Below are 51,024 nucleotides of genomic sequence, written 5' to 3'. Positions count from 1 at the left end.
GTGAATCTAATGTCTAACTTAGGGTTTTTTTTAGATTCTCATGGCTGCTTCTGCATTCAGTTTGTTGTGATTCAGGTCATACAGGCTCTAGATAGCTTCATTATACACTCATGAGTGTATGACATAAAAAAGGCAAATATTGTCTAAGACTTATTCTAAAAGTAGTGTTAACCTAGCAGGAACTCTGAAAGAGTCCGTCCCTAAATCACACTTTGACCAAGCTAGTTGCACAGTCATGTCAGGCTCTTTATGTTCCCATGGACTGTTGCCTGTCCAGCTCCTCTGTCCATGGGATTCTCCAGGCAAGAATACTGGAGTGGGTTGCCATTTCCTTTGATGGGGTATCTTGCCGACCCAGGGATTGAACCCATATCTCCTGCACTGCAGGCAGACTCTTTACCAGCTGAACCACTAGGGTAGCTTTGCACTTTGAGAACCACTGACAAAACAAAGGCTAATGAAAGAGGCAGAGAAATAAATCATGTTAGATTTTGTGCAAGACTAGTTCATATACTCCAGTCTGAATTAGTAATTTAAAGCAAGTGATCTGACAGTCCTCTGTGACAGCAGTGCAAACGGTATCTGCTCCCATCTTCAACCCCAGACAACCACATATATGCTTGCTGTCTCTATAATTTTGCATTTTCTAGAAATTTCATATTAATGGAATCACATAATATGTAGGCATATACGTCTGGCTTCTTAGCATAATGTTTTTGAGGTTCATCTAATGTATCAATAATTCTTTATTTTATTACAGCATGGTATTCCATAGTATGGAAATACCAAATTATTACAGGGATGTTTTGTTTAAGATGTTTCCCATTCATTTTGCTTATCCATTGACTGGTTGATGAGCATTTGGAGTATTTCTAGGTTTTGGCCTCCATGAATATGATGTTTATTCAAGTACAAATATTTGTGGGGACATAGATTTGCATCTCACGTGGGTAGGCACCCAGAAGCAGAATTGCTAGGTTATGTGGTAAGTTTATGCATAACATTTTACAAAACTTCCAAACTACTTTGCAAAATGTGTCATTTTAAATTCCTACCCATAACATATGAGGGTCCCGGTTTCTTTACCTCTTCTTCAATATTTGGTATTGAGAGGGTAACAGACAAGAAGGCCAGGGGTCTCCAAACGGAGAAAATAGGCTGCAAGTGTCTCTTAAAATTCTGATTTGCTATGAAGGCACCTGGTTCCACCTGAACTTAACTTTTCTCAAACCTTGAGCTAACCTAAGCTGAAACTCCAATACTTTGGCCACCTCATGTGAAGAGTTGACTCATTGGAAAAGACTCTGATGATGGGAGGGATTGGGGGCAGGAGGAGAAGGGGACGACAGAGGATGAGATGGCTGGATGGCATCACTGACTCGATGGACGTGAGTCTGAGTGAACTCCGGGAGTTGGTGATGGACAGGGAGGCCTGGCGTGCTGCAATTCATGGGGTCGCAAAGAGTCGGACACGACTGAGTGACTGAATTGACTTAACTAATTGACTGACTGAGCTAACCAATGCATTTTTCTTATGGAAATATTTGTCTTAAGCTATGTTAATGAAACTATGTATTTGCTTTGGAATTTGCCTTTCTTCAAAATGGTTTCACCTAAGCCTAACTTTTTTCCTTTTCTCAAACCTTGGGCTGATAATAGCTCAACAAACCAGTATTCATATCAATTGTTTTATGGCTTGGGGATGATACACCTCGTGCCATCCTATCTCAAAAATGCATGTTGTGGGAGAGGGGCCTGTTGAAACTTCCCTCAGCCTTGAGGTGTCTCTCATATCTGATTAATAACTTTATAACAGACATAAAACAGCTTGCTACAACTAGCGGGGGTTGGGGGTGGGGGGCGGGGCGGGGACCTCTCCAACCTCCTGATGTCTATGTCAGAAGCTTTCTCTTTCCCTTTTTCACTTTAATACAACTCTGTTATACAAAAGCTCTTGAGTGATCAAGCCTGGTCCCTGGTCCCGAAGCTGGATCTTCTTCAGAGATCACGAATCCCACACTGTTCACCATAAGCTATTAGTATCAAAAGCCTTTTAAATTTTATCCATTCTATATAGAATATATTATAGTAGTAGAATATAATAGTAAACAATTGTATTTTAAAACTGTATTTCCACACTGAATAATACTGTTGAGCATCTCCTTATATCCTTAGTTGCTATTCATATATCTTCATCACCTAGTTCTGTTAAAGTTTCTTTTGCCAGTTACTTAGATTGTGTTGGTTTTCTTTTTTATTTCTAAGGATTCTTAATATATTCTGAATATAAATTCTTTATTAGATATGGGTTTTGCAAATATTTTCTTCCAGTCTGTAGCTTGTCTTTTCATTCTTAGTAATCTTTCCAAGAGCAACATTTTTACCTTTAATGAAGTTTAATTTATCAATATGCCATTACTCATATTTAAGAAATCTTTGCCTAGCCTAAGGTTACAAAGATTTTTCTCTTGTGATTTTTCTCTAGAAGAGTTTTAGTTTCAGCTCTTATATTTAGCACTGTGATCCGTTTCAAGTTACTTTTTCTGTGAAGAAAGAATCTAGATCCTTACCTAACACCATACAGTTGTTTCAGTACCATTTATTGAAAAGTCTATCCTTTTCCCATTGAATTACTTTAGTACTTTTGTTGAAATTTAATTGACAGGATATGCATGGCTTTATCTCTGAACTCTGTTTTATTCCTCTGACCAATGTCTGTCTTTAGGCTAATATTACATTATCCTGATTACAAATCTTTATGGTAAATGTGGGGATTAGGTCATATCAGTTCTTAAACTCAGTTCTTTTTCAAAATCATATTGGCTAGTCTTGGTTCTTTGGGTTTTCATATAAATTTTAGAATCAGCTTATCAATTTTTACCAAAAACAAGCATGGTAATGCATGTAGCCTGCACTGGATCTATAGATGAATTTTGGAAAAATGGAAATCTAAGCAATATAGGGAGATAGTGAAGGTCAGGGAATCCTGGCATGGGGTTGCAGAGAGTTGGACATGACTTGGCGACTGAACAACACCACAGCAATATTGAATCTTCAATTTGCAGGTGTGGGATATATGTCTGTTTGTTTCAGTCTTTACTTTTTCTTGACAGTGTTGTATAATATTCAAGTGTTGTATAATATTCAGTGTACAGTTCTGCCCTTATTTTGTTAAATTCGTTTTTCAGTTCAGTTCAGTTCAGTCACTCAGTCGTGTCTGACTCTTTGTGACCCCCATGGACTGCAGCATGCCAGGCTTCTCTGTCCATCACCAACTCCCAGAGCCTACTCAAACTCATGTCCATTGAATCGGTGATGCCATCCAACCATCTCATCCTCTGTCGTCCCCTTCTCCCACCTTCAATCTTTCCCAGCATCAGAGGCTTTTCCAATGGGTCAAGTCTTAGCATTAGGTGGCCAAAGTATTAAATACTTTAATTTTGATGCTGTTATGAATGTAATTGTTTTCTTAATTTCATTTCTAGTTGGTTATATACTGATTGTATATTTGTTGCGTTATTGCACTGGCTAGACGCTCCGGTGCAGCATGGAATACAAGTAGACATCCTTGCTTTGAACCCAGTGTCAGGGGGAAAGCAGTGTCTCTTATCTTTAAGCATGATGTTAGTTGTAGATTTTATGTAGCTGTTATCAAAGTAAAGAAGTTTCTTTCTCCCCCTGGTTTATTGAGAGCTTTTTCATGAATATTTTCTTCATTTTATCAAATGCTTTTTCTTATTATAATCACATCTAAAAATGATTTGACTTCTGGTGTATTATAAATATTAATATTTTATCAACAGCTTTTTCTACATCTTTTGAGATTATCCTATTCCCCTTTAATCCAAGAGTCAGCAACATTTTCCAGAAAGGCCTATATAGTAAATATCTTTGGTTTTGTGAGCAATATGATTTTTGTTGCCTCCAATCAACTCTGCTGTTGTAAAATGAAAGCAATTATAGACCACGTGTAGATGAGTGGGCATGATTGTTTTCCAATAAAACTTTATTAACAAAAACAAAAGCCATGCTGGATTTGGTCTATGAGCTGTGGTATGCAGACTTCTGCTTTATTCTGTTACTACTATATGTATTACATTAGTTGATATTCAGATGTTAAACTAGCCTGCATTACTGATACCCTTACTTGGTCATAATGTATAATCTTTTTTTATACATTATTGGATACAATTGCTATTCTTCATTACTTTGCCAACAAAGGTCCCTCTAGTCAAAGCTATGGTTTTTCCAGTAGTCATGTAAGGATATGAGAGTTGGACTATAAAGAAATTGAAGTGAAGTGAAAGTTGCTCACTTGTGTCTGACTCTTTGCAACTCCATGGACCATATAGTCCATGGAATTCTCCAGGCCAGAATACTGGAGTGGGTTGCCTTTCCCTTCTCCAGGGGATCTTCCCAACCCAGGGATCGAACCCAGGTCTCCCACATAGCAAGTGGATTCTTTACCAATTGAGCCACCAGGGAAGCCCGAGTGCCAAGAAAGCTGAGTGCCAAAGAATTGATGCTTAGAGGTTAAAGCATCTGCCTGCAATGTGGAAGACCCAGGTTCGATCTCTGGGTCAGGAAGATCCCTTGGAGAAGGAAATGGCAACCCACTCCAGTATTCTCACCTGGAGAATCCCATGAGGAGCCTGGTAGGCTATAGTCCACGTGGTTGCAAAGAGTCGGACATGACTGAGAGACTTTACTTCACTTTCATTGATGCTTTTAAACTGTGGTGTTGGAGAAGACTCTTGAGAGTCCCTTGGACTGCAAGGAGATCCAACCAGCCCATCCTAAAGGAGATCAGTCCTGGGTGTTCATTAGAAGGACTCATGTTGAAGCTGAAACTCCAATACTTTGGTCACCTGATGCGAAGAGCTGACTCATTTGAAAAGACCCTGATTCTGGGAAAGATTAAAGGCGGGAGGAGAAGGGGATGACAGAGGATGATATGGTTGGATGGCATCACAGACTCAATGGATATGAGTTTGAGTAAACTCTGGGAGTTGGTGATGGACAGGGAGGCCTGGCGTGCTGCAGTCCATGGGGTTGCAAAGAGTCAGACACGACTTGAGTGACTGAACTGAACTGAACTAAGAATTTTAACATTTATATTCATAATGTATTGGTTCATAATTTTCTTGTGATAACTTTGAAGTTTTGGTATCTGGGTAAAATGAGCTGGAAAGTGTTCCATTCACTTCTAGTTTTGAAAGAGGTCATGTTGGATTGGTATTATCATTTCCTTAAGTGTTGTTAGAATTCATCAGTGAAGCCATTTGGGCCTGGATTTTTTCTTTGTAGGAAGATATTTTAGTAACCCAATTAAATAATTTAATGTCTTTTCTTGACTTAGGTCTTTTCAGATTTTATATTTTTTCTTGAGTCAATTTGGTAATTTCTATCTGTGAATTTGTCCATTTCAGCTCAATTGTCAAATCATTGACATAATATTTCTTTATAATATTTAAATTTCTGTAGGGTTCAGGATGTTTCCTTTCTCATTCCTAATTTTGATAACCTGTATATCTTTCCTCTTTTTTATTGGTCAGTTTACTAAAATTTTGTCAATTCCATAGATCTTTTTGAAGAACCATCAGTTTCACTGATTTTTCTCTATTGTTTTGCTGAGTTTTTTTTTTTTTCTTTTAATTTCTGCTATAGTCTCTATTACTTCACTCAACTTACTTTGAGTTTGATTTGCTTTTATTTTTCTAATTTCTTAAGGTGAAAGCTTAGCTAATTGATTATTTTTAATTTGTTGATTTTAAATCTAATTTCCTTTTTAATAGAAGCTTTTAAAGCTATAAGTTTCCGTCTATGCACTGCTCTACCTGCTTTCCAGTTAAAGATATTTTCTAATATGATTTCTTCTTTGCCCTATGATTGATTTAGAAGCCTAATGTTTAATTTCCAAATATATGGAGATGTTCAGATTTCCTTCTGCTGTTTATTTCTAATTAATTCTACTGTGGTCAAAGAACATTCTTTATATGGTTTCAATCCTTAAATTATGATTTCAATCTTTATATTGTGACTTGTTCTATCACCTGGCATATGGTCTATTATATAGACTGTTTCATGTGTGCTTGAGAAGAATGTTCTCAAGAATATTCTACTGTTGTTAAGTGAAGCGTTCTAGCTGTTTAATAGTATTCATGTATTCTATATGCTTTCTGGTTTGCTTCTTGTCATACCTATTAGTACTATCAATTATTGAGAGAGAAATACTGAAAATATTCAACTTTAGTTACTGAATGATCTTTTTCTCCTTTAATTTTGTCAAATTTAGCTTCACATATTTTGGGGCTCTCTTGTTAGTTTCCAGTATATTTGTATCTTTTTGATGAATTGACACTTTTGTCACTATGAAATGTCCCTCTCTGTCTCTAGTGATATTTTTGGAATTAAAATTCATTTTAGTATAAACTCTCCAGCTTTCTGTTTGCTTGGTATACCTTTTCCCATCCTATTACAATTGATGTATTTTAAGCCAAGTATTTCTCCTGTAAACAGAATATGCTTTTTAATCCCATCTGATTGTTCTGCCTATTAATTAGAGTTTTTAGTCCAGTACAATTTAATGTAATTATTGATATGCTTAGAGTTGTGTTTGTCATTTTGGAATTTGTTTTTTACGTGCTTTTGTTATTTGGCTTCTCCTATACTGCTTTTCTTTGGTTATACAAATATTTTTTAGTTTACCATTTTAACAACTCTGAGGTTTAGTGTGTTTCTATAAGAGTATATATGTGCATACACACATGCATGCTCTTTGGATTACAGTATTCACCTTTAACCTATCACAGTCTTCTAGAGTCTTCCTATACTGACCTAATTCTGATAAAAATATCACATTTCACTAGTAGAGCTCCATCTCCTCCTTCCTTTACGATATTACTACTATATATATATTAAGACTATATATGTTATAAACCAAATGATAGAGTAATATATTTATTGCCTTAAACAAGCTTGTATTTTTCAAAGAAAATAAGAGAAGAGAAAAATTACATAGTATTTTATATTTACCCACACATTTACTATTTCCCATGTTCTTCTTTCCTTCCCACAGGTACAAGTTATTGTCAAGAATCCTCTCCTTTAGTATTTTTTGGAAGACAGATCTGCTCACAACAACTTCTATCATTTTTGTTTATCTGCAAATATCTTTATTTCACCTTTATCTTTGAAGGCTTGTTTAATTGGATGTAGAACTCATGGCTGACTTTTCTTTTTTCTTTCATCACTTTGAGTATGTCATTCCACTACCCTTTTGTTTCTGAGAAATCAGCCAGTAATTAAACTTTTGTTCTCTCTTTACATAATGAGTCATTTTTCTTTTGTAGCTGTCACAATTTTCCCTTTGATTTTGGATTTCAGGAGTTTGACTATAATAAACATAGATGTGCTTCTCTTTATTTTTATCCTCCTTGGAATTTGTTGAGATTCTTGGATCATCTGTTTTGTTTTATCTTAAATCATATTTGGAAAAGTTTTAGCCATTATTTCTTCATGTATATTTTTCTACCCATTCATTTTGTCTTCTCCTTTGGGGACTCCCATTAACACGTGCTGGGACCCTTATCGTTATCCTGTAAGTCTCTGATACTCTGTTCGTTTTTATTCAGTACTTTTTATCTGTAAACTTTGGATTGGATCATTTCTGTTGATCCAGTCTAATCTTCAAGCTCATTGATTCTTTCTTTGACGTCTCAATTCCACTATTGAGCTATCTAGTGAAATTTTAATTGAAGTACATTTTAACTCTAGAATTTCACATTTTAATAACTTCTGTTTACTGATTTCCTCCTTGTTTGTTATATTTTCTTTAACTCTTTGAACATATTCTTAATAGCTTCTTTGCAGTTTTTCCTGCTAAATCCAATATCTGAACCCATTTACAGTAAGTTTCTATTCACAGAAAGCTGTCTTTTGATTTGCTAATGGGTCCAATAGACTCTTGTTCTCTTCTCTCATCTCTCATGCAAGGGTATCAATAATAATTGTCAAATAACATAAGATATTAATTTCAGTAGTTTGTTCCTTGACAGTTTATATAAGGCATAGTAGAAAGTGTTGTTTATGTACTTAATGATGTAAATCTATCTGCCAGTAATTTCCATCAGATTCCTTATAGTGTGCAGAACTTCACAATGTGACCTTATTTGGAAAAAGGGTCTTTGGAGATGTAATTACGTAAGAAATGAGATGAAATCATACTGAATTTGTATGAACCTTAAATCCAATAACTAGTGTCATAAGAAGAGGAGAGGATACAGAGAAGATGATGTAAAGATGGAGGCAGAGATTGGAGGGATGCATTTACGAGCCAAGAAATGCCAAGGATTGTTGAGAGCCATCAGTAGCTAGGAAGAGGCATTGAACAAATTTTCCTTCAGAGCTTCCAGAAGGAATCAGTCCTGATTTTAAAGTGCTAGTCTCCAGAACTGTGAAAGAATAAATATCTTGTTTTTTAGCCACTTCGTTTATGATATTTTGTTACAATAGTCTTTGGAACTAACATATTCCCTTTTCTTAGTAGAGGATTTGTAACTGGGAGTTCTGGGATTATTTCTTTTCTTTACTGCTAACATCCATTGATTAAGGCCTAGAGGAGAAATTCGGTTCACTGATTGATTTATTCATTTAACAAATATTTGCTGAACCCCCTAGAATGTGCTACATTGTCTACTGAAGCCCTACCCCACAGTGTGCCTATGTTTAAGGATCTCTGAGGAAGTAATTAAGGTTTAATGAGGTCATAATGGGAGAAGGCAATGGCACCCCACTCCAGTACTCTTGCCTGGAAAATCCCATGGGCGGAGGAGCCTGGTAGGCTGCAGTCCATGAAGTCGCTAAGAGTCAGACACAACTGAGCTACTTCACTTTGACTTTTCACTTTCATGCATTGGAGAAGGAAATGGCAACCCACTCCAGTATTCTTGTCTGGAGAATCCCAGGGACGGGGGAGCCTGGTGGGCTGCCGTCTATGGGGTCACACAGAGTCGGACACGACTGAAGCGACTTAGCAGCAGCAGCAGCAGCGGTCATAATGGTGGGGTCCTAAACTGACAGGATCAGTATCTTTATGAGAAGAGGTACTGAGAGCTCTCTCCATTTCCCACTCACCTCAAGAACACACTGAGGAAAGATCTTATGTGGACATAGTGGGATAACCATCTGCAAGGTAGAAGAGAGCTCTCAACCAGGAACCAACTCTAGTGGACCTTGTTCTGGGACTTTCAGCCTCCATAACTGTGAGAAAATAAATGTCTGTTGTTTAAGCAACCCAGCTTGTGATATTTTGTTAGCCACAGCCCAAGCAGATTAATACAAACAGGAATCAAATATCCATGGTAATTAGTGGAACGAGGTATTTTTATCCTTAAAAAATTATGAAATGAGTTTGATTAAAGTTACCTTTTGGAAATTTTAAATTATAGGTGCCACTACATGCTTATTCTTAGAACAAAGAGAATGAACGAAGTGCTGTTTATGGGGGAAGATAGATTTTTGGGGGGTGGAGGCTTTCATTCAATGCAGAAAGTTGAGTTAATTATTCTCCACAGATTCAGCAGATTATTATTTTTGGTTTGTGCAAGACCTTGTATTAGTTTCCTATTGCTGTTGCAGCAAATCAATCACCATTATCTTACTCCAGAATATTTTCATCATCTCAAAAGTAAACCTCAAACCCATTAGTACTTACTCCCCATTCCCTTTTTCCCAGGCCCTAAAAACCACTGATCTACTTTCTGACCCTATGAAGTACAATTTTAAAAAGATCTTACCCTTGTCATTATAGGTAAGTCTGGTCTGGTTCTGAACTCCTGAGTTCTGCATACTGTGAATTAAGCACTTTTTTACTTCTCCATTCCTCTAATGATGGACTCCTAGGGTGCCTCCACTGAGCTCCCTCCATAAGCAGCATTGTTGTGGATACGCCCCCATAAACCTGTACAGCAGAGTCTCTGCAGATATACCCAGAAGTGGCGTTGCTGTATTCTAGGTATGCACATACAACTCCTCACTAACTAACTGTTGCTTTCCAAGGTGGCTATTTCATTCCACTTCAGACTCCTGACAGCAGTACAAAAGGATTTCCTTTTTACAACTTCCTTACAAACACTTGGTTTTGTTCAATAAAATTTGCCCATCTTATCGGTGTATAGAAATATCCAACTGTTCTTTTAATTTGCACTTCTCTGATCTTTAGATAGGTTGATCATCTCTTCATAAACTTTTTAGTCTTTCAACTTTCCCCATTAAAGATGTGCAGTTAAAATCCTCTGCCACTTTATTATTGTGTTTTCCACTTTTTCCTTGTTGATGTGCAGGAGTTGCTTATTTATTACAGATATTCAAACATTGCAAATACCTTCTTCTTATCTGTGACTCATCTCATCTGTTCATTTGTCTCTGACATCCTCTGTTGAACAGAAATCCTTAATTTAACACAGTTGCATCCATTATTTTTTACCTTATATTTTATGCTTTTAGGTCTTGTTTAAGAAATACTTTTCCAGCTCAAATTTCTCAAAGACATTTTCTTATATTTTCTTCCAGTAGTTATATAATTTTACCTTTTATATTTAAGCCTATGTTTATAGCATTTTATGTGATATAAAAATAGGTATCCAAGTTAATTTCATATAGTAATCTAGTTATACTGATACCATCTATTGGTTCATGTTTTCCCTGCTACTTTACCCTGTATCAAGTAGCCCTATGAAGAGATGACATGGAGAGGTCTAAAGCTTCTTGCCAACAGTCATGTAAGTGAATCTACTTGAAGTAGATCCTCTAGCCCCAAACAGTACTTCAGATGACTATACATCCTGCTCACATCTTAATTACAACCTCATGAAAGACTGTGAGCTGAAAGATTCAGCGAATCTACTGAATTCCTGACTTCAGAAACTATTTGAGGTAATAAATATATATTATAGTTTTAGGCCACTAAGTTTTGGAATAGTTTGTAACACAGCAAAGAATAACTGCTGCTGTTGCTGCTAAGTCGCTTCAGTCGTGTCCTACTCTGCGACCCCATAGACGACAGCCCACCAGGCTCCTCCATCCTTGGGATTCTCCAGGCAAGAATACTGGAGTGGGTTGCCATGTCCTTCTCCAATGTATGCATGTGTGCTAAGTCGCTTCAGTCGTGTCCAACTCCATGCAACCCTATGGACAGCAGCCCACCAGGCTCCTCTGTCCACAGGAGTCTCTAGGCAAGAATACTGGAGTGGGTTGCCATTTCCTTCTCCAAAAGAATAACGAATACAGTTTCAATACTGAATAAAGAGTAAGTAGAGCTCTTTGGTCCCTATCATACAGTGCCCTGCAGTTTTTGTTTAATTGCTATCAGCAGAATCAAAGTAAGTGATGGCTTTTCAGTTTCAATGTTCCTAAAATAAAAATGTAAGATAGTTAATAAATGGAAAAGATGGGAAAAGAAAGAAGCTGAGGAAGGAACAAATATTTAAGACCCCTTACAGTGCCTACTCAGAGAAGGCAATGGCACCCCACTCCAGTACTCTTGCCTAGAAAATCCCATGGACAGAGGAGCCTGGTAGGCTGCAGTCCATGGGGTCGCTAGGAGTCGGACATGACTGAGTGACTTCACTTTCACGCATTGGAGAAGGAAATGGCAACCCACTCAAGTGTTCTTGCCTGGAGAATACCAGGGACGGGGGAGCCTCGTTGGCTGCCGTCTACGGGGTCACATGGAGTCGGACAAGACTGAAGCGACTTAGCAGCAGCAGCAGCAGAGTGCCTACTATGTATTTTATTATCTTGTTTTAATCAAAAGAGCATTTAGTCAGCTGGCAAAAATGTGGTTGTTGCATTTATATTATCTTCAGCCTCCTACCACATATACTCGCTGTTGGCCAAAATGAGGAGACCAGAACACTGTTGGCTTTGATTTGGCTGAAGCCATAGGTCACAAAAAGGAATGAAGCAGATTTGGAAAATACTGTGAAGGAAATGCATGTGTTGACAGAAATGGAAGTAAAAATAATATTTATTAAACACTTGTAATATGTTTTACTTTTTTGTTAAAGGAACACCAAAGTTTCCTTTCCTTTTTTATTTTAGGAACATCAAAACTGAAAATCCATCACGTACTTTGATTCTTCTGATAGCAATGAAACAGAAACTGCAGGGCACCATATCATAGAGATGCTAACCCTAAACTGTTAGGGTAGGGACTTTGTCTTAATCAGTTCCTAGCACCTTCTATACTCTCTGATTTAGAATGGTTGCTTAAGAAGTATGCAGTGAAGAAATAATAAATAAATGAATGGATAAATCTGCAAATCAATGCGATGATGTTATTAGGAGACAGTGTAGAAAATGGTTAAGAGCATAATCTCAGGTATTACATTTCTGGCTTCCAATCCTAGCTGTACCACTTATTAGCTATGTGACCTTGGGCAAGTCACTTAATCTCTTTAAGGCTGTTTCCTCAGCTATTAAATGTGTATAATAACAGTATATACCTAAAAGAACTGTTGTGGGGATGTTAAATATTCTGTAAAAAAGAGCTCAATATATAATTTCACAGCTAACAAATACTAAGTTGTTAGCCATTATTATTAGAGAAAAATAGGAAAGATCCAGCAATGATTCCAAATTTTTAAGCCTGGTTAACTGGGAAAATAACTGTGCCAAAATTCACTGTGAAAATGGAAAAGATGATGCTCATTTTCAGACATGGGTAAAACAAAGCCTAAATATAGTTAGAGAGTAAAGGTATTTTGGATATAGAGAGAATTACTCTGTTTCGACTCTGATTTAATTGCAGTTATTCATCCTGAAATTCTATAATCACAGAATTGTACTTTTAAATATAGTAATTTAAATAGGATATCTACCAGATTGCATCTATGATGAGTCAAATCTAAGGAGGTAGTAGTTTCTGAGATTCTGCCTGAAAATGTGTTCTCAAGTATTATCTTCAAAAACAAAATATTACAGACAGAAAAGATTTCCTTAAATGTAAATTCATGCAGTGTCAGTATATGATGTGGTTCAGTCTCTAAAATCCCTTGAATCCTCTTCCCAAGTTGATTATTTCTTCACAGAAACAGAAGAATACTGTGCTGGAAATATTTAGAGGGAAAATTATGTGTATTAGTGTTCAACCACTTTTGTTCCCCAACTAGTCAGAACCAGTAATGAAAGTTAAGCATGGGGTGGTGTATGGCTAAGATCAAAGTAGGAAGACCCTGAGCTCGCCTCCTGCTATGGACACACTAAAGTTACAACTATCTATGAGAGCGAATATCTATGAGAATGACATGAAGGCTAGCAGAAAATGTTTGCCATAACTAAAAATATGAAGAAGGAACCACAGTGAGATGGGTAGGAGGGGTGGAGTTGCAGTACAGTGAAAACCCATAACCGTGGGATGGGCAATCCACAAATGGGAGGAAATAAGTATTACAGAATTCTCCCCAAGGATCAAGGAATCTGAGGCCCACATCAGTCTCTCCAACACAGAGGTTTTGCACCAGGAAGATGAGAACCCAGAGTGTCTCACTTTGAAGGCCAGTAGGGCTTGCATATTAAAGCAAGTTAAAAAGCAGAGACATTACTTTGCCAACAAAAGTCTGTCTAGTCAAAGCTATGGTTTTTTCAGTAGTCATGTAAGGATGTGAGAGTTGGACTATAAAGAAAGCTGAGAGCTGAAGAATTGATGCTTTTGAACTGTGGTGTTGGAGAAGACTCTTGAGAGTCCCTTGGACAGTTAGGAGATCCAACCAGTCCATCCTAAAGGAAATCAGTCCTGAATATTCAATGGAAGGACTGATACTGACACTGAAACGCCAATACTTTGGCCACCTGATGCGAAGAACTGACTCTTTAACCTGAGTTAATGAAAAGACCCTGATGCTGGGAAAGATTGAAGGCTGGAGGAGAAGGGGATGACAGAGGATGAGATGGTTGGATGGAATCACTGACTCAGTGGACACGAGTTTGAGTAAACTCTGAGAGTTGGTGATGGACAGGGAGGCCTGGCGTGCTGCTGTCCATGGGATCACAAAGAGTCAGACACAACTGAGTGACTGAACTGAACTGAACTGAAGGGCTTGCATATAGGAGAGCCAGACGGCTGTAGGAAATAGATATTCTGCTCTTAAAGAGTGCACACAAAATTTCTCATGCTCAGAATCCCATTACATAGACAGCAGTTTTAAAAGGAGCCTTGGTCAAACCCACTTGCTGATCTTGGCAAATCTCGCAAAGGGACAAAAGGCAGCTAGGACTCCCCCTGCAGACATAGTTACTGCTGCTGCTGCTGCTAAGTCACATCAGTCATGTCCAACTCTGTGCGACCCCACCAATTTTGGGAATTTGTTCCACCATAAGGACACTGGTGCTGGAAAGCACCATTTTGGAACTTCATGCTAGTCTATTAGCACCAGGAATTATCTGCCCACAAGCAGGCCAGCACCAGCTCGGTGCCCCAGGGTCCCACAGCTGACCACTTTGGGGCCTGACCCTGCCCACCAATAAATCGCAGCCACCTCATGAAGCAGGACCTGAGAGCCAGCCAGGATCGGGGCCACTCCCACTACAAAAAGGACCCATGCAGCCCACATATGGGGCACCCCCAGAGCATATAGCTCTGATGATCAGAGGGGAATGTACTCAGGCCCTCCAGGACATCTATTGCATAGGGTCACTTTTCCAAGATCAGGAAACATAACCAGCTTACCTAATACATGGAAATAAACAGAGAATTGGGCAAAATGAGTATACCCTTAATGAATTAAGACATCTAGAAACCTAATTTCATAAATAAAAAAAGGAACTTATTGGCTCAATCTCTCAACAAATATTTATTGATTGCTTCCCATGTGCCACTGTTCTAGGCAAGGAGGATACAGCTTTGAAAAATATTAAACAAGGTTTATGATTTTCTGGAACTTAAAAGAGTCTAGGAGTATCACTATCTCCAGGCATGATGCTCAATGTCATCAGAAATTTTTTTCTCCATCTCTTGGATTTTTTCACTTTGTGTTGGCTAATTTGGAAGGAGGAGGGGCTCTTCCTACTTGAAGCTACACGGCCACCAGTGCAGCAACTCTAAAAGGAGAGTCTCATTTTCACAGTCATTCTAACACAGTGCTAGTCTGTCTCATTGACCTGACTTGGTCTAGGTGCATATCTCTGAGCCTGATTAGCCAGATCTCAGTTATTAGTGGGGCCACCACAAGCGTTTGTGCTCATTGTTATTTACTGCAAAGAAAACAAGCAGAAGCTGAGGTTGTAGGGCATACTTAGCATAGTTTTGCCTGGTACACAGCTATATCTCCTGGAAAAGAGTGCATTTTTCTAATTCACATTGTGACAGTACAGTGGTTTTAGTCAAGTGCTCACCCAGGAGCAAAAGTGGAATAGGGTCATCCCCATGCAAGCCAAATGGTCTGAGGGTGGGGAAAGGAGAGTTGGGGTGCCTTTGCCAAAAGAGAGTAACAGGGATGCTGAGTATGCAAAAACAGCAGCTATCCACTTCATTCCTTTAAAACATAGAAAGGCAGGGTGGTAGAGTGGAGAAGACCTGGACTTGGCATCAAAAGGACTGGGTTCTAATTCTGGCTTTGGAAGCCATGGGATATTGGGCATATCATTTAACCAATTCCCGTAGAATTTGTTTCCTTTCTTATGAAATGGTGAAGTGAAGTGAAAGTCACTCAGTCGTGTCCATCTGTTTGGGATCCCATGAACTATACAGTCCATGGAATTCTCCAGGTCAGAATACTGGATTGGGTAACCTTTCCTTTCTCCAAGGGGATCTACTCAACCCAGGGATCGAACCCAGGTCTCCCACATTGCAGGCAGATTCTTTACAAGCTGAGCCACCAGGGAAGCCCAAGAATACTGGAGTGGGTAGACTATCTGTTCCCCAGTAGATCTTCCCGACCCAGGAATCGAAACAGGGTCTCTGTGTTGCAAGTGGATTCTTTACCAACTAAGCTACCAGGGAAGCCCTTATGAAATGGAGAGGATTATTTTTCCCCCTCAGACTCATTAAAAGGAAAAATGAGATAATAAATGAGAGTGTGGTTTGGGAATTATAAGTTTTTTACACCTGGAAGGTATTTTTTTTTTTTTTCCCCAGTCAGTACCTTGCGCAGTGCCCTTACACATCGAAGGTTCCCATTAAGTATTAATTGGCTGATCCATGATGTGGAAACTCACATCACTCCACGTACTTTTCTAAAACTTTATACAAGCAAAATGTTTTGGTGAACCATTCATTCAACAACTCTAGAAACATACAGAGCAAGTGGTCTTTTGACCTCATTATTCAGACCTCAGTTTAAGTGCTACTTCCTCAGGGAAAACTTCATGGTTCATCCCCAGTCCCCCAATCAGGGCAGGGCCCCCAACCTGTTTCACAACACTTAATACAATTCTAGTTTAACAGTTATTGTGAAACTCGTGTTTAATATCTGTCTCCATCATTGGCCGTGAACTCCATCATGCAGGTTGTTGTTCTGTTGTTTAGTCACTAAGTTGTGTCCGACTATTTTGCAACCCCAAGGACTGTAGCCTGCCAGGCTCCTTTGTCCATGGGGATTACCTGGGCAAAAATAGTGGAGTGGGTTGCCATTTCCTTCTCCAGGGGATCTTCCCAACCCAGGGATCAAACTCATGTCTCTTGCATTGGCAGGTAGAGTCTTTACCACTGAGCTAACCAGGGAAGCCTCCATTGTGCAGGTAACATGGCTATATTGTTTGCTGTTACATCCTGTTGTACATGGTACATAGTAGGAAATTAAGAAATATTTGTTCAATGAATGAGTAAATTTGTGAGAGTGAGTGGAACAAGATCAAATGAACTATGAAACATACATCTAATTTCCCCTTTCTGTTGTAATATTTTTTCCAAGCCCTCCAGTGACCACACTGTGGAATCCCTACTAAGAAGAGAAAGAATGAGTGGTTGACTAAACCTATCTCTTTAAGGACACACAGTCAATGACTATTCAGAAATGAAATCCATTCATTCTGACTTATGCAAGCTGCATCTCAAAAATTCAGAATAAATGTATTACAGCAATTATAAGACCTGTAATCATTAATTTACTCTAGAGTAATAGTTCTAAATCTTAGAACTGTGTATATCTTGATATGTCCTAATGCTTCTCTCTGCATCCAAACTACGTCAGAACCAAAGAGTTCATTCCTGGATGAATACACGTAACTCCCAGCCAGAAATTTGATTAGAGTGTTTCAGAGCAGGGAAGGAGACTTTAGAGCCAAATTATTCCTTCTTAGCCAGCTCTACCCTAAATTTCATTTACATAATACAGCTCTTAGTAAAAATGAAATAAGTCAGCATTGGGGAAGACAAACTGAAATATGGCTTCCATACCAAAGGCAACTTTTCTTCTGTCAGTCTCAGTGAGTAAGTGATCTTCTAAATAATAGAATGTTTTAAAAAATAGACATCAGTGTCCAGTTAGGTCACAAATATCTGTTATGTGCAGAATTTTTTTAACTTTTAATTTTGTAAAATACACATAAAAAATTTACCATTTTAACCATTTCAGTACAATTCAGTAGTGTTAAGTACATTCACATTGTTGTGAACCCAATCCCCAGAACTCTTTGTCTTACAAAACAGAAATTCTATACCCAGTAAACAACTCCCTTCCCCCACTGCCCCTGTCCCCTAGCAACCATCATTCTGTGTTCTGTCTCTATGAATTTGCCTTCTCTAAGTACTTCATTGAGTTTCTAGAATCATACAGTATTTGTCTTTTTGTGAAAAGTGTTCCCTTCCTCGAAGCCCCAGCACAGGCCAGGCCTCTTAGTTGAAAGGGCTTGGAATGGGAGGCCCGGGGTTTGCTCTTTCACTCTGCTCGCTCTCCAACAACCTGAAGTCAAGGTGGGAGACACAGTCTGGTTCTGAGATTCTCTGCATCACTCCCCTGTTTTCAAGGTTTGATTCCCATCGAGGGCTGGACTGGGGTATGGACACAACAGGTGCATTCTATGTAATTGGCCTGGTGGTGGAAAGTCCTCTCTTCCTGGGTTGGCTAAAATGGTGCGTGGGGCATTTTAGCACCAGCCAGATCCTCCAAGGATTCCTTGAAGAGGAGCAGCCATAGCTCCCTTTGGCCCTTCTTGCTCTGTCTCCAAGTCTTCTCCAGAAGGGGTGACTTTACTTGCCCAGGGCCCTCAGAGGCAACTACTGGCTCCTGCCTCCCACCAACCTCTGAGAGCCTTCTGATGGGACTGACAATGAATGACCTTTTCCAGGCCCCAAAGGCTGAAGGGGACCATAGTGAGGCATCCCCATCCTTTCCTCAGGTACCCCACATTACCGCTCCTTCTAGTCTTGTGAGCTAGGCTGCTCCAGAAACCTCCAAGTGGTTTGATATGATTTCAGATCCACTTGTTTATCACTAAAGTGAAGTTGTTGAAATCCACTTGTTTATGGCAAAGACAAAATACCAAGTTTTTTTTTTTAAGAAATAAAGCAGTTTTTCTATAAGAATGAAGTAAAGTTGTATCAGGATGTCATTATCTCATCTGTTGTGATCAAGAAGCAGTCAATAGCTCAGCTGCTGAGGGGCCCCACTTGGGACTTACTAATAAAAATAGACTAAAAAGCAACTATGGTGAGGAAAAATATAGACAGTAAGTACCTAGAGTTTGTGAGGATTGTCCAAGAGTTTCCACCTGGGCATGGTGACTCTTTACTGACCTAAATAACTCTCTGAAGACCCCAGGGCATCATGCTCCTGCTGGGGTAAAAGTGACTCTTTTACCACAGTGGTGAAAGCTGTGCGGCAACCTCACAAAGATCACTTTGCCCCTCAACACGGCTTCATTCCCTAACAACATGCTCTATCATCAGGGGACTTCTTACTTTCCTTTAGCTACCAGCTAGACATCAGCTCGGAGAAGGCAATGGCACCCCACTCCAGTACTCTTGCCTGGAAAATCCCATGGATGGAGGAGCCTGTTAGGCTGCAGTCCATGGGGTCGCTAAGAGTCGGACATGACTGAGCGACTTCACTTTCACTTTTCACTTTCATGCATTGGAGAATGAAATGGCAACCCACTCCAGTGTTCTTGCCTAGAGAATCCCAGGGACGGGGGAGCCTGGTGGGGTGCCGTCTATGGGGTCACACAGAGTCGGACATGACTGAAGTGACTTAGCAGCAGACATCAGCTTGTGGTTAGCTAAGCCAGCTCTCCTGAGGACCAACCTCATAGGAAAGATACACTTCAACTGAATTTGGACTTTATTTCTCCTATCTCCCCTTGCCTGGAACAACAGTGAAATCAATCTGTCATTTACAGTAGGTTATTTCTTTATTGGCTTATTAAGAGACACATCCTGTATGCTATTGGCTTGTGAAATTATAATTCTCAGTGAACCTGTAGTAGATAAAAATTAGCAACAATTTCAGTCTCGAGCATAATCTGCCTCAAAAGACATCTCTATCTCTGTGTCCATCTCTATCTCAATATCTCTTCCTCAATGGGTACACAAGAAACTGGTAACAGAAATTGCTTAAAGTACGGAGTTAGGGGTCAGTGAGAGATTTACTTTTCACTATTTTTATCTTCTTATATTGTTTGAATAGTATTTTCTTAGGGGATATATATGCAATGAATTCCAAAACGCTTTATAAATCATACAGCATTCTACAGTTATTAGGGTTTTATTGTTACTAGTATTTACTAAAGCTTCCCAGGTGACACTAATGGTAAAGAACCCGCCTGCCAACGTAGGAGACATAAGAGACCCAAGGGTTCATTCCATCCCTGGGTTGGGAAGATTCCCCCAGAAGAGGGCGTGGCAACCTACTCCAGTATTCTTGCCTGGAGCATCCCATGGACAGAGGAGCCTGGTAGGCTATAGTCCATAGGGTCACAAGGAGTTGGACAGGACTGAAGCAACTTGGCACACTGGCAAGCACCAGCAACAACATCTCAAACATTTAGCCTTTGTGAAAATTTGAATGAGTTAACTTAGTACTACATATGTTAGAATATGAGGCCGTTTTTTCTTTTTAAAGTCACCCTTTGGCATATTTAATGACGTTGGAAAACTACTCAAGGTGAAAAATATAAAAATTGTAGTACAAGTGTCTGATTCCAATTTTGTGTGTTCCCTGTGTAAACATAATATATAAAAAGAGACCTGAAAGAACCATCCACAATGCTCTGGCGGGGAGAAGGGAGACATCGTGTTAATTTTCTTAAATTATATTTTCCGATATATACCACGTTTTTTACAGCAAATTAACAAATGCTATTTGGAAAGAAAAAATCACCATTAAACCTTAAAACTTGGCCAGAAATGAATTTTTTTTTTAAATTTCGTGAGAATGAGTTGTAGCAGACCGACAGGACATATGGTAGCAATCAGGAATAGTGCTAAGGGAAGACTGGAACCCTCCTTCCAGGCCCGGAAGTACATTACGAACTACAAGGAGAGGCAAGCGAGATGCTGGCCTCCACAATGGCTAGAGCGACCACGAGAAAACACAGGAACTTCCGGGGCGGAGCTCTCTGTTCTTTTCCCTACCTTGGGGGAAATGTGGGTTGCTGGCACATTGAAAGTTCGCGATTGCTTGGCTGCTACTTCCGTCACTCTGAGACGGTGCTTGAAATTGGGAGCGACCATGGCAAAGAGCAAATTCGAGTACGTGCGGGACTTCGAGGCTGACGACACATGCCTGCCCCACTGCTGGGTGGTGGTACGGCTGGACGGCAGGAATTTCCATCGGTGAGCGAGCTCGGCCCGGGGTGCGTGCTTCGCAGGCGTTTCCGTTGAACGCGGCCCCTGCGCAGCAGCCCGTGGTTACCGTGGTAACGCGGCAGCCAATGCCTGCGCGGCCTTAAGCATCACACTATGTGCTGGCTACAACTGGCTTGAACGCGAGTAGTCTGGATAGTTAAAAATGAGACAGGGTGCTCCACTGGTGAGGAGCTGGCCTGAGGTGTCCATTAGCAAGGCTTTGGCGGAAGAAGTCACTCTTGGGCGCATTATTTCAGCTCTTCAACCGATGGCCAAACTGGTTGTTAGGTGTCTTTGAGGTCTTGCTGTTCAGCGGCCTGTTTAGGGCTTGCTGTGGACAACGCTATACAGAGCATATTCTTGTTTCATTATAAGTAACAGGGCACATGGACTGGATTCAGGAGAGGAAAAGTCAAAAAACAAAGTAACAGAAAGATGGGAATTTCTTAAAAATGGTACTTTGGTAATGATTACTGTAGTTAAAATTTATTGAGCAGTCCAAGGAGGCAGGCGTAGTTATGTTTGTTACCTCCCTCTAACCTGCAGGACAATCCTATGAAGTAAATTTATCCCCATTTCACAGAAAAGGGAATGGAGGATTAGTATATATGTTCCTTTTTCTCAGTTGGTCAGAGCTAAAAAGAAAAAACTGGAGTTCTTAACGAAATGGATTGGGTTGTGGCTCCTGGAATGTTTGGACTCACAGCACTATTACAATGTTTTCCTTTATGAACAGCCTGTTTAATCTGTGTATTAATGACAAGGTCTCTTGCAGCCATGCCCTTTTCCCTTTTCTTTTTCCCATTTGAAGGTTTGCTGAGAAACACAGCTTTATAAAACCTAATGACAGCCGTGCTCTTCATCTAATGACCAAATGTGCCCAAACTGTAATGAATGAACTGGAGGATATTGTGATTGCATATGGACAGAGTGATGAATACAGCTTTGTGTTCAAGCGAAAAAGCAATTGGTTTAAAAGAAGAGCCAGGTAATTCTGTGGCCTAGCTCCTTCAGAAAATTTCCTACCAGCATCTGGCTTCTGCTTGGGCTTCGCTGGTGGCTCAGCTGGTAAAGAATCTGCCTGCAATGCGCGAGACCTAGGTTCAATACCTGGGTTGGGAAGATCCCCTGGAGAAGGGAAAGGCTACCACTCCAGTATTCTGGCCTGGAGAATTCCTTGTACTATATAGTCCATGAGGTCGCAAAGAATTGAACAGGACTGAATGACTTTCACTATCTTAATCATAAACTTGCAGACTATAGTATTGGCAACTGCAGAATGTGTGTGTGTGTGTATGTATGTCTATATATGTATATATACACACACACACACATTGATACACTGATAATATGTATAGAAGTTGACTGTTGTACTTCCATCTGTTATTTGGGCATTCTGTATACTTCTTCCATTTCACATCACCTTAGCTTCTAAGCTGAACATGAAAATAGAAACAGAAACTAAACGTTTAAGTAAGGAGGATCTCAGTACAAATTAGACAAATCTCAAATTTAATTTGGCGGTATGTTGAAACTTGCACAGAAAGCAGGTCATGTAATGAATTGGTGTGTTTTAAAACAGTGGTGTCCCTCCTCCCAAGACTCTAAGAAAATCCTCTTGAACCATCAATTCACATCACATCCTATAGAAAAACATTTGATAATAGTGAACTACGTTATAAGACTAGAAAGAGAGGCAGGCTGCATTTTAAATATAAAACTGAAATATTAAAATAGTTTTTCTTGACTCAATTTATATTATCTCTTGGCTCTCCAGACAGTTTGTGTTATCACTGTGTTGCACCCACAGACCCTGTCATGGCGTTGAATTAATACCATGTATTTTCTTTTTTCTTGCTCCACCCAACCTGCCTTCTGCAAGTAAGTTTATGACTCACGTGGTTTCCCAGTTCGCCTCCAGCTATGTGTTTTATTGGCGGGATTACTTTGAGGACCAGCCCCTTCTGTATCCCCCAGGCTTTGATGGAAGAGTCATAGTGTATCCTAGCAACCAGACTCTAAAGGACTATCTCAGCTGGCGGCAAGCAGATTGTAAGTGAAACCAAATAAACAAATGTATTGATAGTTACATCACTAATTCGTTATATTAGAGGTGATGCTCGGAAATAGTTTTGGCTCATGTGTATTTCGGAGAAGGCAATGGCACCCCACTCCAGTGTTCTTGCCTGGAGAATCCCAGGGACGGAGGAGTCTGGTGGGCTGCCGTCTTTGGGGTCGCACGGAGTCGGACACGACTGAAGCAACTTAGCAGCAGCAGCAGCAGCATGTGTATTTTGTTTGGAATGCAGTGTTTCAGGTTTTTAAAATTAGTTGAAAATACTTGAAAAATTGGGTATTTTTATGGAAATATTCCTTATTTTTAGCTTTTTTTTTTTTTTTTTAAATCAGACAATCTGGCAATACTAAGTCTGTATTTCCACTTAGTATTGGTCAGACCCTGTATAGTGACTTCTGTCTTTATACACACACACACACATGCATACACATGTGCATATACACAGGCGCCAGCGTGCCTCTACTTCTCTGTTGTTCCTCTGGGGAACTTAGGTTCATGCTGGCTTTAGTGGGCATTTGAGTTGTGACCCTGCCTTACATGATGAAATATTTGTGAGACTTTTACTCATTTGATGTGTCTTGATTTTTCCAGAAGAATTGGAAAAGAGGTGGGAATAATACAAATCAAATAACTTTGAAAGTATTCCTTAGCCTAATGCACAAGTTAACAGACTTGTGTGAAGCACAGCTGAAACGACAGGATAAAACTGTTAGAAAATTTTTCTGCTTCACTGCTTCCCTGTATGTTCCCTGTGTGTGACTTTTGGCAGGTAACTAAATGTTTCTGAGGTTTCTCTACTTTAAAGAGGAGAGAAATTGGGCTCCAGTACTCTTTGAAGGGTGAATATTAAAAAAAGATTCTACATCCCTACACAGTGTTACTCTGTTTTCCTTACAGGTCACATCAATAATCTTTATAATACCGTGTTCTGGGCACTTGTGCAGCAGGCTGGCTTAACACCATTACAAGCCCAAGAGAGATTACAGGTATATAGATCTTACTGCATTAAGACTTCAGGGGGGACAGTTTATGATCTCTCATGACATTTTGCCTTCTTTTTAAGCTCTTAAGTTTTTACAGCTTTGTTTTGAAAAGTTACAAAGATCACACTAGTAGCAGGTCTGCTGCTTGCTTGCTTTGTGACTGTGGGTAAGCTGTTAACCACTCCCTGAACCTCAGTGTCCTCTGCTGGAAAATGGAATTAGTGGCTCTACACTCCCACATGGTAATGCTTGGCTGGAGCTGCATATTGGCTGCCCTCTATACAGGGCACATGCTCGTCTTTTCTGTCAGCTCCACCTGGTTGCCGGGGACCTGGAGTTTGGGGTTAGGACTCTTGTATATCATTAAGACCTCAGACCCTGGGGAGTCAAATAACTGTACTCAGATGTTTTTGTTTAATTTTACCTCTCTGCCTTAGTTTTTCATAGGTAAAATGTGGAAAATAATAGTTCCTACCTTACAGGTTTATAGTGAGAATTTTAAGTGGCATGATGCATGTAAAACACACATAGACTAGTACAAAGCACGCTGTAAGTAACTAATAAATACTTTTATTATTAGATGCTACTTGCAGGTAAACTGTGAAATGAGATGTGTTGTAATAACTCCTAATACAATGCCTGGTACATTATAATGACTCAGTAAACGGTTGTCATTATTAACAACAGTGATAAAGATGGGTAGCAATAATAGGAAGACTGGTAGATGTAGCCAGAGTTTGGAAGCGCTGAATTTGGATTTTGATTCTTATTCTTAAGTGTAAGAGCACCGTTGGCCTTGGAAAATTTATATAATCTTTCTAAGCTTCTGAGCGCTCATCTCTAAAATGGAGATGGTTATGAGGGTCTAATAAAACATACAAACTATCCAGTACAGAATCAGTACTCTTAACTATTAGTGCCTCTCACTCCATCACAGTAGTGATTGGTGAAGCCAGTTACTTGCTACAGAAGAGAACTTCATGGACTTTTGTATTTAAATAAGATTTGAACTACTCTTAAAATTCATAAATACCTATACGATGTTTGAGGAAATGCTTCCACTTCTTGATTTGTTGCTAGAAGTTTAGATAGAGAGTGGAATGGATAGGTGGGGCTAGGGGAGAGAAAAGACCTACAAAGCTTTTTATATTTGTTTTTATTTCTTCAGGGAACTCTTGCAGCAGACAAGAATGAGATTTTATTTTCTGAATTCAACATCAACTACAATAATGAGCCACTGATGTATAGGAAGGGGACTGTGTTGATATGGCAGAAGGTAATGCTGTTATGTCTAAGGGAAAACGAAGGTCAGAAAGAAAGCCTGTGCCCAACCCACGCTTTGTCTTGCCTGCTGCCTGCGTGCTTATGTGACTCCAGTCATTAGCACAGATTAGCCCCTTTCCAAAACGAGATGCTATAGATTATTACTATGGATGCTTGCTTTGTCAGTTCATCATTCAAGTTTGTGATCTGGACTCCCCCCTTCTATAAGGAGAATTGCAGAATTTTAGAATTTATTTTTGTGTGTCATAAGCTCTCCCCAAATCGAATCAAACCCCTTTAACAGGTATAGTGCCGATTAGAGAATTTTTGCATTCAAAGAACATTTAAAAAAATCCCACACTGGACCATTAAATGGCCCACCCATCCCATGAGAATATAATTTGAGGAACTGATGTTGTATGTGAAGGTTCTGTCCCTTACAGAATGTTGGAGAGATTCTCTAGACAGTCATAGTTAACTTAATATTCTGTCTCCTTTCATCTAAATCCTTAATTCTACCAATATTTTCTCTCTGATCCAGCTCCTGGGCATAATGATGTCTCTAAATTTATTTCCTTCCATCTAAAGTATTTTTTTCTGAAATGAATGTTTTTAAGTATTAAGGGAGTAAGTATTCTAAGAGCTCAGGATCTCACTGGCAACTTTTATTAGTATTTTTTAAGTATTTGTTCTTTGGACCAGCAGGTGGGAAAGCAGAAATATCTTTAATTCTATGGTTATTGCTAACAAGGAACAAAGAGTCCCTTCTGTGTTCCTAAGATCTCCTCTCAGAATAGAGCAGCATAACTGTTTAAAAAGTGTGTTTTTAGTTGTAAAGAAATTCAGGTATAGTAAGATATGTATCTGTCTGAAAATATATATTTGTCTGGGTTGGCTAAAAGTTTATTTGGGTTGTTCGAAAAACCCAAATGGATGTTTTGTCCAACCAAATATATAGCCCACTTCTCCGTCTTCTGTCCCAAAGCCACTCTCTAGTTAACAATGTCAATATTTTAACTTTACCTATAGGTGGAGGAAATCACAACAAAAGAAGTTAAGCTGCCAGCAGAAATGGAAGGAAAAAAGATGGCGGTGACCCGGACCAGGACTGTGGTGGTGCCCTTGCACTGCAATATCATTGGGGATGCTTTCTGGAAGGAACATCCAGAGATCCTGGATGAAGACAGCTGACCCTTTGCTTTTCAGTCCTGGCGTGCTTAACCATCTCGGCCCCCAAGTCTCCTGGCCTTTGCTGGCCCTAGCCTCTGTGCCATGCAGAAGTCTCCTGGGAGTGACATGCCTCTGGTTGGGAGGGGAGCGGAGAGAAAAGGGGTGGATGTGGGTGGTGTATCTTGTTCTGCTTTAAGTGGAACACCTTTTTTGCAGTGTTCAAACGTGGTTCCTTTGGTAGAAGTATATTTAAAAAAAAAAATTGTGGTACTCTTTTTATGAAGCAAGAACTATGTTATGCCTTGTAGATGAATCATTTTTAGATTGTGGCATGGGTCTTAAAAAAACCTGTCAAGCTTTTTTCACCTCTGCTGGAAGATGAGCCCAAACTTTACTATCGCCTGCTCTTTCTTTACCACAGAATCCAGTGACCCCGGTCACCTCACCTTTCCCACCCACCTAATTGCATTCGTCTTTGGCAGACCTGGAACTAGTATAGGTTGATGCCTTCCCAGTGCCTCTGAATGCAGGAATTCCAGGGCAAACTCAGGGCTTTGTGCCATTGTCCAAGTTGGCAACCTGCGCTGAACTAACGAGTTGTAGCTTGGGTGTCCTTCATAAATATTGCGTGCACTGATTTTGTGGAGTTGTCAGCATGACCCTTATCTCACCAGGGGCGGTGATCACAAGGCTGCTTACTCTTTCTCAGGAGAAAGAGAGTTACATGTCTATATGGGAGAAGGAAAAGGTGAGATTGAATGAGCCAGGAGGAAGATACTGTCGTCTTGGCACTTCAGTTTTGAAAGTCACCTTCCTGTTGGACTTCCTGAAAAAGATTCTCAGGTAGCCTCTGTATAATAAAACAATGGCATTTGACTTGGAGAGCAGAGGGACCAACACTCATCTTTGGGTCACAGGTAGTAGAGGAGCCCTAATTGTTCTACCTGCTGACGTGGAGTTGGGCGAGGAACCACAGGAACTGCATGTTGCTCGTGGCCTCCGAAGGGGAGGTGGTAGAAAACTCACATTTCCTTTTATGTTCATTTCATATTTTAGAGGGAAAAGATTAATTTGGCTCTATAAAGAATTAATTAAAAGCCCACATCACAGTGCCTGGTCTTAAACTGTAGAATTTACAGCCAAGAAAATGTATTTTTGAAAGAGCGATGGCTGGTCTCATCTCACTAATTGACACCCCATCTGTTGACGCCTTTTTTTCCCTCCCTGTTCTCACTCCATGGGAATAGGAGACATGGCTTACAGTTGGTAATTGATAAAATTTCTTTGAAAAGAAAAAAAATAAAGGTTTCAACTCCCTTGGCCTAATTTTTCTTTTTTCTTTTTTTTCATACACATTCAGTATATGAGTCCAACTTTCATGTGTGAACGTCCTTACATAAGCCAGGCTCATATCCCTTCATCACAGTGGTGGTTCACAGACTTCTGGATACAAAAATTTACTTGAAATGCTCTTTTAAAATGCCAGTTCCAAGCTCTCTCCCCATGAAGAGTTTGAGATTAAAAGACTTTTGATGGGTGTAGTCAATATACCACACTTCGGGTAACTAGTCTATACCAAAACCTAGACTTGTACATCTAGATAGGCCAAGTAAGGCAGTAAGAATGTAGCTCTTGATTGGCAAACATAATGGTAAACAAATTAAAGCATTCTATATCAAAACAAGGAAGTAGGTGTTTGTACAAATTTTTAAGACAGCCACCCAAGAAAGTTGTTTTCTCTGGGTGTTATGTGATACTACAAAGGTATCACTTGATTTTGTTATAAGATAGGACATGTGCTTGCTGGTTGAATTGCCAGCAGTTGGCAGGAGTGAGGTTTGTCTTGGGGAGGGTGGTTTTGAGCGGAGGAATATCCTGGGTTTAATATTTATGCTGTAATACCTATTGAATTAAGTAATGCTGTCAGAAGGGGGAGTATCTGGACCTTTGATGTAGACTATTATTTTAACATCAAGAAACAAAAAAGGTTCTGCTAAACAGAGGCTCTAAAGTACAGCCAGGTTTTATAAATATGCCATCCCAGCTGGATCCTCCTTTCCTCCAGGTGCTTAGCAATACTTAAAAGATCAGTGATGGTGAATTTTCTTTAATACTAGCATCTTTCTGGTGTTCGTGTAAATTTCTTTTTGCCTAGGTGTAAGAAATGCAGTAGGGTCCACTCATCATCCTTCACTTTCATTGTTCACTTAATATTCCTATAGCATTTATTACGCCCCATATGCATATCTTTAGCTCTTCAGACAGTTCCTTGAAACAGTTTCTAGCAGAGTCAGACATGACTAAGTGACTGAACTGAACTGTTCGTATCTCAAGAGAATGTAAAGCTCAGAGAAGCTAAATAGTTGGAGCCCAGGCGTGTGAACTCCAGTGATGCTCAGCATAAGAGCAAATTGGGACATTCCTTGCCCTCTTCCTCGGCTTCCCTGATAGCTCAGTTGGTAAAGAATCCGCCTACAATGCAGGAGACCCCGTTGGATTCCTGGGTTGGGAAGATCCGCTGGAGAAGGGATAGGCTTCCCGCCAGCTCAAGCTACTAGTAGAACACAATTCCAGAGAATCGAGAAACACCTGGGGAGCTTATCAAGCTGACGGGCCCAGCCTCCATCCCCAGGGAATCTGGACTATCAGCAAACACCTAAAGTGATAATGATATTGATGGGAAAACGCTGCGTTAACACAAATGAACCTCTTCCCCCGCACGCTGATACGCTCCGAGCCCCGGGCTAGTAGCTGCCGCGCACCACACCCCTGGCGGCGCAGAGCGCAGGCAGACGCTGCCCCCTGGCGGCCGCCCGGGCACAGTGAGACATCCCGCGCCGCGGCTGCGCAGTGACGCCCTCTGGCGGCCCCGCGCCGTCTTCCCATCGGCCTCGGCTTGCGGGCCTTTCAAACATGGAGGAGCGGGAGCGGGGGGCGAGGTCGGCTGGCGCTGGGAGCCCCGCGCGGCCGCCCAGCCCGCGGCTGGATGTCAGCTCTGACAGCTTCGACCCGCTGCTGGCCCTGTATGCGCCCCGCCTGCCTCCCATTCCCTACCCCAACGCGCCCTGCTTCAACAACGTGGCCGAGTATGAGAGCTTCCTCAGGACCGGGTTACGGAGCGGCGGGCGCGGACGGGCGCGGGGCGCGGCCGCTGGCTCAGGGGGCCCCGCTGCGGCCGCCGGGCCCTCGGGCAGGACCCGCCGCCGCCCGGACGCCCCCGCCCCGGACCCCGAGCGCATCCAGCGCCTCCGCCGCCTCATGGTGGCCAAAGAGGAAGGGGACGAGGCCGCCGACGCGCGGCGGCGGGGTCCGGGTCGGAGCAGGAAGGCGCCGCGCAACGTGCTCACGAGAATGCCCTGTGAGTCCCGCGGGCGGGCGGGGACCGGGCCGGCTGTCCGGAAGGCGGCGGCCCTGCAGGCGTGTCCCTGGTGACAGCCGCTTGGCGCGGACCTGTGTGTGTATCAGGGGGAAGGTCTTGGTGAAGGCTGAAGAGATAACCAGCGACCGTGGGGAGGGTCAGCTTGAGGAATTCAGGGTCTGTATGGGCAGTGAGGGAAGAGTGGCAAGGCTGTGGAGGGAATAAGTAGCCCTGGGTAGGGTCTGCTTGGATAACATGCGTAAAGGTGATGGGGGCCACAGAAGTGACCACAGAGGTGATGAGGAACCTGCTGAAATCGATCTGCAGGAGTGATTGGGGGGTGGGGGGTGGCCGGGGGATTCTGGAGAGGTGGTGAGCCTGGAAACGGGACAACATGGGGAAGGTTTGCAGAGGGTGATGAAGTCTTGGGGCCATGCATGGTGAGAGGAGGGAGGGCACAGCCAGTATTAGGGGAGGGAGAGTGGTTCGGTCAGTGAGATTTGTGGGTGATGGGACGCAGTATGAGGAAATTGTTCAGATAGCACAGGGGACATAATCTCATGCCCTCTGCACATTAAGTGACAGCTCGTTCTCAGTGCTGTAAGCAGAAAGGGCTGCAGGGTCTTGACATACATGTGTTCACTGGAATGCAGCAGGCACAGAAGGTCACTAAAGGGCAGACACTTTTACAGCCTTGCTGCAGGGCTGAGCGCAGGGACTCTTGTCTGTCAGGCTCCTATTACCATATGCACAGGTTATTTTGAGTTCTGAAGGTGTAAATGGCACGATGGGATTTCTTGCAGCCTCCTAATAGTTCCTTAGAGTAAAGCTGTAAATAGCAGAGATTGCTAAATGTGAGTTAGGTCTTGTATAAACGGAATAGAAACAGCCCAGGGTCATATCTTTGTCATCTGGCAAGCAGTTCTGACATCTGCCCCATGAACACAATGACCTACTTAGCCATTCAGAGCATCTGTATCCTGATAACTAAATTGTGGCATTATTAAATCACTGCCTTTGGAATGGAGGGTTTTGCTACGTAAAGGAATATTTTGTTTATTTCCTAGAAGTGTGTTAAGAGAGCAACATCCTAAAAAACTGAGTGCTGTTAGGGGTGCCTTTGTGATTCCAGTGCCAGAGCATCACCGCCTAAGCTAGGGTTTACTCCAGTTTGCTTGCCCAGCAGTGACACAGATTATGCGTGTGCCTAAATTAAGAGCAGTTTGGGGGAGCTTATTTTGCCCGTAGTTTTTGCCACTGTCAGATCTTTGAAATGCCCTCCAAGTCTCAGATTGTAACATTTATTTCCATTTTGCCAAGTATTGCTTTGCTGCCAAGATTTTCAAGACAAAAGAAGTATTTCTATGTGGTGAGTGGTTTTGGCTTTACTGGTGGAGAACTTTGCCATATTTTTAGGATGAAAGAGTGTGAAGGCCAGCTTTATCAACTTTCCACAATTAAATGTATGCCTGGACTCAAAGTCTCAAAATGTGCTCTAGGCATTGAAAAGTTTAATCCTACCACTGGAAACAGTTGGATGTACATGGTAGAGATGAGTAGATATCACAAAAAATTGATGACCTTCAGGAAGCAAAAAAAAGTATAGAAGCAGGGATGAGGATTAGGTTTTTTCCAAAAAAGAATTGATACAGAAGTCAGCTTTAGGTCTTGAGGTTAAGAAAGGGCATGCTTGACGATAACAGTAATTATTTAAAAATAAGGCTGTTGAGCATGTAATATGTGCTAAATAAGCATATAATATATGCTAAATTACATATAGCAAAATTCACTCCTCAGGTGAGTAAAAAGGTTGTGAATTCATCACCACATTCAAGATACAAATCAAGGAGTTCCCCAGTGATCTAGTGGTTAAGATGCTGTACTTCCAATGCAGGGGATGCAGGTTCAAACCCTGATCAGGAACTAAGATCTCACATGCTGTGTGGCAAAAAAAAAAATAAAATAACATGTAAAGTTAAACTTATCATAGGGCCTGGCCCATACTGAGGGCTCAGTAATTGGGGATAATATTGGTGACAGTGATGCTGCTGCTGCTGCTGATGTGAAGGAGAGGAGCTTGGAGACTCTTGAAGTGAACCAATAGTATGATGAGGCTCTACACTGTATTGTTGGTTGTGGAAACAGAAAAGAAAGGTCAGGTCTTAGTTATTGAGAATCTCTTTTCTGGACTTAGTATTGGCTATTCTGCTGCTGCTAAGTCGCTTCAGTCGTGTCCAACTCTGCAACCCCATAGATGGCAGCCCACCAGGCTCCCCCGTCCCTGGGATTCTCCAGGCAAGAATACTGGAGTCGGTTGCCATTTCCTTCTCCAATGCATGAAAGTGAAAGTGAAGTCACTCAGTCGTGTTTGACTCTTCACGACCTCATGGACTGCAGTCTACCAGGCTCCCCCGTCCATGGGATTTTCCAGGCAAGAGTACTGGAGTGGGTTGCTGTTGCCTTCTCCAAAGGGAAAAATAAAAGAGTGGGGTTAAAAATGCCCACTGCTGGGCATACACACTGAGGAAACCAGAAGGGAAAGAGACACGAGTACCCCAATGTTCATTGCAGCACTGTTTATAATAGCCAGGACATGGAAGCAACGTAGATGTCCATCAGCAGATGAATGGATAAGAAAGCTGTGGTACATATACACAATGGAGTATTATTCAGCCATTAAAAAGAATACATTTGAATCAGTTCTAATGAGGTGGATGAAACTGGAGCCTATTATACAGAGTGAAGTAAGCCAGAAAGAAAAACACCAATCCACTATACTAACGCATATATATGGAATTTAGAAAGATGGTAACAATAACCCTGTGTACGAGACAGCAAAAGAGACACTGATGTATAGACCAGTCTTATGGACTCTGTGGGAGAGGGAGAGGGTGGGAAGATTTGGGAGAATGGCATTGAAACATGTAAAATATCATGTATGAAATGAGTTGCCAGTCCAGGTTCGATGCACAATACTGGATGCTTGGGGCTGGTGCACTGGGACGACCCAGAGGGATGGAATGGGGAGGGATGAGGGAGGAGGGTTCAGGATGGGGAACACATGTATACCTGTGGCGGATTCATTTTGATATTTGGCAAAACTAATACAGTTATGTAAAGTTTAAAAATAAAATTAAAAAAAAAAAAATGACCTGAATTTGGAAGGATGTGGCCCAAGGGTAATGGCAGTGGAGAGTGGGATTTGGAAGAATAACTTTGCTTCAAAGATAAGGCATAGATATAGTTTTAGAAGCCTGGCTCATATCCATTTGGAGTTTGTCACAAATACTGCTGAGAAGAGATTCAAAATGTGCCTTGTGATTCTGAATTTGGAACTTTTTTTATCTCTTGGGATTTTGCTCTGATAGGTGGTGTGCCAGTGTTGTATTTTTGATCACATGAGAGAAATATTCCCTGGAATTATACCTTGTTAAATCTTTGGAAGAAAAAAAAAATCAAAGGTACAGATATGAAGGTTGAAAACCTGAGTTTACCATTTGTTTAATTAGAATAAGAGATTTTTGTTAAGGTACATGCTTGTCCTTTCTCCCTGATTTGGGGGTGCGTGGGGAGTAATGCCCCTGTTTTCTTCCAAGTTAGAAAAAGAGTGGCCTTTCCAGCCTTTGTGGAACATATGTGTATGGTGGGAAAGAGGAGTGAATGTGGAAGGCAAGTAGAGTAATCTAGGCATTGTGACCAGTTTCTAAGAAATTTAATTATTGGAACTTATTCATTACATGAAACTAGAAGTTACGTAGTCTAACCTCATCTTATGAATGGGGAAACTTGGACTTGTAGAGAAAAAGTTGCTCACCAAGTTCACACAACTAGTTATAATGACCTAAATGTTTACAGTGCTTGATTTGACACCATCTGTAACACATATCCGGATATGTGTATATACACATACCTTAGTATGTCAGAGGTTCAGAGAATTTTAAAATATGGCTAGAGGAGGGATGGATGGTGAAGGTCAGGCCAAGGTTCTCGTGTTCCTTTCTAAGGTCACTGTTTCTGACAGTCTACCTTCTTGCTGAATCTTCAATCTGACAACCTCCTATTTCTCATCTACAAAGTCACTTAATCCAAGAGTATCTTCTTTTATTAACTTATCCCTGCCATCATTTATAAGCCAGTTCATGAGTGAGGGGTAAGGAGGTTAAGAGTAACCACCTTAGGTATCCAAATTGAAGTGCAAGACACTTGTTCTATTTTATGCTTATACTAAAAATAAGACATATATTTTTGTTTGTTTACTATCAATGACAATAACTTCCAAAGAACTGTGCCTTTCAGACTTGAGGGGAAGAGTGAGATTGTGTAAATGTGAGAGTGTGTGTGTGTGTGTGTGTGTGTGTGTGTGTGCATGCATGTGCAGTTTTCTTTAGGGAGGTTTTATGTAGTACAGTCACCATACTGTGATGGCTAAATTAACATGAAATAATAAAAATAAAACTCAGCCTTGCTTTCAAGCTCTGAAAAAAAAAAAAGAATCCATCATAATAAAGGCTGCAGATTATAGTCCCAACATTCTTTACATGAACTGTCATACTCCTCTTTTCATATGATGCTTATCGGCAATTTCACTGGAGTCAGGTACTCAGCAGGTGCCTTTACATCAGTGAGGCCTGGAATACAACCAGGCCTCCTCTTCCTCATGTGAAAATAATGTTCACTGAAACGCTAGTGGCCTCAGAGCACGGGCTTCTGCGTGATGTAGCTTAGACCGAGAGGGCCAAAAAGCCATTCTCTCTCAGACGAGATTGCATGTGTTTCAGGGTGGACGAGTCACACGGTTCATTTCCTTTAAACCTATGACCAAAGTTCTTGGTTCTTTGGAAGGCTCAAGCTGGATATGCAGTTCATGAGATTTATCCTGAAAAAGGTTGTTATACAAGGCAGAGAACTGAGAAGAATCTAGCTGCTGATGTGCACATTTAGTATAGTGTTTTTTTGCCCCCAAAAGTTTTTAAATGATGCTGCCTCTTAGAATCAGAGACATCATAGAAATAGCATATGGAGGTAGTGAAACATTTGGATGGTAGCCCCGCAGGGGGTTTATCCATGTTCCGGGGAATCTTGTCTCATCTCAGTGTACTGTGCCTCCACTTGCCGTGCTGCCCACTGGGCCTTCTGCTCCTGTGGTGTGGTCGCCAGTACCATACCATGTTGCCTTGTGTTGCTGGAGATGGCTGGGTGGTCTTGGTTGTTAATTCTGGGAATGAGAGCAAGTATTCATTCTGTGCTGATGGTTCTTCTTGTTTCAGTGCACGAAGGCAGCCCTCTGGGTGAACTCCATCGTTGTATCCGGGAGGGGGTGAAGGTGAATGTTCACATCCGCACTTTCAAGGGACTTCGGGGCGTCTGTACAGGCTTCCTCGTTGCATTTGACAAGTTCTGGAATATGGTAATTAAGCCTTCCTCAACGAACTGGAGCACCTCCTAAGGATTAAATCTTTTATATATCTCAAGGACTTTATTCAGCAAAACCTCCAGAATAACTTCCCGGAAGCCCTAGAATCTTTGAACTCTCTTGGACAACAACAGAAAAGTTCATTTTATTGTTTTCCCTAAAGGCAGTGGCTTTTACCTGGGATGATTTTACCTATGCCTCCTTCCCAGGAGCATTTGGCAATGTCATTTTTTGATTGTCACGACTGTGGGACAGAGTACCACTGGCACCTAGTCGGTAGAGGCCAGGGCTGCTGCTGCGCACCCTACAATCCACAGAATATCCTGCCAACAACAGAGAATAATCTGGTCCAGAATGTTACTAGTGCCAGGGTTGAGAAATCTAGCCTTAAGGGATAATTACTTATTTCTTCTTTTAGTAATTTTATATTGATTTCTTACTGGTTATTTTTCATTTGTTTAAAAATATTTATTGACTTCCTACTTTGGCTGGGCATATTGCTAGGTACAGAAATTTCAGAAAGGAATTTAAACTGCAACGTTTGGAAAGAGAGATGAGGATAAAGGGGAAGCAGCCATATTAATAAGCCAGACACTTTGCATGGTGTTTGCTTATGAAGGAGTGTACCATGCGCCCTCAGTCTTCTAAAGGCTTACTGTCTATTTACTAGACAGACATTTGGAAGAGAAAAAGGACACACAGCACAACTACGATACGAGACCGTTAGAGTAGGAGCCACCGGGCCTTTCTAGTGTTTCTTTCCATATGATCTGCCATCGCCAGTTTTTCTTCTCTTTGTGCTTTATCTTCCTCTGTGCATGCTCCTTGATTATAGTAGTAGTTGCTAATACTTATTAAGCACTTGCTATATGCCAGATCCTGTACAAAGGACTTTATATATAATAACTCAGTAAATGAGTTGTAAGTCTATCACTGTTTTATTTCACAAATGAAGTAACTGAGGCTGGAAGGTTGGTCCCAAAAATCACACTCTTAGTAAGTGAAAGGGACTGTAACTTTATCTTTTCTGGCTTCTGAGACTATGTTTTAAACTGTATGGAGTCATAAAACTTGGATTCAAATCCTAGCTTAACATTTGGTAGCTGTGTAACTCGAGGCAAAGTAATTTCTCTGAGCCTCAGTTTTCTCATTTCTAAAATGTAGGGGGAAAATGTTTTATTATTGTAAGTTTACCTTTGAAGGGAGAGATTTAAGAGAATATATTTGACAGTGGTGGCAATAACAATACTGTCAGCTTATGTTTGTAAGATGATTCACACTTTTCAAAGTCATTTCTCATCCATGATCTCATTTCATCCTAATGGCTGTCCTGTAAGGTTGATCTCTCATCAACAAGAATTCAGCGGCATTTCTGTGTATTACCCTGGCTAGTCTCTTCATTGCTGTCATAAAGCAGAGAGACTGAAAAGGGAAAATCAGCAGTAGTGTTCTTAAAGTGTGGTCTGAGGCTGTCCTGCATTCTAATCATGGTGTTTCTGGTTAAAACAGAAAGTTCCTGGGCTTCATCCCAGATGTACAGAATCAGAATAGCCTTAGATTTATATTTTGCCACATTATTGACCAGAGGATTTTTGCAGAAACTAATGCCTGTGGTGTTAATGCATCTCTGGTCAGTAATGTGTTAATAAGCTTCCTGGATTATTCATCCTCCCTGAAATTTAAGAGCCTCCACCCTACATTTGCAGTGGCCCCTTACCATAGGAGAACCCCATCTTACATGGTCGTAACAGCTTGGCGTTCCTATTCAGAGGGGACCATGTATTACCATTTGTTCCTGCCCAAGAGCTGAGTCACCTGTTAAGTTTAGACTGGTATAATTAGATAGTATTCTGCCATTTAAATTTTGTCCTGAAAGCTATAAAAATAATATTTTGAATGATACCATATTTTTCCTTCCTTTGGTCTCTTTTTCTCCAGGCACTTACTGATGTGGATGAGACCTACCGAAAACCTGTTCTAGGCAAAGCATATGAACGGGATTCTTCGTTGACTCTCACCAGGGTAAGCCATTTCCCCTGACTTTGAGTACCCAGTGTGCTTTCAAGCTTAGGAATTAAGATCACTGAGCCTAGGGACCAGGATTTCCCAGCAGTAGAGCCTTATTGCTGTCAACCAGGCATGCTTGGACCAAGATCTTCATTAGTCTCTTCTCATGCATCCAGTGAGTAAAAACTGAATCCGTATTTCTTACTTGCACATTGTTTGAGCAACAAGTTACCTCATCGGGTCTGAATGTCTTTCAGTTTTATACCACAGAAAAAATGGGTACTTTTTCTCTTGACATACTTACTGTTTTATCTGAGTTATGACTAGAAATAGAAAATTTGTTACTAACTTTTTTAAAATTGCAAAGCAGACAGTCTACAGAGCATGATTAAGGAATCTAGTCTGTCCTTTGTATATCGAAAAAAAGAGATGTTGAAAACTGAAGAGAAGGCTAATACTTGTCATTGCTTTCCTTGCAGCTCTTTGATCGACTAAAACTGCAAGATTCCTCCAAGAAGGAAACAGATTCTAAGTCTGCAGTTGAAGACTCCACTCTCTCCAGATACTCCCAGACATCCACATGGAAGGTGGCTTCCGTGTGGGGAAGAGGAGACACCGACCGGAGTTCACGCAGGCGTTCCCGCTCCGTCCCTTCTTCCTTGCAGGCGTCTGCAAGGGAGGAGTCCAGGTCAGAGCTGTCAGGGAGGACTACACGGACAGAAGGGTCCAGTGCAGGGGGTACCTTTTCCAGGGCTACCACCCTTTCCAGGGGCCCGTCCCATAAGAAAAAGAGAAAGCCCAAAGTGGATTACCAGCAGGTTTTCACTCGCCATATAAATCAGATTTTCATTCGAGGTGAGAATGTCCTGCTGGTTCATCTTGCACAGTGACTGGCTCAGCCTCACTTGAGCTTTGGTTTTAGAAATACAATGCATGAGTTGCTGCTATGCTTATCCTAGTGTCCCAGTGTAACTCTAAATTGGAGTGATCCCTCTGGTCCAGCATGTGCAGGGCATAGAACCAGGCTCGGGCCCTCTGGGAGAAGAGGTCCTGAAGGGAAAACAGGGCTTGAGAGGGTGGTGGGTATTTGCATTAATATCACAGCAAAAGTTGTACAGAGCATGGTCCATGCATCTAATTTGGTATCACGGTCTACTGCATACACTCAAACCAAATATAAGATCTTGAATTGGGGAGCATGGTATGAATTGAATTGACTCCACAGACACTATAGCATGGTGAAGGAGAAAGCCTCCTCAGGAAGAATGATCTCATTTCTAGAACCTAGTGCCCTGAGTACTCATGAACTTGTATCTAAGAGTAGCAGTATAAATTGCCTCGAGCCCTTCATCCGCACCTTGTAACTGACCTTTAAGTTTCACTCTACACCACTCTCTCTTGATCGAGGAATGTACTTTGCTGTCTCTTAATATCTGTAGGATATAAGAAGGCTGCACATTTATGTAAGAGTGAAATCCGGGTGGGTGGCATGCTCCAGTGAATGCTGTGTCTTCACCCCTCTCCATGTTATGGGAAGAAATAGGGGACCTTGTTGTTGGTTTTCCTCTTGCCAGAGGGAGTTTCTGCAGATGGTGTACCAGGTGGGACTGTAAGATGCGCTTGTCCTCTTCTTTCACTTTTGTGGCATGGTGCTAGTGCATGTGCCTGCGTATTGCCCCCTGTGTATAGTGTGACCTGTCCTGTGAGCTTTATAGCAGGAGGCTGTCACCTTCATGACTGGCTGCAAAGAGTTCTGCATGAACTCAAGAATACACACACATCATGTGGCTGAGAGTACCCTTTCCGGGCAGGGCTGGCCCTGTCTCGAGTGTCTTTCAAGATGGTTTTCCATGAAACCCGGGTGGAGTTTTATTCCCTTGTGTCAGGCCAAAGAGGTTCTTACAAAGTACAACAATGGTGTCTGTAAGGGACACGTTACTCAGCCCGGCTTGAGTAACCAAACACCAGACCACCTGCTACTATTTCTACTTGAATCATATGCTTTTTCAATCACCAGTGCAAAATAGGCTGTACCTCGACACAGACTGTTAGGCAATATTGACCTTTTGTTTTGTTAGTTTATATTAGGTTTTATTTTAGATCTCTTACATTCAAAGTGAGAATGAGAAATAGCTCACTAGTTAAAATGTTTGAAAAGAAAAACTTCCTCTGCTGTATTTGTTGTGTAACTTAAATGAGCCTTCTGAGAAGCAGGTGAGTCACGCTCAGAGAGCTGAGCCGGGACTCCTGGTCCTTCGGCTGGCTGGGCCTCTGGAGTGAGAGGAGAGCAGACTAACCCCTCTGTGCCTCAGGTTTTCCCCATCAGACACCTACCTCACAGGGGCACTGAGGAACAGAATCTGGGGAAGGCATTTTAAAGTCTTTTAACATACATAAGTGCCATGAGTAATTTTTACTCACTCTGTTTCATAGCTTGCTTAGAAGTTCACTGTCTCATGAGCAAAGTAGGTGCTATATAATACAAGAACGTAATCTCTGTAGGTGTTAGCAGTTATGATCTTCTTGTCATCAGAAGGCAGTGATAGCTTCAGGAACTACTTTCCATGTTCCATTCCTTTCTCCTAAGGGACAATGGAAGTTCTCAGAAGAATATCTTTAGTGAAAGAAAAGTAACAATTTTTTTGCTGCTCTCCCATATCCCAGCCCCCACCCTTTTCTGGTCGTGATGAGAGGGAATTCCGCTGCGCTTTTTGGGGGGTTTATATGCCAGCACTGAAGGAAGGATGTGACTCTAAAAACAGCACATCCCTGAAAGGGAATCTGTGGAAGTTGTTTTATTTGATTTTGTTTCAAAATGGGTTTTAAGTATACTCTTTAGAACCAGATGAGATGCACTAAACATTTAGAGAGGTTCTAGGTTACACATGCAAGTGAACAATTATCTTTGGACACTGCCAGTCTGAGTCTTTTTAAATAGTATGTTCTAAAATCAGTCGTCTTGTTAATCATCGGGCACCCCACCTTTACCCCTTTACCCATCTCCCCTGTTTGGTTGTCCCCATCTGTCTGTCTGTCTTGTCCCTCATCTGGAAGCTGTAACAGTTATTAAATTTTCACAATAAAGGAGAAATTTGGAATTAAATGGAATATAATCAATTTCTATTCATCGTAGCGCCTGATTAAATCTAACCTGACTTATTTTAAACACATGCTCATTTCCTTGTTTGCATATAATTTTCATGTGTCCATATAACGATTGATTTACTGCTTTTCTGCCCAACTTAACAATTCTGGCTCTAAAAATTATTTTAAAACTGTGTGTGATCTGTCTTATGTGCCCATATTCCCCATTTATTGGTTTGGACAGTGATTCTGGGATGATTACTGTCTAGTAAATGTGATGTTTTGTACAAAGCATGATAATCATTATTTTATAGAAGTAAATTTTTAAAATTATTGCCCTTTCTTTATTATTGGAGAAATTTTTCAAAATGAAGGAAAAATATATTCTAAAAATGTATATGCTGCTCAAAAATGTGATCATCTAAGACATTTTAACAAATTGCTATGGAAATAACTGAAGTCTTCCTCAAGAGAAGGCAAGGAAAGAAAAAGGGGAAGTAACAGCCAGAACGGTAGATTTCTGGAGGCCCCCCATCAGCTCGCCAAGGGGGCCCTAAACAGCTGATATACACCACAGCTGGCTTCTAGTATTCCCCAGGGATTTGAGATTGAGACTCTAGTTCTTATTTTTTTAACATTGAATTGAAGTTCTTCAGAGTAATCTCTAGACAAGGGAGCGTGTTTTCAGGGCAGACCTATGAACTTGTTGAGGTCTTCTCAGGGGTATCCAGGTTTGTTAGAAAGTAACAAGGGACTGAGAGATGGAAGGTGTGGCTTCACCCACAGGACGATTTCATGGGCCAATATTGTACACAGAGGTTGTTCTACTGCTTCACCACTAGGAGAGGCTGCACTTTAGGTTGTTTGTGCTGGTATTTAGGAAGTATTTCTGCTTTCTTTCAGAGACCAGTTATGATAGAGGTGGGCAGTTTGCAAGATGGTTACCTAGAGTTGTCAGTGGCAGGTGGCCCTGGACCAGTTGGTTTCTTCCTCTCTCTGCATGTTGCATGTCAAGTCAGAAAGCCTAGAAACTGTTAGCATTAAAGTCAAGGTGCATAGGAACCCTTGCCAGTGTCGTTAGTGAATGAAGAAGGGCTTTATCTATCTTCATGGTGAAAAGGTCCAGGAATACCTTTAGGGATTATCAGCTCCAGCCTCAGAAGCCTTACACAAACCGAGGTGTACTGCCTGTACCCCTTGAGAAAGAACCTAACTTGATGCAGAGTGGATATTTGTATTTCTGTTTGTACTATTTTCATAGCAGCAGACATGGGCAAAATCATGAAATAGAATCTGTTCTGTAAATTACTTTTAAAAATTTTCTTTTATTTTTGCCTTTAGGAACAAATTTAAATTATTCAAAGACAGCTAGCTCTCACTGGTGCTGCCCCAACGCTTTCTAATCCTTTATGTATTTTTATGAATGAAATGGTTGCTATGGGAAGACCAAGATTCATCTAAGAGTGTCATGGTATAAACAGAATGGTTTGTAGTTGTTTGAATTTTTCTTTTCCTGTGCCAGATATAGGATGCAGTCGACCCCTTTTCAGTAGCTTCTGCTCATCAGCTTGTGTGTTTCTGGGTAGCAACTCCCAGAAGGCTTTTCTTAGTGTTTGTGAAGAAAGAAAATCTCATCTAGGCCTATGTTACAAAGGTGGGTGGTCTGTCATTACTTCCTGGCAAATTGAGTTGATGGATTTAAGATAAGCCTTTGGGGTTCCTCCATCGTTTTCCTGGGCTTTGAGGAAGGGTTGGGCCTCCTTTACTCCTGGTGTTTTGAGTATGTTTCAAATGTTTGTAAGTTCTCTTGCACTCCTCTAATAAAAATGAAAGCTGTCTGTCAAGACATGGCTTTGGATGGTTTGGAGATCTATCAGGAAAAAAAGAAGTACACCTGAGACCTTCAGTTGGTCTTTTATTTATTTAGAATAAAAAGTAGTTTGATAAGCTACCAGAGCCAGTGCTTCTTTAAAAACATTCTCTGAAGAGATAGGAACTGTCCCACAGGAAAGCTATAAAAGCTATTCCCAGTACATTGCAATTGCTTTTGATTTTTAATCCTTTGGAGCAAATGTCTGAAGTTGTGTTTTTAGAGCTGTGGGGGTAAAGTGTATTTTTAAAAAATTTAGGGGTGTTACTGAAACAGTGACTGGCTGAATTTTGTGTGAGCTAAGCTCTAGGGCAGCTGTCCAGTTCTTTTTTTGTTGTCCTGACAGTAAAGCAGATAGTAAGTGATGTCTTGAAAAGTGATTTGCTTATTCCATCCTGACATCTAAAGGCATTAGGCTCCTATTTGGCAGCCCTGGGGAAACCCCTCCGCACCGTGACTGATTACCTTGTTTTTTAGACAAGCCTAAACCTGGATGACTCTGTGTATTAATAGTTTCACTCTTCATATACCAGCTGCTACAAGAAAAACCATGACTTTTAATCTTGTCTTGAAATTACTCCTCATTGTTAAATTCACCTAAACCCTTCCTGTATATGGAGGGTTGCTGCTAGTAACATCAGTTTGCAATGTTCTGCTTTCAGTATTTGTCATACAGGAGTCTGGAAACTGTAATAAATATGATTGTCTTAATAAACTGGCTGCTTTGTCTCTGCTAATTGAGGAGGGATGGGCGGAAAGGAGGTGGCAGGGGAATCTGTTACCCATGAAGACACCCATCTAGAAAGTTAACACATCACAAGCCTTCTGCAGTCTCATTGTTGTAACCTTGTGCCTTTTCTTTAGCAAAGCACATGTATCTAGATCATTATCCAAGTTTATTTGAAGTTCACACTTAGAAAAGGAACTTGGCCCACGTTGGTGAATTCTCTTCTCTAAGCCCCAAGCAATGGTCATTGCCCTGTGAATTTATCCTACCTAGTAGCTCACTAGTGTTAATCCACTCTCTTCACGACCTGCTGAGATCACCATTGACTCACTCCCCTTGGAGGATTTTACCACATCTCGCTGATTGACACACTTCCAGGAATATCTGAATTTGCCACTGGCTCCTCTGTGCACATACAGGAAGTTGATCTGCCCAGAGATTTGCCACATTGATTACTTGACATCCTCTGTGTGCTTCTAGCCCTGAGTCACCCAAATAAGGTAGACAAACAAAAATGGCATTGATTCTTAGAGGGGGGAACCTCAAGTTAACTGTAAAGACCCAATTCCCTACTTTCAAAGGATACATTAAGTTTGGCACAGTTGAATACAAGAAGTTTGTAGCCATCACAGTGGAAAAGAGAGGCAAGACCCACATGTTCCAGTTCTGGCTCTTGCTTGTTTGTTTTATATCTCAAAGACTTGTGATTAAATAAAAATGTCCTCATTAATCAAAATAAAGTCAGAAGAGTCTCCTAGCTTGACATACAAAATGTTCAGTGATGGTTAAATATTGGCAGGGAGTGGAGGCCAGTGGAATGAAATTTATCATCTGTTACTCTCCTTTTGCTTTCTGGATAGGAGTGGCAAAGAGAAAACAAGTGCTTTGTCCAGCCCTGTTTTCTCCTTGGATAGACGTGAAGGGTATTTCAGTCTGCTCAGTTACCACTAGATGGCAGTAGCTTAAAGAGAACTGCTTAAGTGTAGAATCCCAGAAGGACCTGAGGCTCCAGATCTCCAGTTACTGCTACCATTTATTGCTAAACACTCGCCAGTCTGAACCTAAATAATCAAGGAAAAGCAAACTGTAATCAACCCAAGTGGCAATATAACTGTCTCTTACCACTGCTGAATTTCCATAATGTGAAAGGAAGCCTGATGGCAGCCATCAGCCAGTGAAAGTGCCTAAGGAAGAGAGAAACGGCAGAGTGTCCACTATTTTAGGAATATTCTCTCATGGTGGAGTTCCTCATTTCTTCTCAGAACGCTGTCAACTCCACCTGTCCCCTTCCCGCCTGCTGGCGGGAGATTACATCAGAAAAACTGACTTGATTCCCCTATTTCTCAGCTGCTATCTTGCTTTTGGAAACAATTCACTTTCTCCCAGTGTTAATGCCTGATGCTCCTTTATGAGAGAGGTTGCATTTCTCTTGTGATTCCACAACCAGAATAAAACCTCCAGTCCAAGGCTGCAAGCAAGGAAAATTTCTAATAGACACAGAAAAGTGGTGTTTTAGGCTGTGCTCTGGGAGCAGGAGAAATAGGTGGGAAGTGCTGGTAAGTTTCCCAGCACTTCACATCAAGGCCTTCAAAAGACCTTCTTTTCTCTCCATCAAGGAATAATTTTCCAGCAGCCTCTGGTGAAGAGGAATATACAAGTGCCAAACCTATTGCATGCATTACCTTATTCAGATAAAACCACAGCAAGGGGGAGATTTTATCCCTAATATGTGTGTGAGGAAACTGGAACAGATTAAATAAGTTACCAACATCTCACCTGGTAATAAATGGTAAATTTGGGGTCTGTTTCTCTGACTCTTAAGTTTGTTGCTAGCCAGTTGTACCTTAAACATATCAAATTTCTCATAGGAATTTGAATAGGAAGCTTTGAGGACAAGTGGAGTTAATCCCCTTAGATTAATCAGAAACCAGAGAGCTGAGTTAAACTAGAGCTTTTGGTTTTTCACATGTCTAGTTCCTTTTGCCCAGTTCTTTGACTGAAAGTGGACATGTACACAGGGCTTCATGGCTCCCAGGAAGGACTGTGGCAGTGGGCACCCCCAGGGCAGTGGTCCAGCTGTGGTAAGAGTGGCTGCCAAGTGAGGACCATGTGGTATTTCACTTCACCCACTGGTTGGTTTGGCCCTGGAAGGGATATCAACCTAATAGTCTTGTTAAAAAGCAGGTGGGACAGCTAGTAATCTTTCCCAAGTCTTCAGAACGCATGTAGAAAGCCCTGCCAGCCCTTTCTTTCCAGTGTTCTCCAAAACCTGGTAAGAATGCTTTCTGCAAGTCTTGACTTATTCATCTTATTAAAACAACAAAACTTTTCTCAATGCTAAACTCTGGATGTGCTAAAGCAGGACAAAAGGATTAGCTGAAGGCCTGTAGTCTTCCTAGAAAGATTGGCAAGCTGTCTTGTAAAATTTCCCTTCAACTTGATGATGTGTTAGTTTCCAGAATATGACAATCCTAGAAGGAGCCCTTATCTTAGATGCTTACTAGTGGTTTCTAAACCTCAGTTTCCTCATCTCTAAAATAGGGATAATACCACCTATCTTATAGGGTTGGTGACAAAGTGCTCAGCCCAGACAGCAAGTTTTAATGTCGTTTATGCAATGATGAGCTTGCTATGCGATGCTTAGCTGCTTTCTTCACTTCCCTGTGCTTGTGTTTCACGTCCTGATACCAGGCAAACAAGTGGATGCAGCACAATGCTGTCATCCTTTTTTCTAGCACACAGACCTTGAAAGATTGTTCCCAGGCTTCCTGAGTTCTCGGCACCTCCTCAGTTGTTTCTCCCTAGGTTAAAACTTGAGCATATCATCAACTTCTTCACCGCTGGGAGAGTGTTGTGCTCCCCCAGGAATGACATTAGGCTCCACGGGACATTCATTAGTTGGGGTTACAAGAGGACCACAGGGCACTGGAATGGTAATTTCCTACATGTGACCCCAGTGACCCAGAGGGAGCTAGCTCAGCTGGTCTGAGCATGTGGTTAATGAGGGAAGGGTCATGGTTTCACTCCTGTGTGGGCCAATTAGTGTCACATGGAAAAGCATGCTCCTGGAGCCCCAGGCAGCAGCTTTACACTGTGGCACTGGTCTCTGGGATGACTGTATGGCCATCATCGCTATCAGAATCCCAACCCAAAACGTACATCTTCCTTATTATTACATAGCCCATGGTTTCCAAGACTTGGGTCATTTGCAGAGCATCTCCATGATTTTTCCATTATCCCAAGCAGACCACTGTATTTTTATTTATTTGATGTTTTTCTACACATTGCCTCACTTTTTTAGCTAATACGTAAAAGGAAGCCATGCGTTACTACCATCAATACAAATTAGGGAAATTTGCCTTAAATTGAAAGTACACATAAAAATAAATAGGCAGTAATTGAAATTAAACTGTTTATCTTCAGATTATAGGCAAAGACCTCCTGAGCCACAAGTGATCGATATCCTCCCATGTGTTAATAAATGCATGGATATAAACTGCATGTCTTACATAATAAACATACTGTTCTGTAATAAAATGACCAAGTCAGCAAAAACAATATTCTAAAGCAATTGCTTCCATGGGAAAAGTTGGGATCAGTGACTAGGGAGTTTCACACTTGAAGTGATGAAATTATTCTTGCAGAAATTTCAGCACCAAAAGTCTTTCTAATAGTCTTTCTAATAGCCATAAATGTATAACTATAAAACCTATAGTCTGAACCAATCTGGGGTTTAATTTATATCCAGCTCTTGCTCAAAGTCATGGCTTTTGTTCACACTCTCCCCTGGCACTATCATTAACACTGTGCTTCTTACACATCCTTATCATTATCACCCATTTTATGATAAGCAAAGCACTAACATGCAAAGCGGATGTGTTGACTGCACAACATCGTTCTTCCCCTCCAGTCATGAGCCAGTGCACGCTTATCTCCCCAGTCAGCCAGTTCCTTATGGAGATCAAGATGTAACCAGCAGTGGTGCTGGTAATAAAAATGTATTCCTTAATTAATTGAGCATGTTACATCCAATCCAGTTATGAAAATGTGCACTGGAGGACAAATACACATAAAAAGACACATAGCAACACGCATGGGCCTCTTCAGGGTTGAGAGGGAGCCTGGCCACTTCTGTTATTTGAGGCTCCTAATGCATTTAAAAAGCAAAGAAATATCAAAGAGTTGTAAATGTGTACATTTGTAAACTTTGGGTTGAATGATGGACAGCTTCCAGTCCTCTCTGGACCTGTGAGAGGGCGCATAGCCTCATTGGGAGAGAATCCCAGTCTGTGTGTGAGTTCTTTGAGTGTGAAGTCCCAAGTCCTTGCCCCAAGGTCCAGATATGAGCCCCACATCTCATATAGAGATCTGGATTCAAATATACCATAAGGCAGAGCATAAAATTTTAGCCACGTGGAAACATGAAGTTACCAGGGACACAGAAGGGTTGGAAAGTGAATAGCTTTTTCTTTCTTGTGTCTTCATTACTTTGTGGATTCTTGCTGCGACCACTCCTGTTACTTCAGTGCCATTTGGGTCTTCCCACTTGGGTAGCTTTCTCATCATTCTTAGAAAGCCTTGAATTAGTAGCAAAAGGGCCAGACCATTTTATAAGTGCCAGAAGACTTACTTAGATTTTGTTGTTTAGTCACTCAGTCGTGTCTGACTCTTTTTACCCCCATGGTCTGCAGCACGCCAGGCTTTCCTGTCCTTCACCATCTCCCAGAGTTTACTCAAACTCTTGTCCGTTAAGTTGGTGATGCCATCCAACCATCTCATCCTTGTTGTCCCCTTCTCCTTCTGCCTTCAATCTTTCTCTGCATCAGGGTCTTTTCTAATGAGTCGGCTCTTTGCATTGGTGGCCAAAGGATTGGACCTTCAGCTTCAGCATCAGTCCTTCCAGTGAATATTCATGACTGATTTCCTTTAGGATTGACTGGTTTGATCTCCTTGCAGTCCAAGGGACTCTCAAGAGTGTTCTCCAACACCACAGTTCAAAAGCATCAATTCTTTTGCAGTCAGCCTTCTTAATGGCCCAACTCTCACATCCATACATGACTACTGGAAAAACTTAGATTAGAAAATCAAAATACAAGAAGTGGGAACACAGTATATCAGCTTTTTTCCACTGTATGTGGACCCACTGACTACTTTAACCACAAGAACTACTTTAAATGACTGCATGTGCACACACACACACACACACACACACACACACACACACAGACCCACAGTAAAGAGAAAGCAGACGCCTCCATGCCAGGAACATCTATAAAGTTCTCATTGCATGATTTTTTGCTGGATCAGTAAGATTGTGTGACTGGGGAGTGTTATATGAAATAGTGTGAAAATAGTATTTCCTTAAGACTGATCTATTAGGATCCCGTTTGTATGGCCTTGTTCTAAGACTGATGCTTACTTTGTGCTCATTGTTTCTGAGGGCAGAAAGCAATTAGTTCATTTGAAACTCCATGTGATGCATCTGAGGCCTATGGTCTCTTCCCTGCCCTCGCCCGGTCCAGTTGTCTCAGCAAGGCATTTCACTCTTCCTCCCCATCCCCAGAGTTTATCTGAACATATCTGTTGCTCCATGAAAAGTATTTTGGCAGAAGCTGCTCTGCCCTGGGCTGACTAAGAGTCATCTGTCCTGAATGGCTCACAACTATTTTAACTTAATTTATTTTTAGAAAATTATATATAGAGAGATAGTCACATTAATATACCCTTAAATATTAATATATATGTGTCATTTTAATAGAGACCAACATTATGACACCAAACCAAGAGTCAAATGGGGATTCCAACTCCGAAATGGTTGGGAGAAGCTGTTTTAAACCCTCTCATGGCAAAGGAAGCACAGAGAGGGATTCTGAATGTTTCCTTCTAGATCTACCATCCATATTATTCCTTCCAGAATATGACCCTCAGTGATCACACTTCAAATCTAGGCTCTCTTGCACTAAGTGAGTATTCAAAACTGAATACTAACTCTTTATTTTGAAAAAATTTCAGCAAGGACCTGGAGGACCTATCTCAGGTCACAGATCTTACCAGGAAGTAACATGCCTGGGGACTTTCTGCACAGGACTGCCCAGATGGTAAGCTGTGGCATCTTGACTCATATAATTTGAGCCTTCTCAGTTCTTGGAACCTGTGGGCCAGTCACTTCCAGCCACAAGCATCAGTGGCTCCATCAGGGTGGCTGAATGGAAAAAGGTACAGAGGTGTGGCCCATGGCTATATGAACATCAAATCTGACAGGCCCAGTGACATCTGGATTGTTATGCTCCCAGTTGAGCTGAATGCAGCAGCTCGGAAGTGGCTTCACATCTCAAAAGCCAGTGGTATTCGTTTGCCACTGCCCATCATGAGGACAAAGGCATGGGTTAGCTACTGAAAGAGTTAGTGTTCCAGGGGTCCCAGAGGCCAGCACCAGCTACATTACTTGAAGGGCTCCGTGAACAATGAACAAACATGTGGGGCTCCAGATTCAAAGTTCCTTTCAAGATGGTGACCACAGAGCATTCAGCCAAGTACGAGGTCCTTCTAAGTGTGGGTCCCCGTGCAAGGGCATAGGTTGCACATGACGCAGGCCCTGACAGAAGTGTGGCACCAGCCTAGGTGGAGACAGCTGGGAGTTCAGCAGGAGTGAGGAGGGGGCAGGGCATCCTTGGCAGGACAGCGCTGACTCTGTCTTCATACACGTTGGATTCTTTCTTCTGTTGGGAACTGACGTGCCCTTTCAGTGGTATCTAACCTAGCTGTGCTTAGTAACTATTCTAACTTTGTATGACTGGTGTACAAATTAAAGCATTATCATTATTTTAAAATACTTTGAGAAAGTTTCCAAAGATTTTAAATTCATTCACACAATCTCGGAATTTCGACAGCACAATTGTCAATGTAAGGAAAAAAACTGTTAGATTCTTTAAATATGACTCAAATGTTGTAAAAAAATTTTGGAAGGGTTTCAAAAAGTTTTTTGCTTTCATTTATATCATCTGTGTGAACAGAGTTTATTGTTAGTGATGGCTATCAAGAATTTGAAGAGACCGTGATTAGAAAGTCTTGATTGAATTAAAGTCTTCCTCAGGAATTGCTATTTCAAGCATAAAATCTGATATTAAAAAACTATATTCATAAAAAGCAAATGCAAATTTTTCATTAAAAATTAAAGAGATTATTTTTTAGAAATTTTATATAGATTCAGTATTTAATATCTTCCCTAAATTTTGAATTTTATTTTCTTATAATTATATAATAAAAAGAGTAATGAAGGCTTTTGCCAAGCCCCATAAAGATGCCCAAGTCCCTCCGCATTTACCATAGGGTGTGCTTTAAAATATTACCATTTCTCTATGTGTGCTATGAAGCAAAAAATGGGAGAAGGCACAATCTAGCCAGCAGCTCTCCCAAGGAGTCTGAAGCAAGTCATTTGCTTTGCCCACTGGTGGTAATAGAGGCTATGGGGATTGACTTGAAAAGTCAAGGCATAAAACAGGATCCATGCATAGTGACAACTAACAGTAATTCATAGAGCTGTTGAAATGAAGACATGAGACACTGCATGTCAAGTGCTCAGAATAGAGCCTGGAATGTAGGAAATAGTGAATGGCGTTTACTGTTACCTGGCACCTTAGATAACTAGTAAGTTGACAAATTCTGTTGATTTGTATCTACAATGCCTTAGCTCTGTTCTTTGTTGTTATTGTACAGTTGCTAAGTCACGTCTGACTCTGTGACCTCATGGACTGCAGCATACCAGGCTTCCCTGCCTTTTACTATCTCTCAGAGTTTGCTCAAACTCATGTCCATTGAATCGGTGATGCCATCCAACCATCTCATCCTCTGTCTCGACTTTCCCCTCCTACCCTCAATCTTCCCCATAATCAGGGTCTTTTCCAGTGAATCAGCTCTTCACATCAAAGTGGCCAAAGTATTGGAGCTTCAGCATCAGTCCTTCCAATGAATATTCAAGGTTGATTTCCTTTAGGATTGACTGGTTTGATCTCTTGCTATCCAAGGGACTCTCAGAAATCTTCTCTAGCACCACAGTTTGAAAGCATCAGTTCTTCTGTGGCTCAGCCTTCCTTATAGTCCAACTGTCATATCCATACATGGCTATTGAAAAACCAAAGCTTTTACTAGATGGACCTTTGTTGGCAAAGTGATGTCTCTGCTTTTGAATATACTGTCTAGATTTGTCATAGTTTTTCTATCAAGGAGCAAGCCTCTTTTAATTGTATGGGTACAGTCACCGTCTGCAGTGATTTTGCAGCCCAAGAAAATA

General features: G+C 41.1%; 2 protein-coding genes across 4 annotated transcripts; both read left to right on the top strand.

Moving 5' to 3' along the window:
• Positions 1-20,535: 20,535 nt before the first annotated feature.
• Positions 20,536-27,601, top strand: THG1L (tRNA-histidine guanylyltransferase 1 like). 3 transcript variants are annotated; one of them, XM_006058555.4, is made up of 6 exons: positions 20,536-20,770; positions 21,594-21,770; positions 22,665-22,834; positions 23,757-23,845; positions 25,011-25,118; positions 26,135-27,601. In XM_006058555.4, exons 1-6 carry the CDS (start codon positions 20,580-20,582, stop codon positions 26,294-26,296), a joined length of 897 nt encoding a protein of 298 aa, XP_006058617.2. In that variant the 5' UTR covers positions 20,536-20,579; the 3' UTR covers positions 26,297-27,601. The 3 variants fall into 3 exon arrangements, with proteins under 3 accessions (XP_006058617.2, XP_025148110.1, XP_025148111.1); XM_025292325.3 differs by lacking the exon at positions 20,536-20,770 and having other exon boundaries at positions 21,631-21,770; positions 22,669-22,834; XM_025292326.3 differs by lacking the exon at positions 20,536-20,770 and having other exon boundaries at positions 21,704-21,770; positions 22,760-22,834.
• A 1,390-nt stretch (positions 27,602-28,991) lies between these two features.
• On the top strand, positions 28,992-40,472 carry LSM11 (LSM11, U7 small nuclear RNA associated). Its single transcript, XM_025292327.3, has 4 exons — positions 28,992-29,633; positions 34,901-35,040; positions 36,985-37,068; positions 37,533-40,472. Exons 1-4 carry the CDS (start codon positions 29,189-29,191, stop codon positions 37,941-37,943), a joined length of 1,080 nt encoding a protein of 359 aa, XP_025148112.2. The 5' UTR covers positions 28,992-29,188; the 3' UTR covers positions 37,944-40,472.
• Positions 40,473-51,024: the final 10,552 nt, after the last annotated feature.

The sequence above is a fragment of the Bubalus bubalis genome, chromosome 9 (assembly GCF_019923935.1).
Source record: "Bubalus bubalis isolate 160015118507 breed Murrah chromosome 9, NDDB_SH_1, whole genome shotgun sequence".
NCBI lineage: Eukaryota > Metazoa > Chordata > Mammalia > Artiodactyla > Bovidae > Bubalus > Bubalus bubalis.
This window is presented reverse-complemented; position numbering and strand designations above follow the sequence as displayed.

What these genes read in the sequence shown, in the direction of transcription:
- THG1L (XM_006058555.4), top strand. Translation starts at nt 20,580, where the DNA reads ATGTGGGTTGCTGGCACATTGAAAGTTCGCGATTGCTTGGCTGCTACT. An exon ending in GACGGCAGGAATTTCCATCG is followed by an intron (nt 20,771 to 21,593) that starts GTGAGCGAGCTC and finishes TCCCATTTGAAG; the next exon opens with GTTTGCTGAGAAACACAGCT. An exon ending in AAGCCCAAGAGAGATTACAG is followed by an intron (nt 23,846 to 25,010) that starts GTATATAGATCT and finishes TTATTTCTTCAG; the next exon opens with GGAACTCTTGCAGCAGACAA.
- LSM11 (XM_025292327.3), top strand. Translation starts at nt 29,189, where the DNA reads ATGGAGGAGCGGGAGCGGGGGGCGAGGTCGGCTGGCGCTGGGAGCCCC. An exon ending in CGTGCTCACGAGAATGCCCT is followed by an intron (nt 29,634 to 34,900) that starts GTGAGTCCCGCG and finishes TTCTTGTTTCAG; the next exon opens with TGCACGAAGGCAGCCCTCTG. An exon ending in CTTCGTTGACTCTCACCAGG is followed by an intron (nt 37,069 to 37,532) that starts GTAAGCCATTTC and finishes CTTTCCTTGCAG; the next exon opens with CTCTTTGATCGACTAAAACT.